General features: G+C 43.0%; 1 protein-coding gene across 1 annotated transcript; it reads right to left on the reverse strand.

Moving 5' to 3' along the window:
• Positions 1–19,529: 19,529 nt before the first annotated feature.
• LOC308635993 (heparan sulfate glucosamine 3-O-sulfotransferase 3B1) lies at positions 19,530–60,680 on the reverse strand. Its single transcript, XM_081270965.1, has 2 exons — positions 59,668–60,680; positions 19,530–23,161 (listed from the first exon to the last, which is right to left on the reverse strand). Exons 1-2 carry the CDS (start codon positions 60,219–60,221, stop codon positions 22,543–22,545), a joined length of 1,173 nt encoding a protein of 390 aa, XP_081127091.1. The 5' UTR covers positions 60,222–60,680; the 3' UTR covers positions 19,530–22,542.
• Positions 60,681–61,166: the final 486 nt, after the last annotated feature.

Raw genomic sequence — 61,166 nt, forward strand, 5'->3', positions numbered from 1 at the left:
ACCTGATCCCCAGGTGGTGCCATTGGAAGGTGCTGTGGACCTTTCAGAGGTGGGCCCTGGTGGGAAGGGGTGTGCCCCTCAAGGGGACGGTTGGAGCCTAGTCTCTTGGTCTCTCTCTGTTCCAGTTCCAGATGTAAGCACTTTGCTCCCCCATGGGCTCTGACCAGGATGTGCTACCACCACCAGAAGCCTAAACCAATGGAGTCATCTGATCTTGGATGGGAACCTCCAGAACCATGACAAAATAAATCTGTCTTTTTACTTCCTAAGTAGCCTGTGCTGAGTATTTCATTATAATGATGGAAAACTAATACGGGCAACAATTAGGCTTGATTAAAATAAGTTTGGATATGACCGATCGATGCAACACAAAGTGCTTGCTTAAAAACTATTTACATTTGTATAAAATACTTACTGATATGGAAAATTATTATTCCATGTTGTATACAAAAAGCATGTTATGCAATAATTTGTTTAATATGATTCTATTTTTTTATAAGATAAATATAAAGCCTGGGCTGTAGCTCATGGGAGAAAATGTGCTTAGCATATACCAGGCACTGGGTTAGCTCTCCAGTTGGGGGGGGGGGAAGTAAATAGTTAGATGTAGATATAGGTATTTACCTGAAAGAATAGATAGTAAATTATTACTAGTAGTTATTTTATAGACAATAAAGTTATTGATGATTTATTGTCATTTTTTGCTTTAGTTACGTTTCTTTATAGGTCTATGTTATTTTTGAGCAGCAAAAATAAATCTTTTTAGCTGGGCATGGTGTAATCCCAGCTACTTGGGAGGCCAAGGTGAGAGGATGACTTGAGCCCAGGAATTCAAGGCCAGCCTGGGCAACGTGGCAAGATCCTGTTAATCAATCAATCAATCAATTTTTTTTTTTTTAGTACCTAGGAGTGAACTCAGGAGCACTTTACCACTGAATCACATCCTGGCCCTTTTTATTTTTCTGAAGGATCTTGCTAAGTTGCTTGCAGCCTCACTAAGTTGCTAAGGCTGGCTCTGAACTTGTGATCCTCCTGCTTCAGCCTCCCAAGCTGCTGGGATTATGGGCATGCAGCACCGTGCCTGGCTCAATCAACTTTTCTTAAACAAGTAGAGAAAACACATACATGTTCTACATATATTTGAATTTTTCAGCCAAGCGGTATTGTATTTGCATTGTTTCTCAAATGATAGCCCACACACCCTTGGCATCCCCAAGATGACTTTCCAGATGTTTGTGAAATCCAAACTATTCTCAAAAGTACTAAGTTGTTTTTGGCTTTTTTTCCTGTGGCAATACCTCCATAGATGGTATAAAAGCAACCATAGATAAAACTGCTGGTATCTCATCACAGGTAGAGACAGTAGGCAAACTTAACAGGTAGACATTACATTTTTCATTTCCAGATTTATGAGTGTACTCGATAAAATAATAGCAATTATTAATTTTATTAAATCCTGACTGATGCTGGAACATCTGTGTTTTGAGTAATGTGCGTAATGAATTGGGGGCACACACGAGACACTTCTGCTACTTACTAAAAAACAGTGGCTGTCTTCAGGAAAAATATTAAAGGCAATATTGAATCTTGAATCCCTCATGGAACTAGTAGCTCCCCTCCCCCATGCAATATTCTTATTACATGGAAAACTACAAAAAAAAAAAAATCCATGCTTTAGACTTGGGTATTTGGTAGACATGTCCTTGGAAACAAACAAAGGAATCTTGTCACTTCAAGGGAAACAATTGACAGTGTTTGTTGCCAATGATAAAACACAAGCTTTCAAGTGAAAATTAGAATTTTAAAAATGTATCAGTCCCCATGAACTTGACAGTTTCACAATGCTTTAAAGACTTCTCTGCTGAATATATCAGTAGTGATATTAATGAGTGTGATTGTTTTATACTGTATTAAAAAATGAATCTTTATTTGAAATAGCTACATAACCTGGTAACCAATATTTTCCAAATGACCCCTGCATACTGTTTTAAGAATCATGCATGGGTTAAAGACTATTCAGAGTGCAAGACAGACCAATAAATAATAATGCAGCAGCAGATCACAAGAATCAATTGATATGATTTCTGATTTCATATTGTTAGTAAATTTTCTTTAAAAATTACTACTTAACCTTGTGACATTTACTCAAAGAAAAATTAAAATAGAACAATCTAGCAATTCTACTTCTGGGTATATATCCAAAAGAACTGAAAGCAGAGACTCAATTGTCCAGCCAAGTTCATAGCAGCAAAATTTACAATAGCCAAAAAATGGAAGCAACCCAAGTATCCATCAACTAATGAATAGATAAACAAAACATGGTATATACAAGCAATGGGCCATCACTCAACTTTAAAAAGCAAGGAGAACACCTGGTGTAGTGGCTCACGCCTGTAATCCCAGTGGATTCAGGAGGCTGAAGCAGGAGTGTCTCAATTTCAAGGCCAGCCTCAATAACTCACAGAGACCCTGTCTCAAAATAAAAAAAAAAAAAAAAAAAAAATGAAAAGTGCTGGGGCTGTTGCTCACTGGTAGAGTGCCCCAGGCTTAAATCTTCAGTAGTGGGAAAGGTAGGGGGCGAGGAGGAGAAAATCCTGGTATATGCCCTAACATGATGAACCCTGACTGTATGATGCTAAGTGAAGTCACAATGACAAACACTGCAGGAAGTCACTTACTCCAAGTACCGAGAGCTGTCAAATTCAGAGACACAGAAAGTGGAGTGATGGTTGCCAGGGTCTCTGGGGGGTGGAGCAGGGAGCTAGTGTTTAATGAATACAGTTTTCATTTTACAAGATGGTGAAGTTCTGGAGATGGATGGGGTGATGGTTGTATAACAATGTGAATGTGCGCTTTAAAACGGTTAAAATGGGAGGGAGGGAGGTAGGGAGGCAGGCAGTCCTTGTCAAGATGGGTACCACATCAAAGGAGAAGATCCATAATTATCAGGAAGCTTGCTAAAATACTCTTCCTTTGCCCAACCATTTATCTGTGCGAGACCAGATTTTCTTCATATACTTCAACCACATCAACATATTACAACAAATTAAATGCAGAAGTGGAGATGAAAATCCAGCTGCCAGACATAAGACATCTGTGAAAAGGTAAAACAATGCCACTCTTCCTGCTATGTATTCTTTTTTGGAGGGGGAAAATACAATAATTTTTCCTAAAAACATGTTTTGATGTTTAACATGTAATGGTCTTACTATGATTATTTTTGAATGGATTCATAATAAATTTTAACATCCTTCTCAGTTCTAATTTCTAAAATGATTAATACCAATACAGAGAGCCCACTTAAACAAAAGCACTGTGTGATCTTCAACAATTTTCAAGAGTGCAAGGGTGCCTGAGACCAAAACAACCACTGGTTTGGTACATTAACATATGCTCAATAAACTTTTGATGAATGGTCCTCTTCTTCTCCCCATTGGACAGTCGGGACTTCTTAGTCAACGGAATAGTCCCTACCAGAGTATAGGAAATGCGTGGAAGACAGAAGGATGGTTAACAGGTATGGGGCACAGGTAGATAGGAGAAATACCTTCTAATGTTCAGTTGACAAAAAAATAATTGAACATTTCAAAATAGCCAGTAGAGAGCTGATAGATGTCTGAGATGATAAATAAGTCAACTATCTGACCATTTCACATTGCAAACATGTATTGAAATATCACTTGTACTTCATAAATATGCACAATTACTACGTGTCTATTAAAAACATATTTAAAAAAAAAAAGAAGTCAGGGATTCTCAGTCTCCATGCTAATCAATACATTTCTTTTCTTGAGAAATCTGCAAAGACTTTTCTCTGATCCAGAATCCCCTCCCCTTGATACCTGTTGGAAATCTGCTATGTCCTGCTACCTGTCAAAAACCTCAGCTCCTACTCTTTCAATAACCATTTGCCAAAAGTGTTGTCAAACAACTAACTGCACGGTAATTGAGCTTCTGAAAGAACATGCCCTCGGGTGAGTTTCAAAGAAATGTTACAAATTAAGAAAATAGATGATTATGTGAAGCATACATCAAAATTGTCAGAAGACTGCAATCTCAAAAATTGATGCACTTGGCAAATGGATAGATGTGGTTGCACTTGATGTCCACTGAGCCCTCTCCCGATTTCTCCAGATTTTTTTTTTTTGCTGCCGCAGAAGTTACGATTCACACTGCTTTGCAATTTGTACTAAGGAGTGGTTAACACAGAAGAAGGGGGGGGGGACCTTATTATTAGAGACACCTTCCTGAAACTTACAACAAAATTGGATGGAAGGGCTGGAGATCAAGATGCCAGAGGCAGAATGTTCTTGTCTCTTGTCTCTTCTGATTAATGAAATCCATGAGATGATCATCAGAGGGGAGGGCTCCCATGGCTCAATTTTGAATATCTCTGGGAGCCGGATGTCAGATTTTCTTCATGACTCAGAACACATGAATGGTTCCCACCACCTGCACCTGTACTCTGGCTCTTTGCCTTTGGGCTATGCCTGGTCACTGAAGTTCCCTTGTCCAAAATAAGGACAGACCAGGGAGATTTCCTTCTGGGGGAAAAAAAAAAAATCCCTCTACCAATGACTCACAACAGCTGATGGACAAATGGCTCCGTTTCCTTTCCCCTTGGGTGGGGTGAGTCCGGAAATTGCTCTGTACTGTCCCTCAGAGTTCCCCAAGGATTTTGAGCCTAGTCACCCAGGGTGGTCATCTGCTCCAAAAGGCATACTTTTTTTGTTTTTCTTGGGGACTGATTCTAGGACACTCAAGTTCAGCTCTTGGTATGGAGAAGCACATGTCCAAAGCGGAATCTTCAATTTGTTCTACGAGGTCTCTCTCTTGCAGGTTCCACTTAGGTATGGCCAACTATGAATGAGTCGAGTTCTGACAAGTGGAGAAAGGTGCTCCCCAGGAACCCGCACCCCCTTCAGGAGAATCCAGCTCTTCCTTAAACAACGTGGGCTGGGCAAGAAGCAATAAAACTCATTCTTTCCCCAAAGCAATAGCAGGGCACTGCCTTTGCCAAAGGTCTGATTTTCTGCTGCCTTGCTCCCACCTGCCAGCTGCATTCCATTATCAGCACCTTCAGAGTTCCCAGGCAGAGCCCAAGAGGGACTGCTTCTCACCAGGGTGAAAGAGGAGAGAGCACAGCTGGGCTGGGCCAGCAGATGCCTCCCCCTGAGCAGCCCATGGAGGGACGGGTGGTCATGCCCCCAGCCTGCCTAGGCAGCTCCTTAGCTCTCAGCCACTCTCCTGAGAACTGAATGTTTGCATGGGCTTTGTCCCCAGTTATCTGTGTCCCTTGATCTTGATTTGCTTTTCTGGCCTCTGACCCCCACTGTCAACCCAAACTTCAAGTGTTATCTTGCTCTTTTGTCTGTGTCACCACTCTGTCTCCTCCACTGGCCATCAGCAGGGCACAAACACAGAATGAGAGGAAGAGGGGAGGATTTCATGGAGTCAATTGAGCAGTTAAAGGGAAAAAAAAAAAAAAGGTTGCTTTTATTTATTTATTTTCTTCTTCTTAAAGCAAGTGACTTGTTTAACTTACATTGATTCACCTTTCGACCTCATTGACTCATGAGTTCCAACGGTCAACCTGACGGGAATAGGTAAATAAATGAGGAGCAGCCGAGCAGGGTTCAAGGCCTCCTGTCCTTCCATTTCTGCTTCTGATTCTGAGAGTACAGTCCCAGCTTGTACCAGGGAGGGTCAATGGCGGTTTTTAGTTCATAAAAAAAAAAAAAAAATAGTCACATTTGAGGAAGCGGCTCCTCATGCCATACTTACCATCTTTGGAGTTGAAGCACATTCTGTTTCAAAAACAAATACTTTCTAACACTTTGTTTAGAAAACAAAACAAAACAAAAAATGCCTCCCTAAGGGATCCGCACTTGGAGTATATTATTATGTCTTCAGAAATTATCTCCTCTCGAATATAAATGGGCCATTCTGAAGGAGGTGAAGCCCCCCCCAAAAAAAATACTAGTTAAAAAAAAATCAAAGAAGGAAATCTACCTATACCAAGAGTAGAAGGCAAAATTTGGAGAATGTGCCTGGCCGGTGTGACAGAGGCCACGTAGACACAGGTCTATGTGTTTTCCCACGTAGACTCAGACAAGGCTCAACTTCAGTGACCTCAAAAAAAAAAAAAAAAAAAAAAAAAAGACTAGGGACTTGCCAAAAAGATGAGAGAAAATACTTTAATATTCTACTCTTTCAGTTGAATCTATATTAAAAAAAAAAAAAAAGTGTTGGTGAAGTATCCAGCAGATCTTAGCTGATATTTTTTATTCTCTTTTCCCAATAATGAAAATATAAAATATGAATATATAGCAAAATTTAATTTTAATGAAACAGATGGATCAATATAAGCCCAAGAGTTTGAACAGCTTTTAAAGAAATTTGTATCTATAATTTAATTTTTTTAAGTAATCTGATGGCATTAATGAAAAGCCCCAAAATATGCAATCCTTTTAACCCAGATGTTGCAATTTTGTAAGTTTCTACCAAGGAATGTTTAAAAATTCATACCCAGGATTGTACTCAAGATATGAGAAAGTAATATTAAATAAAAATAAGATGCAAAACTGTGTATTTGGCATAATTTCAACTATGAAAAATATGTTTACCTCTGTGCCTTTACATACACACGTATACATGATCCTGACCTTTACTGGTGACCACAAAAATTCACATGCATTAGCCACAATACCAAATTTAAAACTTCTCTTCCAGCACATAAATAAATGTTCAATAAATCATACTAACTAATATTCCACTATTTGGAAACTGAAACAACCTTAATCCCTGGAAGAGTTCAGGCTCCCCCATTATGCACTTACCCTGACCTTCTCTTATGTAACATTTGTCAATATTTTAACAACTGTCTGTTTCTTTGTTTAAAGTCTGTCCCCTTTCATATATGAGAACAGAGTTGGTATCCAATTTTAATTTTAGTTTTAGTTGTTACATAATATCTGTACATATCTATGGGATGTGGTTACAATATTTTGATACATGTATACAGTGTATCATGATCAAATCAGCATAGTATTTTTTTTGTCTCCTCAAATATTTATCATTTCTATGTATTAGGAGCCTTCAGTCTCTTCTAGCTATTTTGAAAAATACCATGAATTGTCACAGGTTATAGTCTACATAAGACAGAACACAGCATCACTCTGTAGCGTAGAGCACTAGAACTAATTTCTCCTCTCCATCTGTATTTTGCTACCCATTATTTCTATCTGTCCCCTTCCTCCCTACCTTTCCTTGCCACTAGCGATCACTATTCCACTCTCTACTCCTGTGGGATCAGCTTCTGTAGCTTCCCCAAGAAAACAAGAACACGCGGCATTTGTCTTCTTTTGTGCCTGGCTTCTTTCACTTAACATGATGTCCTCCGGTTCCATCCTTGTTGCTGCAGATGACAGGATCTCTTTCTTTTGTGGCTGAATAATATTCTATTGTACATATGTACCATCTCCTCCTCAGCTGTTCATTCCAGGTGCTCACCTTGGCTGATTCTGCCCTGGCTAATTGTGAGGGATGCTGCCGTGAACACAGGAGAGCAGGTATCTCTCTGCTACAACAGTATCTATTTTGTGCTTCGCTATCTCATCCCAGGCACAAGCACCATGAGGCATAGTGGATGCTGACAGTACCCAGCTCCATGTCACCTTGGACCACCTCTGAATTCACCTGCAACAGAAGCACTCCTGCAGCGGATTGCTTAGTTTTAGCTAGGCATTTACTAGAGGGAAGCAAGCAGGTTCATGCCTCCAGCACCAAGTCTCAAGTTAGAAGGGTGAAGATAAATGCTAGCCCTCTCCTTCCCGCTTACCTACCTGGGCAATGCTACATGATCCACATAGTTTTTCAGAATATCCACAGCAGGGCTGAGTCCCACTCATTAAAGTGATCTCCTCCCTTCTTTGTCTCACTTTTCCCCTCTCACCCTTGCTTTCTGGAGTTGCCTCACAATTAACCACCTGCACGCACATTCCTCAGCCTGTGCCCAGCTTAGGGGTGAGCCCAAAGGAGGTACTGCTAGATTTTTGACAGGTATTTGTTGGATGGATGGACAAGTGAATACTTTGTCACCATGACTCATCTGGGAACGGTGTGCAGTAAATCATTTTCTCATGGATGGTGTGAAATCATGGGCATGAGCAAGCCTGTAAGAGGAATAAAAAAAAAGGAAAGAAAGAAAGAAAGAAAGAAAGAAAGAAAGAAAGAAAGAAAGAAAGAAAGAAAGAAAGGAAGGAAGGAAGGAAGGAAGGAAGGAAAAGAAAAGAAAAAGAAATTTGGGCATGCACTCATATCTACTGATTTTTTATAAAAGAATTTGACGCTGTTTGTTCACAGAACTAAATAAAGCAGTCTCCAAAAATCTAGGTCTTGCCATGTTGGCTGTATTCTTCAGGGAACAGAACCATTCACTTCATCCAAGAAGAAAGCCACCATTTTCAAAAGGGTCCGGTAGGCAAAGCATTTTTTTTCTTTTTAACTCTCTTGTTTCTAAGCAAATAAAGGTCATGGATTAGACTCAATTGGAGGTAAAAAAAAAAAATAGTTCACTTTTGAATAGTTCCACATCATTAGGAAAATATCCTCAGCTTCACTCTTCACAAGCCTCTTTGATTTGCTGGATGGCCCTTTTCAACATCTGTGAACAGCTGGACAAGCTGGCTGTGCTGGGTTCTTGCATGGCCCTAATGTAAACAATCAATAGGACACTGATTAATTTCTCAAGACTGGAAAATAATTAAGGTAACAATAATCCTTCACCCACACCCCCCCCCATTCTTACAACCATTTAGGAGGGAGGTGGCAGAAGTCAGCCATAACATTCCGACCAGAACCCCCATTACTGCACCATTGCCTGTAACATCAGGCACTCTGGGGAGTCATTAGGGGAAAGGTGCTCATGATGCCTGTACTTATAAGGGAGAAGCAAAGACCCTTAGCCCCATGTAAACTCTAGAGAGTTTCCACCCCAAAGTAATCCACTTCCAACCGTAGTTTGTGAATCAGGAGAGAACCATATGCCTCTGAGCTTCTCAACTTCAGGGGAACATTTCCCCGTGTGAACCATGCAAAAGAATATTTAAGTGTAGATAGGCAAGCTCATTGAAAGCTAAGACTTAGACATTTATACACCCACATCCAGAGCAGCATTATTCACCCCAGCTAAAAGGTGGAAGCCACCCAAGTGTCCACCAACAAATGAGTGAAGAAATAAAATGTGGTATATGTATATGTCTCAGCTCATTTTCTGTAGCTATAACAAAATACATGAGACTGGATACTTTATAAGGAAAAAGTAGTTTATGTAGTTTGCAGTTTTAGAAGCTGAAAGTTCAACATCGGGCTGCACCAATCTGTTTGACCTCTGGTGAGGGACTTTCTGGCTGTGTAGCAACATTCAGAGAAGCAAGGAAGGAAACTACCATGTGCAGAAGAGATATCTCATATTGAAACAGGAAGCAAGTATGTGTGGCAAGAATTAGGAATGTATTTATTAAATGACAGCTAAAAATCCTGATGCTACTAATTACCAGCTAAATGATTTGGAGAAATTAATAAATGTTTAAAGCCCCCATTCACTCATCTGAAAAATGAAGATGAATAAAATTATCTCTTTAACAAGTGATATAAAGTATGGACTCACTTAATATTAGGTGTTATTGTTTTTCTTCTTGTTACAACCACCTGGAGAGTGTTCAAATTTTCAGTTTAGATCCCCCCAAAACTTTGTAGCATTAAAAAAAAAACTTTGAGAAATTATCTGTACTATACCATACTGAGTCTTACCTGAATTAGGATCCTAAAACTTCAAAATACTCCACACAGAGAGGAAAAGGATTCTATGATCAAAGTGTTGGGAAAACACTGAGCATGTTTTCATAATGTCATCCATGTGACAGCATGATTTAAAATTTCCTTCCTTTTTAAGGCTGAAGGATATTCCATTGTAGCTGCTATGGGGTAGATAGGTTTTGAGTGTGTCCCTTAAAGTTTCCTGTGCGGGAAGCTTGGTCTCCAACGTGTTGTTGTTGAGGCAGTGGGGTCTTTCAGAGTGAAGGGTGTTAGGTCATCAGGGGGTGCCATCAGAAAGGATTAATGTAGTTCTCATGGAAACCCAGTTAGTTCTCATGAGAAGTGGGCTCTCGCAGGAGGCTGAGCATGGTCCCTGAATCCGTCTTGCTTCTGACCTCACTATGCGATCTCTCTCCTTTGCATACAGAGTTTCTCCTTTGTTCGACAACCATTGTCCAGAATACGGTTGGTCAAACATATCTCCCGAATAAATGTATTCGTTAAGACATTTTAAAAGGTAGCATTGCTTCAAGTTTTTGACGGAATCACACACAACGCTGTGCTTTTTTTTCTCTTTAAAGTTAAACGGTGCTTAATCATGGATTGACCTGATCTTGGCCATCCACTCAGCTTGAGAAAAGCTCATTTTAACTTACCTTGAAATTTTTTTTTTGACATGAATAATGTTAAGAATACGTTGAGACTTCAGCAGTAATTTGTGTTCACTCTGATAAAATGGGATCTCAGGGTCATTTGTCATCGGAAGAACTTAAAGGATTTGAAATGTAAAACAATTCACACACAAAAAAAAATGTGCTGAAACTAAATGTTTCTGAGAAGGAAGGGAGAAGGTAGTAGAGGGCAATGCCATTGGGTTATAAGTCTCAAAGCATTAATTGGCATGTATTAGTTTGATTAAAAAAACTCAAAAGAGCAAACAAAAGAGTAAATTAAAAATAAAAATGTAAAAATTAAAATTAAAAATAAAAGAAGCTGGTGGGATGCACTGATAGAGGTGAGACTCGGGTATTATGGTGGCATATAAAGTATCAAGTAGGGACTGAGTGAGAAAGACTGACCACAGGAATCCTTATTATTTAAAAGTTTAAATCTAATGTAGTAAGAAAGACAATTTACCACTCAGAGGCAATCACCGACATAACCATCCAAAATTTCCTATGTGTTTAAATAATTGAGATAGCCATGAAAATACAATTTTGCATTCTACTTTTTTAACTTGATATTATAGAATACCATTTCTCCCCCTATAATTTTTGCTACGGAACAGAACACCATTACTCGAATTCTCCATGGAGGTGACAAACTTAGAATCTATATTCATGCTACTGATTTTATTTATATTTAGTCTAAGAAAATAACTCAAAATAGAACTACAAGGTTTTCTTTAAAACTTAGTTTTAATATGGGAACATCTAGAATTTCCAATAACATGGAAAAGATGAAACAAGTTATGAGACATCCATAACATGAACTATCTCAAAGTCAAAACAAAAATTAAGTTCTCTAAGAATGTGTATCAATAAAGGATAATGATTCACAATGTAAGGTTAAATGATAAATGAAACAGAATCCAAAACTATATTTTTCCAGTTTAATAATGTTCACATGTAAATATATATATACAACTATACAGGCAAAAAAAAAAGAAGAAAATATTACTGTGTTCAGCATGATTATTTCCAGGTAGTAGGAATCAAGTGGTTTTATGTTTTCATTATATTTTTCTGTAATTCCTAAACTTCATATCATGAGTAGATATTAATTATTTTTATCCAGAAGGAAAAGATATTATTTTTAGAAATGCCCTTGATTGAGTTAATGCACAAAAATCATTAGGCTTTTTTTTTTTTTAACTTGGATCATTCTACTTTATACATGAAGGATAGCTGTAAATAAATCATGATTGTATGACAGTCCTTAATTAGGTGGAAATAGTAGTACTTAAAAAAAAACTTTCTTGGGTTAAGTTTTAAAGCTTTGGATTCATAAATTCCAAGCTAAGTACTCCATCTGTCAGGCCTTCCAGCTCAATCACTGTGCAGCCAGGCCAAGTTTCCAATGACATCTTGAAATGTTATTTCACCAACTTTGGAACTGGGGATGATCGAGATGACAAAAAAGGGAATTTTTACAAACTCTTCCCATCACAATTTATTTTTTCAGAGACTTGTTTATTTTCATCTTCTACATAATACCTTCTAGTCCATTCACAGAACACCAAGCAACATGAAAAGATGTCTACGGCTTGTAAAGAGTTGGAACGGGTTTCATAATCACAGTATTGCTCCACAAAGTAGCAGCACAGCCCACAAGACCCAGGGAGAATGGAGTGGGGCACTGGAACAGGTGAACTGCCCACAAAGGAGCAGGTCACCTGAGGACTGGACACCTGGCCCCAGGAATACATGGTCCACATTTGCTTTAAAAGTTGAGGCAGAGACATGCTCTGCAGCATCTGCTGCAGGCATGAAGACTAATCTCTGCAATCTCAGCAAACCAATTTCAGACCGTTGGCATTCCAGAGAATGTTGACATCACTCTGAAGGGATCAGCCATTGCCAAGGTCCAGCGGGGAACCCTGCAGAGGGACTTCAATCACATCCATGGACAACTCGGTATCCTTGAAAAGAAAAAAAAAGAGGCTCCGAGGGTTGACAAATGGTGAGTAAATAGAAAAGAACAGCCTTATGTTTGCACTACCTGGAATCATGTACAGAAGGCAAATCTGGGTGCCGCTCTGGGCTTGGGTTACAAGATGAAATCTGTATGCACACATTTCCCCATCCACTTTGTTATTCGGGAGAATGGGTCTCTTGTTGGAATCTCAAACTTCTTTGGTAATAAAATACATCCACAGGGTTTGGATGAGTCAGGTGTTGGTTGTTTGGTATCTCAAACCTGGAAAGATAGTTAATCTGAAAGGCATGGTGGTGCAGGCCTGTAATCCCACTTACTCAAAAAATCGGAGAGAGAAGGATCACAAATTAGAGATCAGCCTCTGCCGCTTAGCAAGACCTCTGTCTCAGAATGAAAATTAAAAAGGCTGAGAAGGTAGCTCAGTGGTAGAGTGCTTGTTTAGCAAACACAAGCCCTGGGTTAAATCCTCAGTGTATTTGAGGGGAAGGAGGGAGAAAAAGATGAGTTAACCTTTAAGGAAATGACAGTGACCTTGTTTTTAACTCCAGCTGCTTTGATTCAGCAAGTCACAACAGTTAAAAGCAAGCATGTCAGAACATTTTGGGGTGTCTCTATGTCTCTGAAAAAGACAGCTTAGCAGGCTGATAGTAAGATCTTAAAGTAATCCATCTACAGAAACTGGATCCCAGATTATAAAAGCAATTTGTGGCATTATAATTATGCAGTAAATGACCTCTATTAAAAATATTTTTTTTAAAGTTGAGGCAAAGGATCCTACTCAAAAGAATATAGACTTCAGAATTCGCCTGATATCTACATCCTTGCTCAGCTCCCTGGAAACAGGGTAACTCCTTTAGGTATCTACTTCACGAATCTCAGACTTCAGTTTGCCTATAATATGGTAATAAGGACTCTACACAGTCCTGTAAAAAATCTCTGATTTCTTTAATATTGGCAAATGATTTTTTTTTTTTTAATGCCAGAACCATGGTTGATCCGCTGAACACACATGATCCTATGAACAGACATGTGGGAATCTGTGGTTTTGGGAGTAAGAATCTGGCCAGGGCTCTCCATCATGGCTCTGAATCATGCCTTCTTACTGTGTGACCTTGGGCAAGTGACTTAGCTTTTCTGAGCGATGGCATCTATCTCCATAAATGGGGACGATAAGACTGCTTCCCTGGTGAGAATTTTGGACCATTAAATAAGATGACACGAGCGTTCAGCACACTGTCTAATCCAGAGGAAGCCCTCTGTAACTATGGTTACTGTCATTGTTGGTGTTGAATGTCTGCATGGAGACGTTGACAATCTCCTAGCAGAGAAGGGAACACTTAAATAACACCTCAAATGACCAGAAATAGTCCAGTAAACATGCAAACACATAGCACAAACCTTAAGGACCTACTACGTTCCAGGTACTGTGTAGGTTCTAAGTAACCAGCACTGAGCAAAATAAGGTCCTTGCTCTCACGTGATTTACATCCAATTGGGTGTAACTCAAACTGGGAATTCTTGGACCTTCAAGTTTGAGCTGTAAGTGTAAACACAGTAACCTTCCTGGGCTTGCAGCTTACAGATGGCGGATGGTAGGATTTCTCAGCCTCCAGACTCACGTGAGTCAATACTTTATAATAAATCTCTTTCTATATATAGTCAGCCCTTCCTACCCACAGATTTCACAGGATTCAAACAACTTCGGATTTAAAGTATTTTTAGAAAATTAAATCTGTACTGAACATGGACAGATGTTTTTCTTGTCATTATTCCCCAAACAATACAGTCCCACTGTTAAAATAGCATTTACAGTGTATTAAGTATTCTAATTAACCTCGAGATGATTTAAAGCATATGGGAGGATACGCCTAGGTTAAATACAAATAATATACCATTTTATAGAAGGGACTGGTACATGCACAGATTTTGGAATCCACAAAGTGAACTGAACTGGAACCAAGCCCTCATGGATACTGAGGGATGGATGTTTGTGGATCTATAAAAGAGGTGCATTTCTATATATGCAGATATGTGTATATATAGATCTGCATACAGATAAACATATTTATATAACGCACCACTGATTCTTGTATTTGCTGGTGAACTTTGACTAATACAATCACAAAAGGCTAAAAAGTACAGTACAGGGAAAACCTGCAGCAGATGTTAAAAAACAAGTATGTATACTTTAATGTTCCAAAATGAATCTAAAAAGAAGTAGAATTTGAGCTGGACTGTAATTGATAAAGGGTAAAGGGAGACTCCATCAAAAGTGCCCATTTGGGAAAGATTGAAATGCTTCTGAATAGGGACTGAGATTCTGGCTTAGCACTTTCCACCTTTGAAGGCATAGGTTGCTTCCATTTGCATCCTATCATCACACCTGGGCAGCTGTGACCTTCCTGTTCACAGCACTCCCCACAGCCCCCTTAGTGGTGGGAGGTGAAAAGCAAGAGTGAGAGATGTGGAGGGGCTCATGGGGAGGGATTGGGGAAGCTCCCTGGCTGGAAGCTAGTCCCCCAGTGCCATGGGGCAGGGCCTCACCAGCCCTCATGGAGTAAACACCCACCCCACAGAGGAGCACTGGGCAGTGCCACCATGCTGTGCTGCCTCACCACAGATCCAAGAGCAAATGGGATCGATTGGTCATGAACTGAAACTGTGAACGCAAAACAAACCTTTCATCTTCATAAGTTGATCATTTCAGGTATTTTGTTACAGGAATGGAAAGCTGCCTAACACAGACCCCCAGATGATTAGAGTCCAGGGTAGTCTTTAATTAGAAAGGAAGTATGACCTCCAATAATTAAAAAAAAAAAATCCCACTAGGCTGATTTTCTCTAGCTCCCAACAGTACACCTGAACCTCCAGGTTCCCAGACACCTAAGAAGCTCATACTATCGGATGGTACCCATCTTGGGACATTTGGAAAAGCAAGAAAACTGGAAAAGCCGGGGATAGTCATCAGATCGAAACCCTACCCTGGCCACCACCCCATCTAGGCTCTTACGATTAATGTCTGTGTTTCTGCCACAACAGGTTCCTCCTTGTTCCTTTCCTAACCTTTAGCCTCAATATCCACCCAAGGGTTTAAGTCATAAACCTGTTTGTCCTCCTTGGTGCCTCTTTGTCCCCTAGTTCCTTCAGTGTGTGCTCTCAGTGGTTCCCAAATCCATGGACTTTCCTCCATCTCCAACCCACTTCCATGTCCTGCTTGGACAGGAGATGACCCATCATCTGGTGCGGTCTCTGAGGGACCCCTTTGCCTTTCCTCCCAACTCTTTGGTCCATTCCTCACACCAGCTACCATCATCTGCCTCAAGTGTTAATCTGCTTCTAACTTGAGCTTCTCCCAAGTTCCACAGCCTTTCCAGTTCCTGCTTGTCTTTCATGGCCAAATAAAACAACTAGGACATAACCGCAGGATCTCCATGCTTGTCTTTCCCTTTGGAGGTTAGCGTCTCCTCAGGGTCTGTTGTGATGTCTCGCTTTCCTCTCACACAATTCTCCAAGACCTCCCTTCATTCCCATAGGCAGAGCTGAGGTCTCTGATAGGCCCTTTCTAAAGGGTCTCAATGCCTGCAGCAGTTCAGAAATGCTTTGGGGTTGCACATGGGAAGGCATTTAGGGCACCTCCAAATAACTGCTTATGTTGAGTGTCAGCCTTGCTATGTAGGTTGAATTATGCCCCCCACCCCAAAATATGTTGAAGCACCAGTGCCCCCCCCCCCCCACCCCAGACAACACCTAAGTTCGTGACCTTATTTGAAAGTGGAGTCTTTGCAGACGTGATCAAATTAAGATGAGGTCGTTAAGATGAACCCACATCCAATCTGTCTTTTTTTTTTAAAGAGAGATTTTTTTAATATTTATTTTTTTTAGTTTTCGGTGGACACAACATCTTTGTCTGTATGTGGTGCTGAGGATCGAACCCAGGCCGCACGCATGCCAGGCGAGTGCGCTACCACTTGAGCCACATCCCCAGCCCCCAATCTGTCTTGAAGCTGGCTTTGAACTCACAATCCTCCTGCCTCAGCCTCTTGAGCTGCTGGGATTGCAGGTGTATGCCATCATGCCCAACTCTGCTTTATTCTTATTTGACTGAATTTCAAAAGGATGTGTCCTTTTGATGTCCTTATTTAAAAAATGGAAAATTTGGATCCAGGCCCATACAGGGAAGAGAATGTCATGTGACCAGAAATGGATGGAAGAAGTCATAGGAAGGCAAAGGCCAAGGATGAAATTTTTATGCCATAAGTCAATGAATGCCTGAGGATCCTAGAAGCTAGAAAAGGTAATGAGGGACTCTAGGAGCTTTGAGGGTACCATGTCCCTGCCAACACCTGGATTTCAGATGTCTGGCTTCCAAAACTATGAGACAATAAATTTATGTTGTTGTATGCTGCTCGATTTGAGATATTTTGTTAAAGCAGCTACCAGAAACTGATACATATCCTAAGCACTCCCCGTTCCTCCATAGGGAACATTCCTGTTTCCCATTGAGACCTGGCCATCCCCAGAGAACACTCTCGAGACCAACTTTGTCTCCTTGTCTTTTTCTCTAGGTCTCCCTGAAGGCCTACCACTCTCTCTTCAAGAACATTTAAATCCCTTCATTTACTCTTCCTCTCTCCAAGGAAGTCATGTTTTACCTATTTTTCAGTACATATACTTCTTCCCTGTTCCTTGCAGTTCTGGGGATGAAACACAGGCCCTCATGCATGCTAGGCCAATGCCTATCACTGAGCTACACACTCAGTCCCCAGTAAGTACACTTTTAACTTCCGTCTCATCCTTTCTCACCCAGACTTAATCCCAAAGCCTTCTCTTTTCAAAATCCAAGATCCTTACTGTTTCAAAACCATAAGAAAAACTCTTAAGACATACTATACCCCATTTAAAAAAAAAACTTTTAAAATATCACTTTATTTCCCTCCATTTGAAACTATCTTGTCACTCCTCTGTTTAAAACTCTTTATCCTTTTGCCCTCAGGATAAAATCCAAACCCCTTATTCTTCATTCAACAGATAATTATGTAATTCTTAGGTTCCAGCAAAAATACTGGGTTCATTAAAAAGAACTATGATCATTTTTATCGTGCAGATTGTAGACGAGGGCTGCAAGAAGTAAATCAAACACACAAAGACATATGTAACTACAAAACGTGGCAAGTGCTCTCAAGGAAGGGGATTGAATATTCTGGACTGATATAAGAGGAAAACCTAATTTAGATTGCCTGCCTGTAATCCCAGCCACTTGAGAGGCTGAGGCAGAAGGATCACAAATTCAAGGTCAACCCCAGCAATTTAGTAAGCCCTGTCTCACAGACTCATTTTTTCATTTTTTTATAATTAACTGGGCTTTTTTTTTTTTTTTTTTTTTTTGGATGGTGCTGGGGATTGAACCCAGGGCCTTGCTCATGCTAGGCAAGCACTTTACCACCAAGCCACATCCTCATCCCCTTCAAAACCATTTTTTAAAAAATGAACTGAGGATGTAGCACAGTGGTAGAGTACTTCTGGGTTCAATCCCCAGTACCGCCCCCACACCAAAAAAAAAAAAAAAATGAGCAATGCTCCAATTAACTATCATACTTGTGTCAATTAGTGACAGGAAAAGTTTTTGAGCCATGATTGGTTATATGATTTTATTGTTATGTAAGTATCCTAGGGTTACTTGCACAAACCTAGGTGGTGGTTGTCAATCTCTAGATGTGTCCTTTTGATGCAATCAAGAGATGCCATCAACACAAGATGTTTGAGGCTGCTACAGGTCACACAAAACACAGTTTCCCAAAGTGCAAGAGCTCTAAATGCTACTGGAAATGATTTGGGGGAAGGGGGCGCTCAGATTTAATGCATGCACGGGCTCAACCCTAAGCAACACAAAGCAGGTCACTTCTTCAATTCTTTCATTCTTTATGGCAAGATGCAATTCTCAGCACAACTTCTGCCAGCAGCATTGAGCCCAAGGCAAAGACTAATGTGGCTTTAGTTATTCTCTCCATCTAGAAATGTATAGCATTGCTTTGTTTTCGTTGCACTTATTTTTTCTTTTATGAAGACCTACTTTTATAGCAAGAGATCATGGTTTTTTTTTTTTCCACTGAAATTGTAACACATCCTTTTGAAATTCAGTCAAATAAGAATAAAGCAGAGCTGGGCATGATGGCACACACCTGCAATCCCAGCGGCTCAAGAGGCTGAGGCAGGAGGATTGTGAGTTCAAATCTAGCCTCAGCAACTTAGTGAGGCTCTAAGCAACTTAGTGAGACCCTTGTCTCAAAATAAAAAAATATAAAGGGATGGGGATGTGACTCAGTGGTTAAGTGCTCCTGGCTTCAATCCCTGGTACCAAAAAAAAAGTGAAGCAAACATTTAAAGTAATCAATAATAATCATACAGGTGTATAGGTGATGTATCAAAAGAAAACAGAAGGTTGTTAGAGACCAACTCAAGATAACAGATTGTCTTGTCCAGTTCCTTTCTGTCTCGACCTCACAGAGGATCTTCATACAACAGAACACTGCAGATGCTATTATACAGTGCCATCCAGCCTTGGGTGCTTGCTCATGTCACACCTGTTGTGTGACATGTGGCTGCCTACATGCAACCATCTTGGCCTGAACATGTGGCTCTGAAATACTTGACACACAGTCGCTTTAGTCTTCTTGGAATCCCATGTAATAGATACTGCTTAGGGGGTAGGGGGCTAGGTTTAAGCTCCTCCAGGGTTTAGGGCCCCTCTTACTCTATTTTATGTTCAGAGCCATTTGCAAAAAAAAAAAAAAAAAAAAGGAAAGAAAAAAATTTCATCCCAAGTACTTGTGGATTAATTGGCTATTGAATTGAGCCCTTTATAATCTGAAAAAAAAAAGAATCAACCTGCCTAAGAATTACTTTGTGTGTGTGTATGTGTATGCATGCACGTGTGATCAGTTATTGAATAAAATATTATACCTTTTCCATCTTCAACCCATTATAAAACATAAAAGTACCCAAAGTTGGTAAAATATATTTTATTTGTTCATACAAAGAAATAGTATGAATTACCAGAATTTCATTTTCCTAGAAACATCTTTCTCTGTGTAAAATTAATTTGTGTTATACATAGGACAAAATACTTGATTTATTTTTTTTTTGTACATATTGGCTATTCTAACATCCAGGTTATAGAAGACATACTGCTAGAATTTGCTCAGTATTTTTTTAGATTACTGGGCTGAATGTAACTCAGTCATAAATTAATGTTACAAAACTGAAAAAAAAATCTAACCACACCTTTAAGTTTTATTAACCATTCTTCCTGAAAAATAGAAGGGAAATGACATGGACTTCTGAATCAGCATTTCAGATACTTACTAAAATCATTCTAGTTTATTAGAACCTTCCATTTTCCTTTCTTATGAGAATATCCTGCTAGGACCTGCAACTGTGTTCTCCAAAGGGTCTAAAATTTATATGTCACTCAAAATGACTCCCCCAAAGAATCCCATGAAAAAGACAATTTCTGCTCTTCTGTTATCCAATTAACATTTTATTCCATAATCCCTATACTTAAAATATCTTTCCAGGTACCACCTTTTAAGTTAACAGACTACTGTACACAAACGCCTCAAAGAAAACATTGGAAAGGTAGAAATAATTTTTTAAAATCTCCAATTTCTTGTTAACCTTTTTAATTTTTTTTTTCTTAGTGAGAAAAGAAACAAAACTGAGAGAAATAAAATACTTGGATGAATACCAGAGCTTTTCCTGTAAATTGGAAGAAAACCAAACATATGTTGGGACAAATTGCCTAAACATGAAATGGTATTTTTTTCTTCTAGCAGCTAAAAAGTTAAGCTTGGTGGCCTTGCAGATGGCCAGAACAGGAAGAAACCCAAGGCTTAATTTTCCGTGTTGCCTAACTTCCCTAAGAAGCAGACAGGCAGGCGGGTCCTATAGTAACTATCACGTGATGTGGTGTAACCTGGGGGCAGAAGCTGCATCCGGATCAGCCAGGAACTACAAGCTATCAGAGTCCTAGGAAGAGATGCATATGACATTTGATTTATTTGTCTCACATAGAAAAAAACTTGCCCTGCTCCATCAGTACTAATTATCGACATCTGTTTGGATTCAAGGACTTGACCCAGAATAGAATTTTGACCCACTTCAGTGTTCATGACTAAATGACCCTCCTATCTGAAAAGTTCCTGTTTCATTCTTATTTGAAAGCAGGGGATAAACAACTCAATTAAAAATCGTCCTGTTTGGAAAGAGGGCAGGGACCCGAAGGGAAAGGAAAAGTTCATTCATATTGTGGTACAGTTTTGTGGCATACCTTTCTCTGAACTTTTCTGCAATCTCCATGGTGAGTCATGTCAGACCATAAGGGTGTCCGGAAGGCTGATGGGGCAGGACTAGGTGAAGGACTTGCATACTGCCTTTAAGGTCAAGAGAGGTTATGCTGTAACTGAAAAGAAGTGTTCTCACTTCGATTTCAAATGAGCCTTCCAAACAGAAAAATGCACAACCAATTAGCACCCTGACGCAGGTGATTTTCCACACTCAAACAGCAAGAGTGGAGAATTATGCTATGATTCTGGGGTCGCCCTAAATGCAGGCTATAGTTGGGCTAAAATTCGTGGACAAATACAAAACCAGATGATCAAGATATCACTTAAAGCCCAGGGATATCTCTGGTTGGTTTCCAAAGATGAATTCCTTTGTCTTTTCCTACAGCTTTTCTGACTTGGATCTGGCAGGTTATCCCATAAAATATACAAAGAAATCCTTTGTAAATATCAGACCAGTTTGACAATGTGAGTGTCTTCTTACATATTCCTTGATGTAAGTATAACAACAATTCCTTTGTGGTAGAAGGACTCTGGACTTAGGAAATTGAGGAGGAACTACATATGTTGTTATGTGATATTGCTATATGGTTACCCACTGGCTAGTCATAACAAAGGATCCCCAACTACTGTGCCAACACAGAGTTATAGACAAAGCCTTTTACACCATAGTAACAATGCCCCAACCCTTCTGCCAAGACCTGGCTAAAACAAGGGATGGCTGAACAAGTGTCAGGGCCAAGAATCCACAGGCAACTTGGAGCCAGCTTTCTCAACATGTCCTTGCAAAAGACACTGGACAGTTCTATACCTTGCCACACCTTGGCTGACAGTGAGGGATACACTTGATCTTCATGGGTCTTGACACCCAGGCCCTGGGTTTGTGCCAGTGGCTTCAAAAGCCTATGGGGATTCTTTGGTGTGTTGCAGCAGAACTATCTGCCTGGAGAAAGGAGCATGGGCACTCTCATGCAGATTAGAAGAGATCATCTTTATTTTTAAAGCAGCACCCAAGCATGTCACTACATGTGACCTGGGAAAGAAGGGCTAGCATGTGCATACACTTCAAGGTGGTTAATGGACCAAGGAATGGGGGACACAGGGCCAGCCTTCAACATCGAAAGTTAAAGTAAATGGTCCCTGTCATTCAGACTCTAAAAGGATGTGATGTCCCTATACAGCCTGGCAATCCCCCCCCCCACCCGTGTGCTGAGTGGAGGTGGGGAGGCACCCTAGTGCGGTGCTTTGGAATCCTTGGGAATAAAACCACATCAACGAGGGAAGCCGCTAGGTGAGGTCTGACCTTCAGAATGGAGGCAACTCAGCGCTCCTAGGAGGTACACTGGGCAGGATGAATCGCACAAGCTGGACAGTGAAACCCAAGACACGAGGGGACAGTCATTGAAGGCTGGATACCCGTAACAACAAAAATCTCAAGTTGTGCTTTTCTTCTTTTTAAATATAATGGGGGGGGGGGGAGAAAAAAAATGGAAGCACCATCAATTGTGAGGACTCGGACAAAATCTCAGAGTTAAACACTTTGGAATGTTAACAGATCATGAAGCTAACTCTCTAAAAAAGAGTGTGGCTAGGCAGCTTAGTGAATTAATTGCTTATGAATTAAAAATAAATTATTATAAAATAGATTTCTGTACATTTTACATACATATAATCTCTCTCTCTCAATATATAAGCCACGTGGTTAAATGACACCGCCCGGGTCCCTTCAATCCCAGCCGAAGTCGTGCCCGGTCATCTGGTAGAACTTCAAGTTGAAGGGCCGGTAGAACTCGCGCAGCCTCTGCACCACCTCCTGGGCGATCTCGGGGTGGGTCCTGCCCTTGGTCTTGCCCAGGCAGTGGGGTTTGCTGCTGCCCTCGGCCTTCTTCAGGCAGGGGAAGCCCTTGGTCTTGTTGAAGTAGAAGTGCTTGTCGGTGATAATGCGCTTGAGGCCCAGGAAGTCCTGCACGCGGCCCAGCTCGCCGGCCGGGTCGCTGATGAGCCGCTCGCCGCTCACGAAGAGCATCTGGCCGATGGGGAAGTGGCGCAGCCAGTGCTCCAGGTGCTTGGCGTAGATGCCGATCTGGATGGCGCTCCACGACGTGTCGATGAGGCCCGTGCTCCTGTTTTTGAACGTCAAGCTCTCGAAGGTGGGGATGTCGGGCCGCTTGGAGAGCGTCTGCGTGTAGTCCGAGATGGCCCTGGTCACCGGGTCGCGCACCACCACGATGAGCTTGGTGTCCTTGGACATGGCCGAGATGCGCGCGGGCGCCTCCCGCGTGACAAAGTAGCTGGGCGTCTTCTCCATGGTGATCTGCCCGTCCAGGGTCCTGGGCATCAGGTCCCTGTGGAAAGCAAACAGAGCAATCTAGGGTCAGAAGGTGGCGCACCCCTCTTGAGCCCCACCTCTCAACATCAACGCTTCCAATCCTGGCCATCTCTTATTAAAGGGGGTGATGGCAGAGACATAAAAATGCAAACTGCAAGCAACATTTAGAGCTAAAGGTCCATCAACGCCCCGTGGGAAGTTTGGAAGCCACATACTCTCTGCCTGAAATGGGAAGACATTCTCATGCAAGGTATGTTTTTCTCTAAGATCCCTCTAAGGGTGTCACCTGTTCCTTATTTTTCAGGGTACCCAGGTTTCAGATTGCCCCCAAAGAGTTGATGTCAAAACAAACAAACAAAAAAGCCCTTGGCCTCTGGATGTGCCTTTCCTAAAAAGTAGCACCTGGATCTCAGAAATTTCCTTACCCTTGAGTTCCCAACAAAACACAATCACCAAGCCCAGGCAAATGTTCCATAGGTTTTTTAGAAAGCAAAGGTCCCTGGATCAGGCCAGTTTGTACCCATGGCCTGGGGACAAATACCTTTGCTCTGAAAAACAGCAAAGCAACAAAAAAAAAAAAAAAAAAAAAAAAAAAAATCAGGTGAAATCAGGAAAGTGTAAACTGATACAAATACCTATGAAACTTCCAAAAACACTTTAAGAAAAACACTTTAAGAAAAAAAAAAGTGGAAGATATCTATCACAGCAAACTCGAGCAGGAAACAATACTGATACAACCTGTAAAGGAACAGTTCAGAGACATAGGCCATGGGATTTGGCCCATAAAGCAGTTTTGTGGCATCAAGTCACAATTACACTGATTGCACAAATCACTGGTGTCAGGCCTTAGTTATAAGACAGTAAGTCAAAAGGTACATGAATATAGCTGGTCTTATAAAATAATGGTTTGCAACATTTTTATTGTTACAGAAATGCTGTTATGAGACTATGCCATGGTTTCTGTGAAACCATGGATAGACTTGAGCCCTGAATGTAGAATTTAGGAGTCTGTGGACGCTGCTATTCTTTTTGTAGAATATTTTCAAGTAAATCTGGAGGAAGAGGCTCAAGGTGAGCAAGGATATGGTGGGAGAATTGGAGAAAGGAACTAGGAAAGAAACCCTGGGATGGGGAGAAGGATGACACATATCCTGTGTCATAAGTTTCTGCTACACCTCAGAAGGCGGGACACGTGTGTGTATGTGCCGGTGTGTCTCTATCAAAAGAGATATTCTTACCCACAGGAGGATAGAGAGAGAGAAAGAACACGGGGTAAGAGGTCCTCCTCTGACAAGAGACATCCAGATGTTTGCCTTCAAAAGCTCCACGAAGGTGGGGGCTGTATGCATATCTGGTCCCCTCCTCTGTTATTTCCCTACCATCTAACATGGTTCTTAGAATGACAACAGTTGTCTACTAAATATATGCTGAAAAATGAACAGTTAAGTGATCTGGGTTATTGGAAAGTCCTATTTGGAAATATAAATGATTAAGAGTACGTCAGGGCTGGGGGTTGTGGCTCAGTGGTAGAGTGCCTGCCGTGGTCAGGTGGGGCCCTGGATTCGATCCTCAGCATCACATAAAAACAAATAAACAACAACAAATAAATAAAGGTTAAATTCTTAAAAAAAAAAAAAATAAAAAAGAGTACATCCTTATAAATGGGCTGGGGTTTGAATCCCTCTGTCTCCAACACTTATTAGCTATGTGATCAGGAGACAAGTTATTTAATCTCTCTAAGCACTGGTATCCTATTATGCAAAATGGGAATAATTCTGTCTACCTCATCCAGTTGTTAAGAAAAGTAAATGAGGACTGCAGAGCTGGAGTGGTTTAGCTTTACAGTTAAAGAATGTGGGCTTGGAAGTCAGACTGTCAGGTTCAAATCTTGGCTCTGCCACTTAAAGCTGTGTAACCTTGAATGATTAAACTTTTCTGGGCCTCTTTTCCTCACTGGTGAAGATGGAGATAACAACACCTATTGCACGGGAGTTTAATAAAATTTATTTTATTTATTTTTTTCTAGAGGGAGAGAGAGAGAGAATTTTTAATATTTATTTTTTAGTTATCGGCGGACACAACATCTTTGTTTTGTATGTGGTGCTGGGGATCGAACCCGGGCCGCACGCATGCCAGGCGAGCTCGCTACCGCTTGAGCCACATCCCCAGCCCCAATAAAATTTAAATAATAATCGTAATATGCTTAAAATATATCTGACATACATTACCATGTCTGGTATCTGCTTGTTAAATATCAGATGCCAGTACTGTTATTATCATTAAGTTGCTCAATACCCTGTTTATGGAGGTGGTAGAGCCAAAATTAAACATCAATGTGTGTGTGCTGATGTGTCCATATAAATAAATATGTGTACCAAAAAAATTAAGTGCAATAATTAACTGGGTATTAAATATTGGTCACAAGCTGGGCACGGTGGTGCACACCTGCAATCCCAGTGACTCAGGATGGCTGAGGCAAGAGGATTGTGAGTTCAAAGCCAGCCTCAGCAACTTAGCAAGGCACTAAGTAACTCAGCAAGACCCTATCTCTAAATAAAATATTAAAAAGAACTGGAGATGTGGCTCAGTGTTAAGCGCCCCTGGGTTCAATCCCTGTTTTGTTGTTGTTGTTGTTGTTGTTGTTGTTGTTTGTTTGTTTGTTTGTTTTTGGTCAGACTAAAATCATCTTTTAGCTATGGGACAGAGACTTCTGATTGTCACACCTGGGCCCTGAAGTGAAAAAAGAACCCACACAATTTCCACATCATTTTTACCAAATATTTACTTATCAATAGAACATTCTAAACTTCTGGCTTTAAGCCATCCTAACCCACTGAGATATAGTTTGAGCACATTTATAAAAATGATGATATAAACTGTTTATCACATGAGCCAGAAAGGGCAGTTCCCTGGAGAGGGTGTGTCCCTTCTTCCAGAACACTGCCCAGAGAGAGTTCAGGGGAAGAGCACTTTGCCCTTAAGGGAGCCTGTCGCCGCAGCTCTGTGGCCATGTCTGGTGGATATTAAAGCTGGATTGACCCAGTTTGCCTATTAGCCACTTAGATTAATGAAGCAGTGTCATCAGGCTAATGTGATCAAGGATTAAAGAGTCCCTTCTCTCAACTTCTTTTGCATGTGTCTATAAAGCAGCTCAATCCAGATAAAGGCCAGGTTTCTTCCCTGTGCTAAGCCGTCTTCAATTGGAGGGTCTATGAGAGGTTAATATTCAGAATTAAAATGTTATCCCCTTGCTTTGAAAGAAATCCAACCCCCCAAATTCCCCAGGGCGATTGTGGAAGGGTAGATCTGTCTGACCTTATGGATTCTGCAATCTGGCTTCCAGTTGCGGCTCTTGGTACCACCATTTACTGAGGCCTGTGATCCTTGGATGGGTCACTTATTACCACAGTTTTCTCATCTGGACAATGAGACCAAGGATGGCGTCCCTTTTCTAGGGTTTTGGAGAGGACTAGAGAAGTTAACCTCAGTACCCAGCCTGGTAGATGGACAGTGCTAGGAAACTGTGGTCAACGTGTCCTGCTAACAGCATCCTGGCAAGGCTGTAAGGAAGCAAGAACTGCACCCAGGGTACCAGTCCCCCATTGGTTCTGCCCCACAGAGGAGCCAACAGGGAGGTTTGGTTCCCCAGAGAAGCCAGACACAGGAATACTAGAACCTGTTCTCAGCCTGCCTTGAGTCCACCATCATCTCGGAACCTCTCTGCCTGCACTGCCTTAACATTCTTACAGAAGGATCTGGTGTAACCAAACAAAATGGCGCAACTTTTGTGAATAAGAGACCAGTATAGGACTAGTAAAAAGAAAATAGGAGATTAGCCATAAATAAGACTCCCTGAGCTGTGGGCAGATCTACTGGGCTAGCGTGCCGGCTGGTCCCCAGACTATTCAGGAATATCATCTCTAGAGGATCCCCTCCCTCCACCGTGGTCTGGAATGTGTCGACATGTGTCAGAAAATACTCATGCAGCCTCAGGACTTGGGGGCTCTGGGGCTGCTCTCCCCTCTGTGTGCCTGGAGGCCAACAAGCAGCAGTTGAGAAATAAGATACACAACTGGTTTCTCCATCACCAAATGACTCCTGTGCCCTCTCCATAGGCTTCCAAGGGCTCATCTGTAGTGGGTACTGGGATCAGATGGAGCCCAACATCTCCCCAGCACATCCCTAGGGATCCTTCTATTACAGAAAAAAAAAATTACTTGATGGCAGTACTTAAATCACCGGCAAGGAAGACTTTATTCAGGTCCATCATGATAAGAATAAAATATCACAGCCACAGAGCCCAGCAATGGGGTCCTACAATGGAACCTGGTAGTGCAGGGAGAGAAATGGGGCTCAATTTCAAATGCAGCATGGGCACTGAGTAGGAATGCAGGATCAAGGAGTGGGGTTGGGGATCAGCGTTCAGCAAATAACTAGGAGGAAAGAAACATCCAGGGTAAGGAGACAGGCCAGGGTAATCAGACACCACCTGGGGGAGAGTGGAGGATAAAGAGCCAATCAGATATCGAGGTGATCAGATGGGGGTGGGGGCGGAGCGTTCTTGACAAAGGAATTTAGCAGGGTTCTTTGCTAAAACTGGATTTTACAAGGAAATGCACAGATGGGCCTAGAAGAAGTTTTGGTAGTCTGATGAGAGTTTGGTCAAGGAGAGAATCTATGTCACACCAAGTTGGGAACACGGCCTGACCTGAGAAGCTCCTGGCACAGAACCTTCAAGAAGTTATAAGCAGTTACCTATTTTCTGCTTGAACTGCTCTTCTCTCCCCATCCCCCACCCCACGGCCACCAGCAAACCCCAGAGCAAAGTCCTCTCCATTGCTTCCTGACCCCACTATCTCCTCTTCCCCTTCTCCGGTCATACTTCCTTGTCCTCGTGCTTAGTGACCTCACCAAGGTCAACGGTGGCTCCGAGGGGAAAGGATGAGGATGTGGCTGACACATGAGATGTGGTGAAGGATGTGGTGAAGGCTCCCAGGCAGGCCTGCTTTTGCCCATCCCACAACCCCAGCAGCTGCTCCAGCCCCAGGCTGGCCTGTGGGAAGAGCACACCATGAAGGTTAATTGAGCTGCTCATTTTTAAAAAGCCAGTTTCTCAAATGAAGAGTCACAGCTAATAATTATAGAGTACTCTGGAGCTTGCAAAGAGACTTTCACATGCATTATCTGATTTAATCCTTTGCCAAAAAAACCTTTGAGGTACGTACTAATCCCCAACTGGCTAATGAGGGAACTAAGGCTACAGCATAGTTGGTGGGTGACTGTTTTGGAGCCTACAAGTCAAAGAGCTGGGACTTAGAGTCAGCTCTCCAATGCAGCTCCATCCATCCATCAGGACAGTCTCCCTCTCAGCCCTCTTTATTTTCTTCCCAGTATGACCAAGAGCACGTAGACCTACACACCTATTCTTTCTTTAAATAGACACCAGTATCTTTTATTTTTTCTCTCATTCATAGATTAGGATCTTAATAGTAGCTATTTCAGTGCTAACCAGATAACTGCTGATCTCAATTGTTCAAATATGAATCATATTTCAAAACAATAAACCTCTTGGGTTCACAAAGTCCCACTGTTAACTGCATTTTATGGGGCCTGGAAAATTACCTCTTTGCCACGGGGGGCGGGGCGGGGTAAGAAAGGATGCCTCTTTGCAAGGACAGAAACCTGTCACATACCACTGGCTCATGGGGAACGACAGCATCTCCAGTCCTAGACTAAGGAGGACACATGGCTCACAGACCATGAGAAGAGTCCCCTAGGACAGCCTAGGAGACACTATGCAGATGCGTGCCCACCACTGAAGGCAGAAAAGATGCCCTTCTTCCATTAAACCTAAAGGGTGAGGCAGACTATCAAGGCCTAGGAAAGATAAGCACAGTGAACTTCCAGGAGACCCTAAGGCAGGATCCTCAGCCAGGTGAGTCTGGAGGGAGCCCTTCAGGCTTTCAACCGGTTTGATGATGCTTATAAGAAAGCCATGTGCACAGTCTAGGACAGAAGGTCTCAACTCTGGTTGCATATTAAAACCATCTAAGGTGCTTTCAACAAGTAGAGGCCTGGGCCCCACCCCAGGCACAATGAATCAGGCCCTGAGTGAGTGGGCCCAACACCAGAATCTTTTATGATTCTAATGTGCTGCCAAGACTAGAAAGCAGTAGTCTCCGGGCCTGGAATCTGGTGGTTGGGCATTTATTCCACTGATATTTGTACCTATGTCAGTGGAGACACTGTGTGGGTCACAGAAGGCATTATAGAGGCCAAACTGTGAACACAACTAAAACTTGTTTAGTTAACATAGGAATTCTTTTTTGAGTCAAAGGCCCAGAACTAAAGCTGGAGAAGAATCACACTCTCATCTAATAGTAGATCACAAAGAAATGAGAGCAGAAGCCCTATGGTCTACAAACTGCAGACACAAGAACATAATACACAATCAGGTTTAACACAAAGAGAATAAAAGGATGCTTTTTTGCCTCTAAAACACACAAACAGATGCACAAGCACACAAGCTTAACTCAGTTGGTTATCAAGCACAATCAGGGTACCAGAAAAACAAAATGATTGGGTGCACGGTGGTGCATATCTATAATCCCAGCGATTTAGGAGGCTGAGGCAGGAGGATCATACATTCAAGACCAGCACGGGCAATTTAGCAAGCATCTCGAGATGAGATAAAATAAAAAGGGTGGGGATGTAGCTCCTTAGCAAAGTGTCCCTGTGTTTAAGCCCTAGTCCTGCCAAAAGAAAAAAAAAAGACAAAGAAACTAGAAGCAGGATAAGCCCATGTCTACTCGTGCAATAAAGAAATCCTAAGAGTTGCATCTTATCCTTTCATCACCAAAAGTTAGACCACATCATCCGAAGCAGAACAACGAAAAACAGGTGAGGAGTAATGCTAGTATGAGATTATCTCATTTATGCCTTTGTCAAAGCTTGTGGATTAAATTAAATTAAATTCTCTTAAAACAAAAAATTCCAGGGGCTGGGGTTGTAGTTCAGTGGTAGAGTGCTTGCCTAGCCATGCAAGGCACTGGGTTCGATCCTCAGCACCACATAAGAATAAATGAAAGAAAGGTATTGTGTCCATTTACAGCTTAAAACAATTTCTTTTTAAATCCCTTAAGGGCTGGGGGGTGTAGCTCAGTGGTACAGTGCTTGCCTGCCTACTTCATATAAGGCTCTGAGTTCAATCCCCGACACCCAGAAAGGGGAAGGAAAACAAAAACAAAAACAAAAAAAACATCTCATGATTGGGCTGGGCTGTGGCTCAGTGGTAGAGCGCTTGCCTAGCACATGTGAGGCACTGGGTTCCATCCTCAGCACCACATAAAAACAAATAAATAAAGTTATGTCCATCTACAACTAAAAAAAAAAATTAAAAATTATGAAACTAAGATTTAATGTAAAAAAAAAATGATCATAATCTTGAGGCAGGGAGGGTAAGGAGAGTGGTTTAATCATATTTGAGGATTAAAATTCCAGCCTCCTGGGCCCTCTCTCTCAGGACTGGAGAAATCAGCCCAGAAGCTAGGTCTGTTTTCCTGGGAATGCTTGTCGAAGGCTTTCAGAAACACAGAGTTGGTGGGGCTCCTCCGTGCTGCAGCTAAGAGCAGACTATTAAAAACAAACCTTAAGCCTTAAGGAAGAGGGGAATAAGAATGAATCAGAGAAGTTCTAAAGAGTCCTCTGATTCTGATATTTTCTAGTTCCAAATGCTGCCCTGATTTTCTTTCTTTGCTTCTTCCTTTCCTGGGGTGACACCCCCACTCCTAGAGTCCAGCAATTGAACTTATTGTTTGAACTGGTCAATTACACAACAATAAAAGGGGAGATTATTGAAATGGGCGTAACCTAACTCGCTACAGTCAAACGGATGCCCACACATTTACGAAAAACAGATGATGTAAGTTAATGAACTTCAGGGGGAAGAGGATGCACACCCACTCTGAAATGGGGTTGGTCCAGTCTTCCAACCCAAGTGAGAGGAATTGGGAAAGGAAAGGGGACTGTTCAGCCCCCTCCTTTTTGCTCTTCCAATGGGAGATATGATCCTATATGATTCCTAGTTTTTCTAGTGTTTCGAACCTGAAGAGGGGCTGTATTTTATTGAATGCTTTTTCAGCATCTATTTAGATAACAGATGAGTCTTGGAAACCCATATGTAGCAAAAGGAAATTTAAAAAATTAGGAGAAAGATTTCCCAACTTAGTTGCAGAAATATCCCATAATTTTGGAATTGCAACAAAGTTTTTCCCCCCTTCTTTTTAAAACTTTAACATTTTAACTTACACATAGGAAAAGTTATTCTTGGTGTCTAAGAATTTTGACAAATGCACATAATTATGTGACGATCGCTGCAATATACAACAGTTCAACCAGACTCTAAAACCCCCTTGTGCTTCCCCTTCCAACAAAAATCTAACTAACAAAGGGCTGAGGCTATCCAAATCCTTGTTTTGATACTATTCTGGGGGAAATATTATTGAAATGAGAAAATGGTCAACGGGGACTTAGAAATTTTGATATAACAGATATATTTACTGTTGATTTTTTAAGAGACTAGTTATTTTTTGTGAGGATCTTAGCTTCTTATTGGCATGTCCCCTTGACCACCATTCCAAATTTCTCTGTCTCATCTTTTGCATCTGTATAGTTAGCCTTGCCTGGAGGCTGAAGTGGTTCTCCCCATTCAGATAAACTGTTCTGATAAGAATGCCAAGGGCCCAGGCCAAGAAATGATGATAGCCCATCAACTTTAGTATCATTTCTGGGTGCCTGATAAACCCACATCAGCAGCCAAATTCAAAAACACTGGGGATGGGGAGGGGGGTAAATAGGTGGAACAGATAATTAAGGGCCATGAACTTCTCCTTAGAATACTATAATGATGGACATCTGTCATCACACCTTTGTCCAAACCCAAGGATGTACAATACCAACAGTGAACCTGAATGTAAACTGCAGATTCTGGGTCACAATAATGTGCCATGTACATTCACAGGTTGTCACAAAAATCCCACCGGGGGTGGGGCTGGGTGTTGATGATGGAGAGGTTCTGCCTGGGGTGGGGCTGGAGATATATATAGATCCCTATACCTTCTGCTCAGCTTTGCCATGAACCTAAAATTGCTTTTAAAAGTAAATTCAATTAACAAGAAGAAGAAAAGAAAACACTGACATCTGGCAAAGTTTCTCTCCCTGACCAAATTCTAATCAGGCCCTTGAATTTTCCAACTAGGTTACCAGAGACCTTGTGCTGAATTTAAGCTACCCAGGCCCCTCACCTAGCTTCTTCTCCAAGGCAAGCGGTCTCAGCTACTGCTCTGTCTGTTCCCTGGTGAAAGAAATGCACCCGGTAAGGGAAACTAAAGACCCAGAAACTGATGGAACAGAAGCTGGGGGCTTTATATCAAGCTTAGCATTCTCTGGACCAGTGACCTCCATCTCCCCATCACAGAGAGGCCCATGAAACCCACTCACTTGGTCAACTTGAAAGAACAGAGAAGGCTGCTGTATAGTTGAGATCAGTTTGGGGTAAGAGGAAGGGAGGGGACGCTGCTTCCCAGAAGCAAGCTTGAAAGCTGTCAGACAAGTCTTAGAGGTGAAAGCCGCTGGCAGGTTTGGGGGAAGGGCATTTAGTTCTCTAGGCCAAAGTGCTAAAATCAAGGAGAAGAGAAAGAGTAGGATCCTAAGTCATTACAGTCCTAATCACAGGATCTTCTATATCAATATGCATGTGCTAACATTTATTATGATCTCTGAAGATCAATCTATCAACCAACACTAAAAGTATTCACCACCCCAAACTCCCAGGTACCTTTCCGCCTCATGACAATACACTCACAGGGGACCTCAGAAGTCAGAAGGAGGAAATTAATTCTATTTAAGTCTCCCCTTTTTCTTTTCTTCTCCTACAGAAAGATAAGACACCCAGCCAGGGATGAGAAAAGGAGATTTTCGTGGAAACTTAATACAGTTGTGGGGACAATGACAGCAGAGAGGTGTAACCTGAACTGTAAGCCTTAACTCGGGAGGTTTCTTCTTTAAAGCAGCTTTTCTTCCCAGGGGGCTCAGTTTGGTGGGGAGGAAGATGCTATCAATCCAGCCTCTCTTTATCTGGGCCCTGCTTCCTTTCCTTGGAAGCCTCAAAGTCCACCAGCTCCAGCTCCAAGCTTCCCCCTTCAAAGGGCCACATCTCCATAAATAATTATCTCCATTTGGGAGAGATGTTTGCATATCAAAGCACTCCTTTGGGAGGGTTTCAAATAATTTCAACTAAAACTGTAAATAGTGGTTCTCAATTTTCAGTTCTCAAGCTGCCTGGATCCTGGGGGCTGCCCGGAAGTGATGTCAAGATGCCTACAAAAGTTTATGGGCCAATTTTTGCTATCCTTCCCCCCCCCCCGCTTTTTTTTAAGGTAATGGGTTGGAAAAAGAGAAACACAACAAAGGATGGACTCCCCAAGCCCTCCTCCTCTTCCAAATCGGCTCTCCTTTGTCCACCCCCAGCTCCCAACCCCCACCGCAAGGATTTGGCCTCCATTGTCCTCCAATTTCAATACTGCTCAGAAAATGAAAAGCCTTTGTATGCCATGAAGGGGGTGGGGCGCAAAAGAGCATCTCAGGGCCCTGGGTCAGCTCGAGACCCCTTTCATTTGGGCAGAATCCTGGGTTATAAGGCCCTGCTTCACAAAGGCCCCCGAGTTCCTGTTCCGGGAAGGGGTTGGGGCGGGGTGGGGGGACAGGGGGGCGGGTTTCAATTAAAAGCTAATAGCCTTTTGTGTAGGAGCCCTCTCGGGTATTGCTGGTGTTTATTGGGCCTCACTGTGGGCCGGGAGGGACAAGTCCTGTGAAATCTGAGGGATCTGAATCCTATTTCCTGGAAAAAAAAAAAAAAAAAAAAGAAACTTAAAAAAAAAATCATTGCAAAGAAAGAAAAAAAAATGTTCTGGGAAGCAGACTTTCTAGAAAGTAATATCAGCCTTGCCAATGGTGTGGGTGCAGGGGGCAGAAGTGAGAGCACAGAGAGAAGGCCGGTGGGAAGGTACCTGGTCCCAGGCAGCGCACACACCTGTCTCTGATGAGTTTGGGTTTGAAATGTGCTCCTCTCGCTCCTGTTTTTCACATGCCCCTGGATGTACCCTCTCCCAGCTCCAACTTCATCCCCAGACAGAGCTGCCTGCTCTTGGGAATGGGAGTAGATGTTTGTAAACAGGCCCTCACCCCAGAGCTTTAGAGACAGGCCTTCTCAGTCCATGGATGAGAATCACTACCCATCTGCACCCCACCTCCATGTAGAACTGGACCAGGGGACTGAGCTCTGGGGGACTGAAACCTCTGGATTCCTTCCTGCCCTGCTGCAGGTAGACAAGAAGCTGAGACCTTGGACGAGGCACTCCAAGCTTTGGGCTCATTCCTCTGCGTATAAAAATTAATGGATTGAGGCTCAGCATGGTGGCACAGGCCTGTAATCCCAATGGTTCAGGAGGCTGAGGCAGAAGGATTGCCAAATTCGAGGATAGCCTCAGTAATTTGGCAAGGCTCTAAGCGACTTAGTGATACTTTGCCATAAAATAAAAAAAATAAAAAGCCCTGGGGATATAGCTTAATGGAAAAGCACCTCTAGGTTCAATCTCTAGCATCCCCCCCCCCTCCAAAAAAGCTAATGGATTGGTTTTAAAAGGCCTAAAATTTTGTGAGGTGATCATTAGAGTCAGCATCTCCCTACCCTACCCTCATTCCACCTCCTCCTATGCAAACAGTAAGTAAATTGGCTCAAGTTGGCAGGGAGTAATTAGAACATCCACACATACTTGGTCCAGAATGTACTTCAGGTGCACAGGCATAGGTCTCCAAGAGGTGCAATTCAAGTGGAGGTCAATGTCAAGTGTACCCCCAAATGAGACACCTACTTGTTAAAGCAGCCTGGTCAGTAATAAGAAAAAAAAAAAGAAAAAAAGAAAAGGGCTGTGAGGCTTTCAGCAGGTTGTCTAATGTCTCTGTGCCATTTTTCCTCATCTGTAAAATGGAAACATTTTACATTGCTACTCCCTACCCATGCCCTGCTTTGTTGTTGTTGTTGTTGTTTTGTTTTTTAGGATTGAATGCAGTTTGTAGGTTAATGAGCTCAAAAAACCAGCCAAACTCTGCCCAAAGGTAACGTGCAATGAATCTCACTAACACCCCCTCTTGATTTCTCCCTTAGCACATGGCCCTAGGTGAAGGAAATACTGGTAAAGAAAAAGAGAAACCAAATGGGTTTGTAAATCCAAAGGCTCCTATAAAAACACATATTTGAAAGGGTTCTCATTTCCCCGCAAGTCTTCCTTTGTGCTATGAAGACTCTCATTCTGTGTCTCCCCTGCCCGCCCCTCCTATTTAGTCACCCCAAGAATTTTGGAAACTAAAGAAAACTGAACTTCCCTTCTTAGTTTGGCATTACTGAAGACGATCCAAGCCAAAGAAAACTGAGAAATGACACTGTGTTTAAAACACGTGTGATCTGGGACTGGGACTGGGGCTGGGGCTCAGCGGTAGAGGGCTGGGCTGTGAGGCCCTGGGTTCGATCCTCTGCACCACATACAAATAAATAAATAAATGTCCAACTATAACCAAATATATGTGTAAAACACATACACATACACAATCTACTTTTCCTTTAACATGGTGGAGATGTGGTTGGCTGAAACAACCTCAATTTCACATCTAAGGCTCCTTGTAGGAGACTCACAGGGCAAATACCCTCAGTTACCCTCTCCACCTCCTGGGGGCAGGGCAGGGGGTGTGTGGAATCCCAGTTAGCACTGGACTTAAGGCCAAGATAATGGCTTCATTCACTCTCTGCTTCCCTTCCCGCTCAACAAACAGAACCCCATTTTATGGTTATCAACTGAAAACAGTATAAGGTAAATTAGGTCAATAAAAAAAGAAAAACTTAAGACTGTAAGCTTGAGTTAAACTAAAATGAAGGGAAATGAATACAAATAAACTCTCCTTATCACAGGTTTTCAATAGCTCAAGAAGAACATTTTAGAGAAGAAGTACTTTCTAACCAGAGAGAACAATCAAGAGGGTGTAACACTTGGAGACACTGCTGATAAAACACTGCTGTTTCTTATCTTGCATTCTTCATTAGTACTTACTTCTTCCCAGTAGGTGGGTCCCTGTGTGAAGCTGGTTAAGAGTGATCTCAGGAACGTTAAGTGGCATGGCAATGACACCCTAACTTGATACTCATCAATGAAATTCTGCCATTTTTGAAAGTCTCAGCTTACAAAGTTTGGAAGCTTCCCAGAGTCAACCTTCACTGGGAGAAAATGTCCTACACTCTCAAATTCTTATCTTTCCATTGTCATGGTTAAACCATTTATTCCAAAAGCTCCATAAATTTTCAATGGATTACTACAGACAGGCCAACTTGCCTGTTTATTTCATATCCAAAGATACAACGGAGGGGAAGTGTTGGAGGCAGAATATTTTCACAAATATTCTGAATGATTCGAATGGGTCCCCTCATTATTTGTGACATTCTGTTTGGTAGGTGATGTTGCCTGACTGATGAGTCTTCAAATACAATTTCTAGCAACATTTCTGTGTCTTAGACAAAGCACCCCCGACCTGGTCCCCCACCCCCAACTCCAAGGGAACAAAACTGTAAGCACCAAGGAGATCAAATAACTAAATGGTTACTGAGGGAGCTGCTAAGAATTACAAGTGAGATTAGCCTTTTATCCTGCATTAGCCTCAGTGAAACACTAACCCAGTAACTATCTTCAAGACCAACGACTCTTTCTAAGAACAAAATGTTTGATTGAATTTTATCAAGCCTTCCATGTTTTGCTTAATATTATTTTGTGAATTTCATTTTATTTTTTCGTACTGGGGGTTAAACCCAGGGGTGTACCACTGAGCTACATCCCCAGCCCTTTTTATGTTGAATATTGAGACGGAGTCACTAAGTTGCCCAGGCTAGCCTCAAATTTGCCATCCTCCTGCCTCAGCTTCCTGAGTTGCTGGGATTACAGGTATGTGCCACTGGGCCCAGCTTGACTATGAATTTTGAAGACTTCTACCTTCAAAATAAAAATACAAGAAAATAGCAAGACCCCAGGCAGACGAAGCACTTGAAAATATTTGTTGAATAGACAAATGAAAAATGAATGAAAAGGAATCAACTAGCTACGCTTAAAGCTAACGACAGGCAGTCACGAGGCGTATGTGCAAAGGGAATTGGGGGCAACCTGGAATTATAAATCACCATGTGATCCAGGTTTGAAACTGGTGATGGTCTCAGTGATGATACATTTATATATCACCATTCTCATTACATTAAGTGACACAATTATATTAAGAGGCCATCAACATAAAAAGGTCTGGAACTTGAATGCTAATAAGTAGAATCAAAGAACAATTGAGCTATAAGATCAGAGTTCCTCGCCAGGCTCAGGCCTGTAATCCTGGCACCTCAAAAGACTCAAGTAGGAGAATCACAAGTTTGAGGCCAGCCTTGGCAATTTAATGAGACCCTGTCTCAAAAGGAAAAATTTTAAAAAATCAGAATTCCTTATTTTACATGTGAGATATAAGCAAATCATGTGCAAATCAAACTGTGTTACCACAGAACTTTGGATGCCCTACCTCTGGTGGTCAGTAATAAACCACACCTTCTTGTGATTACAAGTTAATTTTAATGAGAAAGTGGCTCTAATGAGCAGGTGTCTATTAATTATTCTTTTGCTTTAATTATTATTAAAATTAGTTATGATTAAAATTAATTTGCATTCCAGCAAGTGACGTCAGGTAGAGATACACCATGTGTCTCCTAGGTAGCAGGGAGAGGAAAGCAGCCTGGGATTTAAACCTCATGCTCCTCGTGGGTGCTGGAGGAATCAGTTCAGGAGCATGAACAGAACATACTCAGTGAGATAGCAATTGAGCCACTTAGCCTGGACTGAAGAATGTTTATTTATCTGAGAAATGTTGGGAAATAAGGTTATAAAGACTTCATCCACCCTGTCCATCCCTCCACCCACTGACCCACCCATCTTTCCCACAAACCTAGAGACCATCACAGTATCTTAATGTTGAAAATGACCTTCAAACTCTCACCAGGTCCATGGCCTGTCTCCAAGAGAATTCTAAGTTCTCCATGGCTTCGTTTTCAACTGTCCCTCGCATCTCTACCTCATCCTAGTTGGGGGCAAGAACCTGCTATTTTTCCAATGGGTTATGCTGTTTCTTGTTACCCAAGGATAATATTATTTCTAGTGAATTTCTCTGAAGTCCTTGTCCCCTTCTTATAACCAGCACCCTCCCAACATCCTCCCTGAAAACACACACACACACACACACACACACACACACACACACACACACCCCTACCTGAATCATCTATCTATCCCCTGTTCTCAAGGGGTCTGACGACTGGACTGTGCCTTAATTGCACTGTGGCAAAAATAAATGATTGCTCAAGGAATGAATAAACACATGCAGGCAGAATCTGCATTTGACCTGAGAGGTGACAGGAAGCCACATAAAACATAAGAGGTGAGCAGCATGAAAATGTTGGCTTGGGATGGGGGTGGGGGGCAGTGCTTAACAGCAGCAAGTCTTAAATAGATTTGGGCTTTTAGCTGATTATAAATTCCATGAGCCTGCTGAAGACTGATAGAAGAAAATAGAAATTTGGAATAATAAAATAAAATAGATTAATGGGTGTCTGTGGTGGAAAGAAAAGCTGTACGTTGTTAAGAGCGTGACCTTCAGGTTGTCTGACTCCTGCCCTTTATTACCTTTGAGATTTTTTGCAAAGCTATAAGTTATAGATAATAATGTAGCAATATAATATAACTCTTTCCCCTTTCTGGGGGTGCTGGGGATTGAACCCAGGACTTAGAATGTGCTTAGGTAGTTAAGGACTCTACCTCTGAGCTATACCCCAGAGTATATATAAGTCATAACCATAAACTTATGAATAAATTATTTCTGGCCCAGGTTCTATAGACTTCTATTTCCATATCTCACTCCTTGAAAAAGTCCCTTTCTCATTTACTTGCAAATATATGTCAACATTCCTTATTCCAAGTAAATGTATAAATTCCTTGGATTTTTTTCTTTGAACTACTGGTAACATTTGCATGGGTCCTTCATTAAGTAATAAGTGAAATAAAATTCTTAACACCATCAATGTATATGTGGATAAGAATTATAATTTCAACTTTTTTTTTTTTTAGAAAAATTGTCTCTTAAAAAAAAAAAAAAAACTAAATTAACTGTGTGCTTCTTGTAGGGGCTCTTTCTGTGCCAGTATCCATTCTCCCATCTTAATATCAAGAACAGACACACTGCTGAGCGGGTGCCATGGTACACACTTGTAATTCCAGCTACTCAGAAGGCTGAGGCAGTAGGATCACAAGTTTGAGGCCAGTCTCTGCAATTTAGTGAAAACCTTGGCAAGACCTTGTCTCAAAATAAAAAGTAAAAAGGGCTGGGGATGTAGCTCAGTGGCAAAGCACCCTTGGATTCAATCCCTAGTTTAAAAAAAGAAAAGAAAAGAAAAGAAAAGTCACACTTGATTTGAGCAAACACCTCATTATTATGATTCCTCTCATGGAGGTCTACCTTTGTAAAGACTTCTAGGAAGCTGTAGATGGTAAGCACCGTTCTTTGAGCTACTTTCTGTCTCCATTGTATATCCCTACTACTGAATTTCTTCTTTTATTCTCATACTTTATGTGGTTGTTGTCCTTTATTTAAAAAAAAAAAAACAAAACAAAAAAAAATCTTACGTACTTTTCCAGTAAGGTAGATAAAAATAAATGAAATTATGTAGCTCTAAATGGGGGGGGGGGGTAACAAAGAAAAGGATAGCTCATTAAAAATTTTTTTCTTTGAAAGAAGAAAACAAAAACTAGTAACAGCTAGATAATGGGGAAATCAGTGGGGACAAGTAGCACTCTGCCTTTTTAAGTAAGCAACATGTGCTAACGGGGTCATAGACAGCACATCTCCTATTGGCAAGGCTAATGCAGGGTGTGACACCCAGGTATTCCGAATTCGTCCACACAAGTAGCAGCTTTCCAAGAAGTTTTTGGCATGGGGGGACATTGGCAGAATTTATATGTCCTCTCAAGATATGCTATAAACGATGGAAGATTTGGGTTCTTGGGTTCATTTATTGACATAGATAGAAAATGAGGGAAAGGTAGGATCACCCCGGATTCTGGGCTAGAACACATTCCCTGGAAGGCCAGCTCTGTGCAGATGGATCCGTTTGGCTTGGGGTGAGTTAGTCTCTGGAGGTCAGCCAGAGCCAGGGCTCAGAGATCAATGGCTGCCTCTCTCTGAAATGCTCAGTGGTGTTCTCTATTCGCTGAAAAAGCCAAATAAAGACCTTTAAGCTGCTACTTTCCCAGATAAATCCACTTCCACATCCCTCGGCTGGGAGCGCAGGGCACTAAGCCCATAAGCAAACACTACCTAAAGGAGCCAATAAGAGATACGCTCTCTATGGCCCCATTAGCACGGGTTGGAAACTAATCAAGCTCAAACCTCTCCAAGGGCGATGTTTTCCTGAGTTTGCTAGATGCACAGAGTCACTTGTCACTTGGAGGCAGTCAGGACTCCACCTTCACAGACTGAAGCCTGGAGTCAACTATGCAAAGACGCCCTGACTCTGGTCTACACCTTTGTGCACCCATGTAAAATCTCCAGGAAGCTGGAATTCGAAGAGCTTTTCCTAGGCTAGTCCTTTCTGTGAAGATAGATGGTTCATCCTATTGTTCAAAAATGGGGCTTGTTACTTATCACAACAGAAATGTTCTCCTGGCTGGCTGCAAAAAGGGTATGCAAATCCCAAGGATCGGTGACCTTTGGAGAAGAAACTTTAGCTCTTTGGAGCTAAAGAGAATCCGAGAAAAGAAATGGATCCTTTGCAGCAAAATTTCTGTATGCAGCATATACGTGGAGCTCAGTTCTCAATGTCAGGTATTGACAGACCCCAGGCCCACCCATGAGCCCAGGTTAAGATCTCCTGATGCAATCTATCAGTTAGCCACTGGCTACTGGCCACTCACTGGTCAGCTATGCCACTGGTCAAAAGCCTCCTCGACAAGGTGTGTGCCAGGGGTCAATAAATGGGTAGGGTGAACATGTTCTGGGTTATCTAGAGTGTATTCATGTGGGGTGTATTTCATGTGGGCTCCCTAAGATTTGCTCACCATCCAAATGCTTTGCCTGAACCACCTATATTTGGCTCTGCCTTTATATTTTATTAAAAATTGAAATGATGACCTGGTGCAAAAATGGGTCCACATGGTTTTATAAAGTCACAGACACTTGAAGTTCAATGTCACAATATTTGAAGTTCATGCCACGTAAAAATATGTCTGTCTTTGATAAAGAAAAAATAGGCTTCCATTTTTATAAGATGGTTCCCAGGCTCCTGTTCTGCCTGGGCCATGACTATATTGCCTCTAAGACCTGTTGAGCACTTTATCTGTGTCAAGGGGCTGGACAGCGGGCTTTTCACGGGGTGCTCTCCTCTGTTTTACATGTGGGAATAATGAGTCTGAGAGCAAGTAGGCTGAGTGGCCCCAACTCAAATGGCAAAGCAGGAAACCAGACTCCACAATGTTACACTTTGAATCTCATGTTTATTAAAAATCTATACAGTTCTATAAGATCAAGGAGACTGATCATCCCACCTCAGACCCACCCAAGATCAACCCCCTCCTTTCTAAAGAGCTTTCCTTCTTCACAATCAGAAATGAAATGGTTTGGTTTTAAATTAATGTGTTTTTTTTTATTAATTATGTGGGGCCATAAACTATAATGAAATAAGCAGCACTTTGTAGATATACATAATACTGTAATATCTATACCGCAGTCCTTTTTAATTTTTATTTTGAGACCTTCTTAAGGAGGTGCAGTGATCAGCCTTCCCCAGACCTAGCCCTCACTCCTCTGGCCCAATTCCTACTCTGTAGTGCGGGGTTCAGCTTTTGGATTCTTCAAGTGTGTCAGCGTTCTACAGAAGGAAAACCACCCTTGCCCCCAATCCTGGTCATAGTCTTGCAAGCCAGAACTGCTCAATGCAGCTCACCCAGAAGGTTCTGCTGGTCATACAGATGCAGCTGGAATAAAGGCAAGAACTGGAATTTCACAATGGGCTTTCCAGGTATCCTGCAGATAAGTGGGCCTGGCCTTATCCACTCTGCTCTCCTCCTTCCCTTTAAACAAACCAGGGTGTAAGGAAAAGAGCCCGTTCTAAATGCTCTCAGAGGCTAGGAGTCACAGCTCAATCCATCTTTAGAAAACGGAGACCCAGGACGCTGTGCCAGGCTGACCAAGCCTCTCAAACCATGGAACAAACAGGCTAATAAATTAGCCTTCGAAACCACTGAGCTGAGGAGCAAGAATCAATCCAATAGGCTGTCTTCTCTTCTAGCTCATTAACTATCTGAGATTACCATCATATGGGGAGTGGCCTCTCAGCTGGAAATTAAATTAGCCTAGCTATAAACCAGGAATGTGGAGTGGAAAGTGTCTGATGAGCCAGCCATTCTGGGAAAAAACTCTGCCCCCAAAGGCTCTCTCAACTCCATCCCCTGAGCCCTCCCTCCTTTGCAATCTCTCTTCTGAACAACCAACAATGTCAGGGGTGACACTTTCTTACTTTAGTGGTCAGATAAGAGCTCAGTAAACTGAAGTCATTCCTGTTAAAATCAAGAGGTGGCTTCTTAAGGAGGTGCAGTGATCAGAAATCTGGCTTTGATAAAAATACATAGAATAAGAAATGTTCATATTTTAGAAAAGGAGTTGCGGGATATAGAGAGAATAAATGTGCCTCCATCCCCTTCCACCCTGTGCATATAGATGCAGAGCCACAAGCTCAGTAAGAAGGGCAGCAGACACTAATTGCACATTCAGAACAGGTGTGTGCCTGCAAAGCCACCTAGTAATTACCAGCTTGGGCATTTTGGCTCTAGCAAGCAGAACCCTCTTTAGCGCCTCAGAAAACTGAGCGTCCATGGGAGCCGTTTCTTGTTGTAGGTCCAACGCACCAGAGAAGTGGAATTTCTAATTACTGGCTTTCTCTTAATGAAAGGCTACATCCAGACAAGCAAACAGCAACCGGCTACGAGGACCTGGATCCTACAACCCGTGCAAAAAGGATCTCCAGTGTTGGCTTTTTATTCTGAGTGGCATCTTTTCGGATTACCAGGAAAAGCAATTCCCACTGAATATGATTCAACAGCATCTTGTAATTCCCATTTCCAAGTGAAAATATTGGAAGGACAAAGAAAGTGCAGGATAACTTATACTAGTTACTCTTTGAAGTCATGATGTTAATTAAGGCTTCCTCACAACAGATCTCAGTCACCTTCCTGCTCCCTTAGCCCCACACATTTTCACTTCTCTCTGGGGTCCTTCCTTGCATCTACCGCACTTTTCTCATGGAAACCTCCTTATCACTTGCATAAAGACCTTGCCAAGGGAGAGCTTCCTCACTTGGTCTGCTCATGAACTCCTATTCATCCATTAGAACCACACTCTGGAGTCACCTCCTCTGAAGCCCTCCCAGTTTAGGTCCTCTGCCACCTCGACATATTTAATCATTCCTTCCTCTAATGCCACACATGACACCTGTCAACAGACTTCCCTGGGTGAAGAAAAGCCAAAGGATTTTATAATTGAGAGACAAACAAGCACTAAATCCAAATCAGAATGTAACTGGTAAGCAGCAGCTAGAAAATTCTTTATGAAGGTCACGTGTTAATGATGAGTTGCGTGAGGTCAATGTAAGCTCCTAACCCAGTTGATTTTGAAGCGTGCGATCACAGGAATCCTCTCTACCTACAGCCAGATCCCACTGCTGTCTGCTAGGAGCCCCCCACATACACACAACACATACACCCTGTGTTTCTGGGACCCACCATCCACCTGCCACATCAGGAAGCTGATGAAGTTCATGATCAACTACAAAGATCATGCTGGGTGACATGTTCTTGCCCACACCACCCCAAAAAGACAACATCTGGGTAAGATGAGGTGACTTTGCTCAAAGTCCTCAAAAACAAACGAAAGCTTAAGTCTCGAGGAAGCTGGCACATCTGTTCCCTTGCAAATGTTCTTCTCACAGAACACAAAATAGTCAAGAGCCTGTTCTGTACTTCTGATTCCAGCTGCAAATGGAAAAAAAAAAAACCCTAAAAATAACTGTGAATGATTGAACATTCTCTCAGAGGAGACAGATGGGCCAGCTCATCAAGAGCCCCCCACCCAGGAATCCCAGGCTGGCACTCCCGAGAACCCTGCTTGGTCTCTCCTCTTCATCTCCTACAAATAGAAAGACTCTGGTCAGGGGAATACCATTCTAAACAAGATCTGATCAATTATTTCAACCCCTTTTGTATGCTAAGGTGGAAGCTCCCTAAACTTAATTGAATTCCTCCAAAATGAGGGATAGGAATAGGACTCAAAAGTTCTGGGAATGCTGACCATTGGGGGCACCAATGTGGCTTCTGCTGATCTGAGGATTCTGAGACCCACTCAGGATTCTGTGACCTAAGAAAGAATGTTCACCCCCCTGCAGAATCAGTGAGAGCTGGCCATGGGATGTTCCCTGGTCGCCTGTTCACTCGCCTGGATTAGAAGCCCCTCCCAAGGAATGACAGGGATCCTCCCTCTGCAGAATTGGTTAGGGAAAGCAAGAGGTGGGCAGGGCCTAGCCTGCAGCAGCTTGTGAACCATCTGCTGCTCCAAACCAGGCTGGAGAAACTGGCCTGTGAAGCAAAGCAAGGGATTAGAGAAAAACAGCTCTCTTCCCCCTGGAAACTTCCAACCACAGAACAAAATCCCTCTGGGACAGTCCTCCAGGTGCTTGGGGAGAAGGATGTGCAGATTTTTCAGTGAGAAGGAGTGGGACTGAGGACACATGTCCATTTTCATGAGCAGCATTGGGACCAAATGCTTGTCCCAGTAACTCCACGAGCCTCACTGCATTATCCAGCAGGGTTGAGGGCGGTTCCTCTTAAGAAGCCACCTATGTGTTTTCTTGCCTTCTCTGTCTTGCAATTCAAATTATTTCATTTTCCTCAAAAATGCATGAGAAAAAGAAAATTCAAAGACGTGTGCATGTGCACAACTTGGGTAGAGCTTGTCAATGCATTTAGTAAGGGAGGCTCTGCTGGTCTGAAAAACTTCCTCTGGCCTGTGGGATGAAGGGCCTCTCTCTTAACATGGCATATCAGCCTCTCCACCTCTGACCCCTCTCCTCCCCAATCTCTGATGTCCTCTCTGCTCCATGCAAGGAATTTCTGTTGCTCTCCAGGCTTCTCTGAGCCTTTTTCACATGAAGCTTCCCTGACCTTAATGCTTTTATGAACTTTCTGGATGATCCTATCCAGAAACTCCTATCCATCCTTCAGAGCCCAACTCACTAGTAGCCTCTACTTTGGGTTCCCCTACTCCCCCTACTCCGTAGCATTTCTCACTTTCTTCTATATATTGCTCATCATGGCCCCTCTACCAAGCATATGAGCTCCCCTAGGCAATGGCTTAGCAGACAATGGCTTAGCAGCTTGTTTTCTGCCTACTGTTCAACCCATTCTAAATGTTCAAGAATTGTCTAGTGAGGAAAATCATGAATGGATGGATAAGTGAATGAAAGGCAGACACATTATTTCATCAGGAGTACCACCTAGATGCTCTGGTCATGACTGGCAATAAGGCTGCCTTGTTATTGCCTGATTTTCACAAGGCCCTGCAGAAAGAGAAGGTAGGGATCAAATATCCCTTTAAAAGGTACGTAACTTTATAGGAAGGGAAGTGTGATAAGAACAGAAAACTAGAGGGTACATGCAATAGGGGATTCTACCCCGGTGTGAGACTGTTCACCTAGACCATGTGCAATGACCTTGGCAAAGTCTCCCCACTGAGCCAGGGCAGAGGTAGAGGTGAGGAGGTGACCCAAGCAGGTGTTAGAATTTCCCCAAATAGGAGGAGTCTGTGATAGTGCATCAGGAGATAATAGGATCATTGTAGCAGGCTTAGAGTACTCCAGGGGAATCCAGATACTACTGCAACTTCGGTTTTACACAAACAGGTAAATCGATCCCCATCTCCCTCTGTTAAAAGGTTCCGCTTACCTCCTTTCCCAGTGACACCTAATCTGAAAGTTTCCTTTGATTCCGGTGCTCTGTGACTATAGAACACTTTTAAGTGTCCCCCCTTGGCTCCAGACACAGAAAGAGAACGTGCATTTTTTTTTCTAACTTACTGTTAGAAAAATTGCTGCCAATGTTTACATCTAGCATTCACCTTATTTAAGGAAGACTTCAACATTACATCCAGAGTGAGCAATCATCTCAGTGCGAGGATAAAACATATACAAACCACAAGAGAACTCCCTGCCAGGCAGGGTGGAAAAGACCTTCACCTTTTCTAACACTATCAAACATCTTGCTCTGTCAATACCACCAACACAGAGCACTTACTTACCTATGAAAACAGACACAGCTGTTTGGAGGAAAGCAGAACCTGCAATTAGCCTGCTTACAGAATAACAGCATGTGGAAGGCTACGAAAGAAGCTCTCAGCAAGCTTGGACTTGAAATCCTAATCAGCAAGTCTGTTTCTCTGGCCTGGGCCTCAGCAACTTTCTAACCAGGGTCTTTGATTTACTACAATTCCACCTCTCATTCTTGATTCATTCACTTTGCAGCAATTATCTTGGGGGAGGAAGGAAGGGAGGTGTGGACCCACTAGGTTTGAGATGACATCCCATGAGAGAGATGTGTGGATTCTAACACAAGCAACAAGGGGGGCAGCCCGTTCCAAGAGTGAAAGTGGAGAGGGGTGGGGGAAGGGGGTAAAAATGTACACAAAGGTACACAAGCACAAGTTCAGGGATCAAATTATTAGAACTGCAAGAAACCCTGGAGACCTGCTCCATTGCAGGTCCCCTGCTCCCCAAATCCGCATCCAGACAAACACCTCTCCACTAGATAATGAAAGGTATGAATGAAAAGAGGATTTTGTACACAACGGGAAATGTTAGTTGAAAAAAAAATTAAACACATTGTTTTTTCTTTTTAGCTACAGTACTTTTCAGAACCTTTAAGAGAGCTAACGTGGAATCATTTTTTTTCCCTTTACATCACATAGTAACCTTTCCACAACTTTCTGTTCTATAAAAAGAAAGGGGACCCACAGACTACCCACAAAGTGTCCTCAGGATAGAAATACAAAAACCTGACTTGCTTAAGGTCATCAAGTGTTTGTAGCAAAGGGCTGACCTAAGAATTGGCAATTGGAGGGGGATGCAGATGGAAGAAGAGCCAATTAGGGAAATAAAAGAATTAAAAATCGGAGGGGAGCTAGGGATACAGCTCAGGGGTGGAGTGCTTGCCTAGCATGCACAAGGTCCCAGGTTCCCTCCTTAGCACAGTGAAAATAGAAGCTTGTTACTGAAAATGAATTTATGATAATGATTCTAATTATAAATAGCATCCAGCTCAGCAGACCTCCACAAAGCCTCTCCTGAGATCCCTATGAAGGTATAAAATGAAGTTAGATTTTAAAAGCTAATGCCAAAATCTAACAAGAATGTCCGTGATGAACTGGATTGAGGACATTCGATCCTGAAATGTGCATACCTAGAGTTTGTAGCTCCTCTTATTTGCTTGGTAACAAATAAACGAAGGGCACTAAGAAAGCTTGGAGACCTGCTTCACTACAGGTCCCCTGCATCTCACAAATGAGATGCAGGGGACAGTGATGGGGATCCTCAGGTGCAGCAGCGTCCCCCAGCTAGCTGCTACCATGAGAAAGACAGGGTTACTCCCTTTATAAAAGAAGCAGCACATCTGGATTTATATGTGGAATCTCCTAGTTTGTCAATAATCCTGATAAATTTCCATGCTTTTACAGGATTTCATTACATTAAATTGGACAATTGTAAAATGAATCTGCAGTGGGAAGAGGCAGGATAGTGGCTGTCCTTAGAATGGGGATAGTAACCAGATGGGGTACCAGGGTAGCTTTGGGGGTTGATTTTGTTGCTTATTACCAAATACCAATATGTTCACTTTGGGAAAACACATCAGACTGCACACTTCTGATTTGTATACTTTTTGTAGGCATGTGAATAAAATTTTGTCTAAAAGAAACCTACAAACTAGGTTTAGAGATGAAATGGTATGAAGTCTGGGATTTTCTTCAAATTATATCTAAAAGAGAGAACACATTTCCTTAGAAATGATGGAGGGAATCCTTGAGAAAGCTATCAAATATTACCATGTTGAGAAAAAGTGGTTACTGGAGTAAAATTCTATAAATTCCACAATGTCTCAGGAGGTCCCCCCACCCCCACCCCGCGGAGAAAGAGTTCAACTGAGTGGTACTTGAAGAAGAGAAATGCTTAGTGGAAGGAACAGCACACACAGAGGGTCTTGGTGTGAGCAATAGGTGGTCCTTGCAGGGCCAGGAAACCACAGCACAAGAGCTGTCTATGCTCCTGGTTGAGGACATAAGCTCAGGGTAGACTGGGCCTGCTTTATGATCATCCCTTCTTGTGCACAGCTGCTGGGGACAGTATAATATAAGGTGTCTCCAACAGATGCAGATGAGGCTGCTTAGGGTTTTGAACAATACCGTAGGGAAGCAACAGGCCACAAAGTGCAAAGTGGGGAGAATTTCAATGTGATCCTGATACAAGGATCCAAGCTTAGGTAAAAAGCTAATGCTAAGTGGAATCCTAAGAATTCAAACAGTGTGGAAGTGGCCAGCAATTAAAAGGAACAGGTAAGAGGGAAGGGATGGGGACAGAAGGAGGCTGCAGTAGAGAGGGGTCAAATGCACAGATGCTATAGCAGGAGCAAGGTCTACAGGATGATGCCAAATGACAGGTTGGTGCATGGATGACGTGGATGAAGACTGCCACCAACGACATGGGTATGGAAGCCACAAAGACGGGCTGAGAAGTGAGCGTGGGGATTAGAAGAAAATGTAAGTACAGAGACAGAAAAAGAGAAGGAAAATGTAATCTAGGGGAGACGTTTATATGGAAAAGTCTTTGTCTTTGGGTGGGGAGAAAATAGAAGAGATGGCTTGAACTGGCCTAGGAGGAACATCATGTCAAATTTCAGCAACCCACAAAATCTCTAGGTTATGGAGCTTGAAGGGTACCCAGAGAAGCCTTCTTTTCTTTGTATTCAAGAGGCAGAGTCATCAATAGCTATAGCTGGATGAACTCAGGCAGCCTATGTGAACTTCCTTCTTTGCAAAATAAGGGAAATCACATGAAAGGATCACTGTTAAGATTAAATAAGAGCCTGGCCCACTTGCTTGCATATGGTAAGCCCCACTAACTGAACCCTGAGTTAACCCCTATTGTATCTCAAAGTAACTAATAACTTATTCTTTCCTCCTTACCTGGAAAGCTCCTGGAAAAGTATCATTAAAAAATCATACTTAAAATTTTGTGTTATATGATCTCGCGCTTCCTCCTTTTCCTAAAATGTTTTTAGATATCAGTGATCTGGCAGGACTAATGATCTGTTTTTTTGTTTGTTTGTTTTGTTTTTAACACTCAGTGCTTAAAATGCTTTGAGACCTCTTTGAGCCTGTAAATTTTAATCAACTTCTTGACTCTTTTACTTCTTTAGCACTTCAAAAGCTGTTTTGTATACCACCTGATAAAAGCAAATGCTCAAATGGGATTTTTAGGGAGGTGAAATTACTCTATGTGATACTTTACTAAAGGATACATATCTTTATGCATTTGTCCAAATCCATAGTGTAAAACTCCAGCAGAGAACTCCAATGTCAACAAATGGACCACTCTGGTGGTAAATGTTGGAAGTAGGGGGAGGCTGGGCATGTGAAGGGGTACAGGACAGACAGGGAATCTTTGTACTTCAGCTTTGCTGTGAGCCTAAAACTGCTCCAAAAAGTAAAGCCTAGTTTTTAAAAAGCAAGTACTAATAAATCCTTGTTGGTCACTGAAATAAAAATAGGTAAACATCATTTATAAAACTGTATTATGGCTGGGCATGGTGGCACATGCCTGTAAACCCAGTGACTCTGGAGGCTGAGGCAGAAGAATCCCAAGTTCAAGGCCAGCCTCAGCAATTTAGACCCTAAGTGACTTAGAGACTCTGTCTCAAAATAAATTTTTTTTTAAAAAAATTAAAAGGAATGTATTATTCATTGATTATATAAAAGGCTTAAAATAGTCATCAATTGCTTCCTCATTATTTCGGGTCAATGATAAAACAATGAGTACCTTCCTACCTCTCTGTCACTTTGCTCCACCTCTTCCCACACACCCACTCACCCACTTGGGGCTTCCTCAAAAGCTCTTAGGTGGGAACAGGATGTTTACTTCTTTGTGTATCTGTGTTAACTGGCAGCACTAGCATATGCTAAGTGCCTAGAGACTGGAACAATCAGACAGGAGGGCACCAGGGACCAGCCAAAGAGCACTTCAAGAGGAAGGATTGGGGGCTGGGGAGGGTAGGGGAGAGAAGCCGCTCAGCTGGGGGAAGGCACCAGGAGCTATGTATCGGGGAATTGCTATTCTCTAATTGTGTGCTGTGTGACGTCTCCCCAGGGAGACTGCACTTTAATGGAAGTATGGAATAAACCTTGCATTTCTTCAACATCTCTTGCAGCATCAAGCAATCCCCTATGTGTGTTTGTCGCCTTGTTCATACCTATCATGTACCTATGCCCCCAAGAAAAAATCCAGAGAAAGGGTTTGCTTCATTCAATTCCACAACAAAATTCTCAGTGCCACAGAATAAGTCCATCCTGAAAGGAAAAGGCTTTTGAGGGTTGAGGCCTTGGGGCAGCATTAGAAGGTGGTGAGCCTGTCTGTAGCCAGGAATGAGATCCCTTCCTGACCACCCTGCAGATTGAGGGTGCAGAGAAGCTCAGAGGTTGCCAAAGGGGAAGCGGGAGTTGGAGGACCAGCACAGAGCCCCTAAAGGAGGTTGAGCTCAAGAGTGTGTATGAGGGAGACTCCAGAGCATTGGAGATCTGCGGAGGGTGTACACAGGACACTTGGTCTTAGTGCAGGTGAGACTGAGGAATCATTAGAAAGGGGCTTCATACTGTCATTTGACAGGCTAGACTGTGGAAATGAAGCTATTTTCAATTAGTTATCCACCGAGTTTGCTGAATCACCTTCCAGGCACCCATTACAGAAGTAAATGCACTGAGGGCGGGATCCTTCCTCCAAATTAAAAGGGAGGGACGTGATAGCTGGAAACTCAAAGTATTCACCTCTCCTTGGTCTACTCCAAAAATTAAGGCCCTAAGAAGTCAGTGTGCTCTGCTCTTAAAGAACCCACTCAGGCCACTACCCTACAACTACCACGAATGCAGGGGGAGGTTAGCCTGCCTCTGTCCCAATGCTTACAGACACTTCCGCTCTAAAAGGCTGGGAAGTTTTTGCAGAAGGTGTAAAAAGGGCAAAGTGAAGAAAGGATGAGAGCACAAACAGATCAGCTGATAACCGAGGCTCAAAAAGCGAAAGCGCTTCAGAACCCATTGCTGCTCGGAAGAGACGCGAAGCAGCTGGAACAGCCAGGCCCACCCCGGCGGGGGCGGGACGCGCGCGCTCAGCCCGCCCCCTCTCTGGGACTGCATTGGTCCCCCGAGCAGCCACTCCGACCAGTTAGCGCCGGGACGAGTCCCGCCGGCTCCGCCCACCTCCAGCGCCGGCCACCAGAGCTGGCTCAGCCCAACAGGTGAGGCCGGAGCGCTTCCCTCGGGCAGGTCACGTGGCCATCGGCGGCGACCCTCGGGGCGGAGGGGCAGCCCCCACCCGTCCGCCGGCCCCGCCCCCAACACGGGCCCGCTAGGCCATCTGTCTCCGGGGCTCAGCGGTCCTCGGACCAGATGCATTGATCCCACGCGACACAAGTGCCAGGCTGACTGATCCCCGAGGCCCGCCAGCCGCGGAGCCATTTTCTGTCCCCGGCAGCGCCCTGGGCCACCCTTCCAGAATGGGACGTCTACGTGAACGCTCTAAACTGCCAGAAAGAAACGGACACGTGGCCACCTCGGGGACCGGTCTGGGGCCATGTTGGACACTTCTGTCACCAGATCTGAATAAAAGGGTTGGGGGAGGCAGCTCTTTCCTCCTAACCCCCACTCCATTCATTAAATCAAAAGCGTGCGTGAAAAATCTGTTTCTTGTCACTTCTCTTCCCAGTGTGTTTTCACTCTGCATTTGCTCCCCGCCCCCCCCCCCATCTCATATTGCCCAGAACCATCTTTCAGCATTTTATGGCTTTCTAAGCCAGTGTAACCGTGCTAAGTAGTGGGGGGCAGAGACTCCGGAGAAAACTGGGATTCCGAGTCCTGTGCTCCAAGTTCCTCACGGACACACATGGAATCGTTCACCTTCTAGTCAAAGGTGCTTCAAAGTCTGACCCCTTGATGAGAAATAGTCCACCCTGGACGAAAACACCATCAACCTCAGGTTAAACCAGTCTTCTTCTTCTTTTTTTTTTTTTTTTTAACACATTTATCATATTTAGAAGAAAAATATTTTATTCCCACAACATATGGTGATTATTTTAATATCAATAAAATACAAGCTCCCCGACAGTCCTCTTTAACCATATCTATTTCTATAGCTCTGAACTCGTTTTATATTCACTGATGTAATATTTGTAAATAATTATGATAGACAATGATATTTCAATTTATGTATACATTGGGCAGTGATCAATTCATGACAGTTAGCACATCCATCACTTTAAATTGTTCTCTACTTGTGGGTACATTTGATTCTTCTTTTCTAACTCTTTTGAATATATTGTGCATTATTAATAATACTCACACTGCTGTGCTACACTAGAAGTACACTAGAACTTTGAGAGGCAAAGGATGTTCTGTACAACTTTGTTATTTAAACATGTTCCATCTGTGACAAAAATGAAGTAAATTTTTAAAGGACACAGTATTTTTTAGTATTAGTTTTAATACTAATCAAGTCTCAGGAATCTATTTAAAAGAAGAATTTAAGATATATATATTATATATATATATATATATATATAAAATATATATTTATATATATTTTTCACACACACATACACACATAGGAAATTAATACTACCCTTATTTATGTTCCAAAAAATTTAAAGATGGATGTTATTAGCATTAGGAATATTCTAACACATAGCCCTTGGTTGCAAAGAAAAATTATTTATTATCATGTTACTAAGATGGTAATTGCTCCTTAAATCCTAAACTTTTCTTCAAATATTTTGAAAAGAAAAATCAGAACGAAAACCCCATCATGCACTAACATCAGTTTTATTTGAGGTTAGTTTTATTTTGGCATAGTTTGAGAGGAATATGAGAGTTTTCACAAGGTACTGTTTTAAATATAAAAAAAAAAGTTTCATGGTCTATGTACAATTAGTTTTCAAAGATATCAGTATCTCATTTCTTTTTGGTCATGGTAAATGTTTTCATTTGAGGTAGGCAGCATATTGTTTTCATTACCCTTGAAAATATGCCACATACTTGGGGAATTCATTTTGCTGGGATTCCTGACTATCTCAGCAGCCAAGGGCTGAAATTTCTCTGATGGTCTGAAATCATCCACTGTTAAATGAGAGGTAGGGCCCTATTTGGAAACTATTCACAGCAAAAGAAATGTTTATTATGTTCTGAGTTTAGGGTGGACATTTTGTATTTCTGTCAATCAACTTAATTTCCTTGTTCATACAGTGAGAACACAAAGTATTTTTTTAAAAAAACTACTGACATAGAAAACAATCTTAGTCTTATATTTTTAATTCTGAAGTATTAAATAAATGGCACCTCCTTAATTCATAAGAATAGCTGACTCGTAGGTTTGTTGTTTTAAAAATTCCTGGTGCACTTTTTAATTATAAATAATTTTAGTAACTAAAAGAGTCATTTTATATAACCAGAAAATTTTATGTGCTATGACATGTTTTAAACCAAAGGGCAAATTAGCATACATTATTGGAAAAAGATTTTGTGACGTGTTGATCTTTCCAAATATTAAAAAAATTTCAAACAAAATTAAAACACCAACCTAGAAAAACAGAAGCTGTGACAAGTCACCTTGAAATGTCAAACAATACAACTTTATCTGGGAAAATATCTTTCATAAATATTGATCTATATTAAATTATAACTTTTTAATAACCAGGTCCCATCAAAAAAGCAAAATCTGGTTTAGTCATCATTTAATTCCTAATTGTAACAGTCTATCTTTTTAAGAATGTTTTTTAAGGTATGTGCTGCAACCTAATTCTTAGAGCCTTATTCAATCATAAATGTATCATTTGGAAGATAATAAGTGTAATTTAACTCATGCATTTCAGCATTTTATTTATCTAAAACAAATAGATTGCTATTAAATATTGACTATTTTATTAACTCAGAGCATCTGGGAAAACACTTATGATTAGGTTAATTTATGTTATATTTTCCCCTCAACTTGTAAAAGATTAATCAACCATTTTATGGTCTAATTTAGGTGCCTAATTAAAAACAGAGTTCAGCACATGCTACACTGTCTTGCTAATAAATCTTGACAGCTTTGTAACATAATGGTTTGTATTTCAAATTGTTGCATATAAATATAGATCTTTGGTCTTCACCCAGCAGTTTGGAAGTGAGTTTCATTCTTGGTTTAAACTCCAGGAATGAATAAGTGCAATTATTTCAAAATGGAATTATCTCCAATAAGATCTTATCTTACATTTCCCTCAGTGAAGACAGGAACAGGCTTGGCCACCGGTTTTTTAGAAAAAAGACTGGGGAAATTCATTTTCTGAATATTCATTAAATTAAAAATATAGGGGATTTTTTTTTTTTTTTTAGCTATTACCCTTTGGGAGAGTTTTCTGCAGTTTCTGGGTTTTGGAATCTCATTCTAAAGAAATCTGCTCAAAGTATTAGTTATAATTGTCTTTTGGTTAACAAGTCCAATTTAATTACTTGATTTGGGGACACTATATATTTTTTAAATTGATTCCAAGGAGTTTGGGAACACATCACTTAACCTATGTCCTCTTAGACTTCCCAGCCTTAAAAAGGGCAAGTGGCAGAGCATAAATCTACTCTTCAGGAAGGATACTATATTTTCTTAGCCTCTGTACTTGAAGGGTATTTTTGTCATTTTAATGACTCCTTTGATTCTAGCTGTCCTGTGCAGAAAAGTAAAAGTGTCACAGTAGTGTGATTATCCTCAATTTAGTATATACCAACTTGGGATATTACCAACTAGTTTGTTTTGGAGTTGAAATTCTTTTAAAGTGAATGACAGCCAGTGTGGTGGCACATGCCTCAGTGGCTCCAGAGGCTGAGGCAGGAGGATCACGAGTTCAAAGCCAGCCTTAGCAATTTAGCAAGGCCCCTTTAATCCAGTTAGTGAGACCCTATCTCAAAACTTAAAAAAAAAAATTATAAAAGGGGGCTGGGGATGTGGATCAGTTGTTAAGGGACTCTGGGTTCAGTCTCTGGTACCAAAAATAAATAAATAAATAAAGTTAATGACAAAGTGAGCAATCCCCACTGAGATCACTGGAGGCAGTCAGAAAACTGTCAAACTCTTAAAACAAATTCAGTTTTTAACTCAACATATATAACTAACACCATGTTTTAGTCACTTAGTGAGGGAGCATGACACAGGACAATATTTGGAGCAGGACTGCCTGGGTGGTATATTAGCTTTGCCACTTTCCAGCTGTGAGAGCTTGGGCAAGTTGCTTAACCTCTCTGTGCCTGTGTTTCCTCATCTGTAAAAATGCCTACTTCACAGGACTGTAATGAGGATTAAATTGCTAATCCTGTAAAACTTGAAACAGTGCCTGGCACACTGGGAAAAAAAAACATTTAATGTCACACACACACACACACACACACACACACACACACACAGATTTGTTTAATGTTGGCCAAATCATAGAAATGTCAGTTTATTTTGTGCAACCAAAAATGGAAAGGGGAGTCAAGATGAAGCTCATATCTGTAAAATAAATAATAATCACTGAATATTTGGCTAAGTTAATCCCCAAACTAAGGTCATTAATATTCGTAAAAATCTACCAAAACTTAAGAGGAAAAGGGAAATCTTAAAAATTATATGTGTTTGGCCATCCGAAGTTTAAATCCATCTAGGGTGAGTAGTTTCTCCACTTTTGCATTTGTTAGTTCTCCTGAACCACACCCTGCTATTTTCAGACACCATCACATCCAAGCACCTGAAGGTAAAGTCCAGGGTCACTATATAGCACCCATATGTCTGTCATTCCGTGAGGGCCTCATCAGCACTTGCTAAATTTGGGAGTTTAATTCGAAAGAGCTGAATGATGAACTGGAAAAGTAAGCCCAGAAGAATCTGAATCGCAGACTAAAACAAACTCGAGTTCAGGCTCAGACAGCTCGAATTAGCGCGTGTGATTTTTGCAGCGGTTAAGCAGTGAGTGCAAAGACTCCCACTCTCTGGCCAGTGCGGGGTCAGCTCCGCGCTGACACCTCGGTGGTCTCCATCCAAGCATGAACCCTCTTCATGTGGCTGATAGTGTCTCTTGAGGACAAGTGGAAGGAGCTACAATCAAATTCCGAGAAGTCATGCAAATCCGTCCAGGCCCTGGGCTACTGGGTTAGGCCACTGGCGGGGCTGTGGATCACCCCATTAAACCCATTAACGACGGCTCAGACAGCCATGACCTGGTTCTCCAACAGATTAGGAGGCTGACCCTTGGGCTCAACCATCCAGACTCATAGATTTTTGTCTTAAATGCCTTTCAAATGTCTCCCTTTCTCATAGATTCTCATTTTGAGGACTTGTTTAAAACATTTTCGGAATTGCATCTTTCTTTCTGCTTAATTTTTATTTATACTCTTCTCCAATTGGCCGCCTGAGCTTACCGACAGCTCAGGTACAATGGAGCTCACGTCTTAGGTGGAGCAGGGATTTTTCGAGGAGAGGGAACTCCAGCGAGGGCGAAGGGTGAACCCCAAACATTGGCTCTTACGTATAGCACCCTGGGTCAGGCGTCCTAACGGTGTTGGGTTTAAAGTTAAAACGGTCACCTTCAAAATAACTGTTAAGTCCACATATTTGCTCAGAATATTTTAAATTAGTTTAAAATTTGTAATTAAGCAGATAGTATTTAAAATATTTAATTTCCTTAAAAAAAACAAAACAAAACAAAAAAAAAAAAAAAACAAAAAAACGACCAACCCTGCGGCCGCGCCAGACACGCCTGGTGGGACAATCAGAGAACGCTGCGAGTTTGCAGTTTGCATCTCCCAGGTCGCGGCCGCGGGCTCTGTACCTCCTCTGGTACCTCCGCGTTGCGACAGTCCTGCTAGTCAGTTTTTTTTTAGTTAGATAGCTCGGAAGGATGATTAACCTAGCGCCTCTGGCGACTTGCCTTAGCCCGCTCGGCCAAATGTAGCCACTCCCAGGGCAGCTCCCAGGCGAGGACCCGGCCCGTAGCTCCCAGGCTGCGCTCCCGGCAGCAGGAGCGCGACCAGAGTTTCCAGCGCGACTTTATTCAGGGTTTTTGAATCGATCAAAAGGAACGTGGCAGGTGGAGGGCCGCCGCCTAGGAGATTTCGTGAATCTCCCTGTGGGGGATTTCCACAGCCTGCTCCAGGTGCTTCTAGAACTGACACCAAGGGTTCGGTTATTTTCCTTTCCGTTCCTCCCAACCCGGCCTGCAAGAGTGTCTGATCTCAGAAAATCCCGGGCTGCCTCCGGCTTTGTTGGGCTCCACCTTAGAAGGGCTCTCTAGTTATAGCCTGCCATCCCGCTCCACTCCCAGAACCACCATCCCAGGAGGAGGAGGGGGTGGTTATGGTGAAGAAATAACATCCAATCAATGACAATAGCTAACAATTAAAGAGGTCCCCAAGTGCCAGCCAAGCACCTGACTGCACCAATGCATTCACTTCCCGGCTTTGCGGAGAACCAGTATCATCCCCACTGCACGGATGAGAGCACCGAGGCTCAGAGTTCTCTAGTCAGGACGTGAATTCAGGCAGTGTCTTGGAAATAGTGAGAAGAGCGGCTGTCACGGCTGGCTAAACCTCTAGACTTAGGCAACTCCTGACAATAATAAAAAACATTAAAGACAATGAGTGTGTGTGGGGGGGAGGACGCGGCTGGGAAAGGAGCGGTTTTAATCCTAAAGTCAGTCACTGTTTTTTTTTCCCCCATCCTATCCAGATCCAGAGAAATGCAGTGGAGACAGGAAGTGGGGTTCGGTTAGGTTCTCCCCTTTTGTTTTCTTAAGTCTCCAGCCTCTTTGAAGCTAACCGGTATTGGAAAAATGCCGGAGACTCGAGGAGTAGTGTCGGCTGAGGGATGGTGACCAGAGAGATGGAATGAGGACCAGTGCCTGGGCCCATTAATCAGAAAACCGGGTTTCCGGAGCCTGGAGCCTGTCTCCCACCCCAACCACTCACCCCAAAAGACCAGTAGCTGGAGGGAAGCAATAGGCAGAGGTCGTAATTATGACCTTGGGGCCTCTGTCCCTCTGGAACTGGACTCACAACTCTATTTGAGAGCACAATTTCCGGAAGCCGCGACTTCTAGGCAACCCTCATTTCTTGATCAATGGGCCCGAATATTCTTTGCGCCCTGACTTGAACGGGGGCGGCGGAGACCAGAGATCGTGTCCCGGTACCGAGGCCTGGGAGGCGGAAACCTACGGGCTGTGCCTGGGGCGCTCCGGTTCCTTCAAAGCTGCGCGCCGCTAGGGCGGGCAAGCTGCAGTGCGCGCCTTTGCCCGACAGGGACCAGCACCGCTCCACGCTCGGCGCGCCACAGCCAGCAGAGGCGCAGAGCCACCCGCCCAGCTCACCCTCCCCAGCCCTAGCAGCTCGCGAGCGCGGCGGGTCTGACCCCCTTCGGGTTCCGGTAACAAGAAGGACTGTAACAAAAAAGTTAACAGACTCTCGGCAGCCTTGGCAGGATGCCGTGGTCTCCACCCCCCTCCCCATCTGGGGAGCAGAAGCGGCTCTAGAAGTTGGTCTAGGGAGGAGACTGCTACCCAAGAGGCGTAGAACACTCCTCCCAGTGTCCCGGTCTCCGGGGAGGAAAAAGAAAAAAAAAAAAAAAAAAAACACTACCAACACTGGATTGATTCATGGGTGACACTGCCAGGGTTAGACGATAGCCCGCTTCCCTAAGCGCTTTCCAATCGCTGCCACGCTTCCTTGCGACGAAGTCGCCTAGTTAATTTTTCAGGGCACCACGGACCACTAAGTTCTCCGTGAGAAGTTTCTGTAGGTAGTAGCCAGACTCGAGCAAGGAGTAACCTGGACCGCGCGGGGGCGGGATTCTCGACGCTACTAGCCTGCACTACGCGGTCATCCTCTGTCCCTCCCAGCCACGGTGCCCCCAACCATCTTCCCAACGTGTGCCTGGTTTCCCTTCCTCATGGTCTGGGTCGCGGCCGGTGACCCTGGCCCCGTCAAATAACTCACCGGTACCAGGCTAGACCCTTGTCATAGCTGCGGTCGAAGAAGTGGGGCTCCGCGCCCACGGCGCGCACGTCTGGATGCACGCGCAAGAACTCCAACAGGGCCCTCGTGCCGCCCTTCTTCACGCCGATGATAATGGCCTGCGGCAGCTGCTTGATCCCTGACCCACTAAAGAAGCTGGAGATGGAGCTGGGGGAGTCAGGCGTTTCGCGACTCTGCTCTTCTAGGCTCGCGGCGCCCTCCGCCATCTCCTTGCCAGCAGCCAATGCGGTGGCCGGCGGTGCCCGGAAAGGCAACTTGGGGGGCGTCCCATTTGGAGCTGTGGCCAGGGCTGGCGGGGCGTGTGCAGTGCGGGACCCCGAACCCAACAGCAGTAGCCCGGGAGCGGCGGCGCAAGAGCCGGCGCACGAGTACAGGAACATGTACAGCCAGACGCAGAACATGGCGAAAAGCAGCGCGAGCTTCCTCCTCACCGGTGGCGGGGGCGTTGGAGGCTGCGGCAGGAACCGCCCGGGGACATCGAGGCAGGATCGGCCGCCGCTCAGGCGCTGCCCCATGCGATGCCCGCGGGCGCGGCCAGGGACATGGCTCAGCACATGGCGCAGGTCTGGCCGGAGCAGTGAGCACGGTGAGGGTCCCTTGACCCTCTGGAGGCCGGGCTGCTCGGTTTATTGCCCCCGCGTACCCGCGGTTGCCACTCCTGCTGCTGCTGCTGCTGCTCTTCCCCAGGTGGCGGCGGCAGCTGTAGCGGCGGCGGCTCTTGACATGTTGCCCGGGAGGAGCAGCAACTGGAACGGAAAGTCAGAGCAGCGGTAATTGCTGATAGAAGGGCTGTTATTGTCGTGCCATGACCCGCGCTGGGCCAGAAGAACGCTGCACCCTCGCGCCCTGGTCACTCTGGACGGTGCGCACAACCGCTCGCCGGGGCTGCCTCTTAGCAGTCCAGAGAACTAATCCTTGAGAGCAGCCCCGGCACTTGCCCGCAGAGGCTGCAGAGGAGAACTGCGCAGGAAGGGAGCTGGGGACTGAGGTGGAGTGGGCGGGACCGGTCTTCGGGAGTGACAGGCCGTTCTACCTATCAGAAACCCGGAACACCATGCAAATACAGGCGCTTTGCCGAGCGCTAAACAGCCAATCTTCTCTCGGAACGTGGGGGTGTGGAAAGGGTTCGGGGCGGTGGAGAGTGGTTGGGGATTGTTATTGGCTGCAGGACTCAAGGGGCGGTTTTAGAGAGGCGGGGCCGGGGACTGGTGACAGGAGCAGATGGTGGGAAGGATGCTGGAGTGACCAGACGCTGAGAGAAGTCCTATTCCACTGAGTGGTGCGCTCCCGCACCCGCGCGCCTTTCCGCACTCGCTCCCCGGAGCCAACCATGGCTGTAGTTGCCTAGATGTTGGGACGTAAGTCCCCATCCAGATGTTTCTTAGGCAGGTTTGGGATGTGTCTCTGTTGCAGTCAGGGTTGGAGGAGGGAAAACTGGGAGAGAGAGGCACCAGCTACCC

This window comes from Spermophilus citellus (assembly GCF_964194105.1).
Source record: "Spermophilus citellus genome assembly, chromosome: 17".
Lineage (NCBI taxonomy): Eukaryota > Metazoa > Chordata > Mammalia > Rodentia > Sciuridae > Spermophilus > Spermophilus citellus.

Excerpts from the sequence above, each read along its gene's own strand:
- LOC308635993 (XM_081270965.1), bottom strand. The coding sequence starts at position 60,221 with ATGGGGCAGCGCCTGAGCGGCGGCCGATCCTGCCTCGATGTCCCCGGG. Across the intron at positions 23,162-59,667 it reads AAGGGTCTAGCCTGGTACCG|GGACCTGATGCCCAGGACCC; the intron begins GTGAGTTATTTG and ends TGCTTTCCACAG.